At 42.8% G+C, this 72089-nt stretch overlaps 1 protein-coding gene across 1 annotated transcript; it reads left to right on the top strand.

Annotated features, from left to right (window-relative positions):
• Positions 1 to 4104: 4104 nt before the first annotated feature.
• TRANK1 (tetratricopeptide repeat and ankyrin repeat containing 1) lies at positions 4105 to 54366 on the top strand. The gene is made up of 24 exons (XM_081164250.1): positions 4105 to 4294; positions 17653 to 17805; positions 18136 to 18265; positions 19597 to 19747; positions 21216 to 21334; positions 22772 to 22855; positions 23657 to 23795; positions 24703 to 24834; positions 26386 to 26556; positions 28521 to 28682; positions 30406 to 30660; positions 32126 to 32302; positions 34569 to 37544; positions 38748 to 38947; positions 39411 to 39548; positions 40075 to 40218; positions 40632 to 40788; positions 42091 to 42179; positions 44768 to 44871; positions 46141 to 46273; positions 47116 to 47261; positions 48061 to 51101; positions 51509 to 51610; positions 53185 to 54366. Exons 2-24 carry the CDS (start codon positions 17654 to 17656, stop codon positions 53295 to 53297), a joined length of 9015 nt encoding a protein of 3004 aa, XP_081020376.1. The 5' UTR covers positions 4105 to 4294; position 17653; the 3' UTR covers positions 53298 to 54366.
• Positions 54367 to 72089: the final 17723 nt, after the last annotated feature.

The following is a 72089-nucleotide window of genomic DNA, read 5'->3' on the forward strand; positions in this document are numbered from 1 at the left end:
TCTCAACATATGGGTCCCCCATCCAATTTGAAACCATAATAGGTGTTGCTTCGCTTTGCAAATATGTTAACAGGTTTGGGTTTTTTTAAAATCAAAGCCAGCATTGAACCATCATGGATGCTTGATGGTGTTTGTTGAATTCAGCAGTGCTAAAATAACAATAATTAATATGTGATAGGATTTGGGGCAGTCCAGTGCACAGATATCTAAACATGTTTCTAATTTGCATTTCCAGTGTGAGGCATAAAGGATATTTTGCATGAAGGCATATGGAGCATAAATAATAATAATAATAATAATAATAATAATAATAATAATAATAATAATTTATACCCCACCTTTCCCCCCCAACAGAGACACAAGGCAGCTTATAGATAAAATGTTGTTGTTTGTTGTTTAGTCGTTTCGTCGTGTCCAACTCTTCCTGACCCCCTGGACCAGAGCACGCCAGGCACTTCTGTCTTCCACTGCCTCCCGCAGTTTGGTCAGACTCATGTTTGTAGCTTCGAGAACACCATCCAACCATCTCGTCCTCTGCTGTCCCCTTCTCCTTGTGCCCTCCATCTTTCCCAACATCAGGGTCTTTTCCAGGGAGTCTTCTCTTCTCATGAGGTGGCCAAAGTATTGGAGCCTCAGCTTCATGATCTGTCCTTCCAGTGAGCACTCAGGGCTGATTTCCTTCAGAATGGATAGGTTTGATCTTCTTGCAGTCCATGGGACTCTCAAGAGTCTCCTTCAGCACCATAATTCAAAAGCATCATGGTAAAAAGATAAAATATTTTTATCTATTTTATTTATAGATTTTATTTATAGATTTTATCTATTTTATTTATAGATAAAATAGGAACAGCTAAAAACATAGACAAAAATCTTTTTTTTTTAAATAAACATTAATAGCATATATCATCTATTGAAAACTTACAGGTAATTACAATTTAAAAATGGATTTTCAGATTGAGGCTCCAACATACCAAAGTTTGCGGATGTCAATCTTTGATTAGTTTGGGCAGAAATATGAGGTGTTACAATAGTGATTGGATTTGATCCACAGTAAGTTACTTGCATTTAGTTTCTACTGAAATCAGTGGGACTTAAATTCAACTGACAGCTTAATCCTATACATGCTTTCTCAGAAGCAGACAGCTCTCTGACCCATCAGTAACAGCAGTTAGGCTTATGGAAACCAAAGACGAGGTCTGCTTAAGTGGTGGTCCTATACTTATGGAATATGCTCCCCAGGATGTGGTTGGGCAACCAAACCCAGACGATGGGTTGAAAACTTAATTTCCCCATAGACCAACTTTATAGGGATCACTCACCTTTCCTAATACTGTAATGACATCAAGTAATTAAAAACATAGCTGTTAATGTTTCCCTTTTTTTAGGGGAAATTCCCTTATTCCAAATAGGATTCCTCGCAAGAAAAGGGAAAAGTTGACAGCTATGATTAAAAGGTGTCAAGAGTTCAAAAGGGGTCACTGAACCTATCAGTGGTTACAGCAAGAGCCTTTAAAACGAGCTCATTGGTGCTTTGCAAAGAGATTTGCTGTAACTGCTAAATTCATTGGAGATCCCAGAAAGCGCCTTTGAAGTCTGTTTAGAGAGCCAGCCTGCAGACATCCTGTTTTGCCTCAGCAAAGAAAGCTCTGTTTGGAGAAAGCAGTTTGGATCCAAACTGTTTCCTGCAAAAGGAGAAAAGGGAAAGCACACCCCCTCAGCAGTGGGGCTTCTTGCCAGTGACGATCACTTTAGGTTTCTGATTTTAATAAAAAGTTAAATACCTGTGTAGGGCAGGTAGGCATGGTTTAGTCAATAACAGTCAAATGGGGGGACCCATTTTGGGCCTAATTGATATCGAGGGCCAGAGGCGCTCTTCCATCACTCTGATATTTTTTTTAAACTCATATCAGCTTTTAATTACATCCACATTTCATCCATTTTTATCCCATGTGCCCTCACTGCCCCCTCCCTATTTTAAAGGGGGCTAATTTTTGCCTTAAATTGCTTCTGCATGGCTTTTGCATGCTGCCTTATGATGTTTGCCCTAATTATATAAACCTTATAATGCAATTTACACGTGTGTGTGTGTATTTTTTTATTAAAATTTGTTTTACAATTTCAAATAAACATTGTAGATACTTAAAATATCAGTGACTTCCCTTCTTCTCTTTCCATGGTTCATTTTGCATATCTTATATCTCTGCATATTTTACAACAACTATACCAGTTTTTCATTATTACATCTGTCACAGATTACCGTATTTACACTGTTGAATTTATCTTAATGCTGTCAGCGTTTTCAGCTGTAGTTATTTTCCTTATACTCAATAAACATTTCCCAATCTTCTTTAAACGTATTGTTCTTCTGGTTCTCTTATTCTACATGTTAAGTCTGCAGGTTGTGCATATTCTGCAAACTTAAGTTGCCAATCTTCTTTCATTGGGACCTCACTCTTTTTCCATTTGGGGGCTAACAAAGGAGGGACTGCAGTTGTTGCATATATAAATAATCTTTTCTCACACCTGGGGATTTCAGTCTGGGTTATCCCCAACAGAAAGGACTCTGGGGTTTTGCTTTTTTGGCAAAGTAATTTTAAACCTTTTTTTCCAATTCATTATAAATAATTTCCCAATCCTCCTTTACATGTCCATCACGTATGAAAGAACATTCCCTCCAGCTCTTTACACTTCCAGCACCTGTCTGATTTTGCCTTGGAAATCTTAGCAAGCCCACTCGGAGTTAGAGACCACCTGTGAATCACTTTCAGATAGTTCTCCTTCAAAGAACATCATGCTGTGGATTTCAAGTCGCTTCCCCAAAGTTTCTCCCAAAGGTGAAAAATCTCTCTTGTGTCAGTAATGCAATTTGCTTCTGAGACAGGGAACCCTGGACGAGAGAGACAGGCAAAAGACAGGGTGGAAGGTCAGACTAGAAACCGACTTTTTACACCCAGCCATAGCTGTCAACTGTCCCTTATTTGGTGGGAAACTCCCTTATCCCAGCAACGTGTCCCACTGCTGTCCCTTATTGATGATGTCCCTTAAATTTCCCGGGTTTCATGTTCGCCTGGCTTGGGAGGGAAGCAGCGGCTTGGGGTCCTCCGCCATGAGAGAGAGAGCACGCACAAGCTGCCGCGTTTCCATCTCTCCCTTTTCCCCCTCAGGGGCACGTTGTGAGGAGACGGGTGGCGACGGGCGGGCAGGCAACCACTCTCTTGCAAGACTTCCGCCGCGCTGCCAGGGGAAGCCTGAGGGCGGAGGAAGAGGAGGGGATGGGGAGGGACGCAGAAGGGCGGCGCTTCAGCCACCGCCGCCGTGCCGCAACCGCCTCATGCCGGGCTTGCGGGCAGCGTGGGCAAGAGTCTCCCTCCCTCGCCCCCTCTCTCAGGCGGGGAAGGGCCGATGGAACTCCTCGCGCCAGGACGGCAGCCCCGACGTGCTGCTTAGCATCCCCTCCAACCAGTGCAGCATCTTAATGTAGTGATTTCCCCCTCTGCATCCCTTTCATAACTCTATTTTAATAAATCATTTGTCCAGCCATCGTTCAAATTTTTACGACAAGTTTTCTGTCGATCCTACCAATGTATGTAACACTTTGCAATAGCTTTTTCAACTAAATTATAAACTTTCCCCATTCTTTATTAAAGAGGTCCTCTTCCTGGTTTCTAATTCTGCCTGTAAGCTTTGCCATCGCGGCGTCGTTCATCAGTTTTGTCTGCCCCTCTTCTTTGGTGGGAGTCGTAGACCCTTAGGATCATCTAGTCCAACCCCCTGCAAAACACAGTCAGTCACAGCCTAAGCAGCCTGGCTCCATCAGTGGTGAATTTCTGTATAAGCTAAGCAAAGTCCCTTATTTGGGCTGCTGATCCCTTATTTTCGAGGCTGCTGGTCCCTTATTTTCAAATCTGTAAGTTGACAGCTGTGCACCCAGCTCCCAGGCGCTGCGCTGGAAGGCGGAGACGCGTCGGCGGAACTGGGGAAAGCTTCATATTCGCTTTCGCTTTCGCCGAAAGGAAACACGCTGCCTGCGAGGAAGCGCCCCTTTCCCCGAAATGACGTTGCGGGGGCGGGGCTGGCCCGCGGCTTGCGCTTCTTCTGCGCCCACCCGCGCGCGCCTTCGCAGGATGGCTGGCTTTGCTGATGCGCAGCAGCTGAGCGGCGGCAGCTCCCGCTTTGGCCGGGCGCGCGCGCCTTAAAGCAGCGAGGAGCGCCGCGCGCCGCCTTGCCTGGGGGGCCGCCGGGTTATTTCCAGTCCAGGAAGAAAGGAAGGAGAGGCGCGTCTTTTTGCATAAACGTATGTATATGCATGCGCGCACGGGGCATGTTTTGTGTTTAGCAAACGAACTGGCCCCAAAATCGGAAGCAGCGTTTCCTTGCGCGGGTGTGTTGTCCCGGGGCAATGGAAGCAATTGGTTTGCATGGCTTCCGCCTCTCCCCTCGTCACTTTTTAAATTTTTGCCACGTAAACCCTAATCCTGCACGCCCATTGTTAGGGTGGGAGAAATGTTTGGGGTTTGCGTTTCCTTGGGTTGCAGGATTCGCGTAAGAGCTGAGCCTCAGGGTGCAATCCTTTTCGAGATTAAGTTCCCTGGAGCTCCCTGGTAATTGGTTTAATTTCTGTGCGGAAATGCACAGCCAACAGCTGTGAGTCATGGGCGGCAGGGAAGTTCAGTCGGGTTTTAAGTATAACTAGAGGGCAAGCAAACAAGCGGACCAAAGGAATCGGGCATGGTCCCACAGGTTTCTTTGGGTGTTTCTGCAGGGCTGGAGTGGCTAAAACCTGCTGCTTTTCACATATTTGTTGGACTACAACTCCCATCATCCATGACCACTGGCCAGGACTGATGGGAATTGGAGTCCAACATAATCCGGCGAGCGAAAGATTAGGCCCTTGCCTTGCAGAAAAGTGGCTGGCAGTTGCCTCATTGATCGCCAGCGTAGGTTGTAAGAAGCATAACTTCCTGCACTGCCGGGTCAAATTTTTTTTGCCTCCTGCTTTGAAAGGCACACACTGAGAGAGAACAGATCTGGGTATTGTTACAGGATCACACTTGAGAGAACATGTCCTCTTCAGACCTAGACTGTTTTTTCTTTCAACTTGGATTGAAACTGGTTTGGAGGCGTATGCATTGAAACAGTATTTCGGTTCCACTTGTGTAGTCTGCTCTCCAAAACCAGAGTAAAAGGAAGTGTGTACACATCCTTCGTAGGAAAATGAACATAAACGTTGGTGGTGACGTCTGACCCAATTGACTAATGTTGGTGGCTTGGCTATTTCAGAATAGTTGTCCTGGAAATAAAAAAATAAGTATGAGAGCTTCGACCAACCCTCGTGCTTGCAAACTACCAGAAGCTGGTCCAGGAAAAATGAAGTGCCCCTTTTAGACTATCCACAGTAGTTGGTTTCTGTGCAACTTTGTGAAGCCTCTGAGTTGGCCTTTGTTGGGGAGGGGGCATTGAAAGTCTGTTGAGAACTGAGAAGTTGCTAGCACGCTAAATGCAGTTTTCAAAGAAGGATGGAGGGCATTTTGAAAACTAGCATGGAATCTGGTGTCTTTTGAAAAGGCTGTCACGTTTACTGTAGGCCAGAGCTCATTTTATGAGACGCATGAAGTAGTCATTAAAGATATGTTGTTGTTGTTGTTGTTGTTGTTGTTGTTTAGTTGTTTAGTCATGTCCGACTCTTCGTGACCCCATGGACCAGAGTACGCCAGGCACTTCTGTCTTCCACTGCCTCCTGCAGTTTGGTCAAACTCATGCTGGTAGTTTGGTCAAACTCATGCTGGTATAGATACAGTTCCACAGTATTCTGTCTCTAGTCTGTACCATGTCCGTTAGAAATTAAATGTTACCTGCATCACCAATTCCATTGCATGTCATACGCTTTTCCTTGAGGAAAACAGGGCAGAGAGGCAACTTCTCCTTTCTCTTTAGATTTTGCAAGAGTTTTGCTTCCCTGAACCCTCCTTTCTGAAATCGTAAGGCATGTTACAGAAGTTGTTCCCTTTCCCCCATCCTTGAATTCCCTTTGTTGTTCCTTTGAACCTTGACTGGGCCGTGTTTTGCAAGTGCAAAGTATGACTTCCAAAGAAGAAAAGACTATACATTTATTTTAATAGCGAACATTTTAACCAGCCTAGAAATAGTAGTGGTGTGATTGTTATCAAGTCAACATTTTAAAAAACCCCTCTGCTTTTCTTGCACTCAGAACAATTACCTAAACCTTTCTGGCAACTTTTAAAGATTTGTAAGTAAAGCTGTTTCCAAAAAAGATTGACTGCTTAGGACAGTCAATCCTGTTTAAGATATGTTTTTCTCAAGGGCTTTGGTTTTGAATTTGGAACAGCCTTTCTTCAAGCGGAGATGAACTTGGAATTTTTTTATTTGCATTTTATAGCACCATTATAAAAACTGAAAAACTAGAGTGCATGTTTGGAGAGTTGGCTTCTTTTAGACCAAGTTAGTTTAGCTCTTTAATAATTGCATTAGCAATGTGTTCCTGTATAGAAGCAACTGGGAATCCTTGGCATTGCTGCAGAAAAAAAATGTTGCCAATAACAAAGCAGTAAAAATCTTCATTGGAAAACAAGCAGTCAAGCCAAACAATGTTAGTAACCATTCGCTGGATCCTCCAGGGATTGAATATTATCTAAGATTTGGCATGGAAGTGGAAAACCGCACAGTTTTGTTCCTACTTGTTGTTTGCAGGCAGATTGTTCTTATCTAAAGCAAGGGCATTTTGAAAAATGTTACGGTTGTCTTTACTGCTTTAGTTTAAAGTGCGATAGCACTGTCCAGAAGCCGCCTACCATACTGACCTTTTAGTCAACCAACAAGCCTGAAGCAAACCAATGTTAACTGCTTTATACTGTGAAGAATCAAGTTCCCTTAATATACAGGTGACTTAAACACCCAGCAATAAAAGATAGTGGGAGAGGATTTACCCCAGCAAATTATTTCTCAAAATTACAAATACCCGAATACAGACCGTCATTTACCCTTGCTGGATTCAACGTGCTACCATCTGCCTTATTGCAGGGCAGATTCGAGGGTAAACCATACACGGAATGAGTTTGCCCCTGCGGCTTGAGGGAGGTAGAAACTCTCTCTCATGTCTTGTTACACTGCCGTTTCTACGGGGATATACTCTCGGTATTTATCACTCGTGTTATACAAAAATCTCCAAATGGGTCCGAACTTCAATGTCTAAAACTCCTGGTAGAGGACAAGGATCTAGAGATCGCGCTAAGGGTGGCCAAATTGTGTGCGACTGCCATAAAACTTAGGGAACAAGCTGTACTACTAAAATGATTAAGGTTTTAAATGACAATTTTCGGTTATATTTTAGTGATCAAGATTTAATATATATATTTTTAACTGCCGCTATATCTGTATTGTCTCTGTTAGACCCAGTTGCAATTCAGTGTATTCCTGTTGCGTTTTATGATTTTCCTGATATTGTAAGTGAGCCACTTTCATGTTCTTGCAACTTCATTTTTTGCTACTTCTTACATCAGTCCATGCCCAGAAGGAAGTTTTGACTATGCCCTGGGTCCTTTTATGTTTTCCTTCCCTCCCCTTAAATTCCCTTACGATTCTCACGCAAATTCTATTTTTTTAAAAAAAGTTTTTTATTGAAGTTTCACAAATTATATAATAACAAACAAGACAATAATAAAAACAAAGAAAGAAACAAAAACAAGTATAATTTCAATCCCTTATTTTCTTGTAACTTACTTCCCCGACTTCCTCATACCTCCCCTTTCTGTATTCCAATTTCCAATTATTAATTCAGCAAATCCTCTCCCTTGTTATCCATTTAAATTTTTAGACTTTCTTTTCTTTTTACTTTATCATTACAGCTAGAAACCACATAATTTCTAAACCCACGTCATTCTAACATTCAATAATTTTACAATGTTTCCTAAGATAGTCCTTAAATTTCTTCCAGTCTTCTTCCACTGTCTCTCTTCCCTGGTCTCGGATTCTGCCGATCATCTCTGCCAGTCCTCTCACGCAAATTCTATGTGGGATGGTTGAACAGGACAGAAGTTTCAGCTTTCTGCTGGCCCCTGCTTTCATTTGAATGTGTGGATAAATAAGGGCTAACCAATAAATTTCCAAAGACAGAGTGGGGTTGAGCAAGATTACTGTAGCACTTAATTCACATTGCATAGCTGTTTGCAGTAGCAGAATGTCTTGTGTAAGATAAAGAACTGCTGTGTCTCAAGCTGCTTTTGAGAATCTCAGTTTCCATGTAGCGTGAAGGGCTGTTGATTGAGAAATGTGGCAAAGGTCTACATAAATGGCTGGTACTGTTCTTTGGATCCCGTTTGTGCAAGTTTTCTTAAATTATATTCCCGGTTTTCTTCATGCAGAATTTGCATTACCCTGGCACATAATTACCGTATTTTTTGCACCATAACACTCACTTTCTTCCTCCTAGAAAGTAAGGGGAAATGTCTGTGCGTGTTATGGAGGGAATGCCTACGGGTGGCATTCCTACGGATTTTCCTCCTCTAAAAACTACGTGCGTGTTATGGTCGGGTGCGTGTTATAGAGCAAAAAATACGGTATATTGGCGCTGGTTCATCTGAAATATTTTCCAAATCCTCCTTTGGAGAGGGTTGTACAGTTAAAAATAAAAATAAAACAACTGAACAAAAGCCTGCCAGAGTAAAATGCACAATTGTGTGTAAACAAGCACATCAGAGTGACAATATAATCATGGATGTGGTGAACAGAGGGCGCGATCTTCTTCCTCGCAGACTCTCCAATTGTCCCTGTTTCTGATTTGATCCCGGAATGTCCCGCTTTTCCTTAGGTTGTGCCTATTTTCACTGGAGAAATTGTAGGAGGGTATGGAGTCATCCACCCCCCACCCAAACCATCTGAAGGGAATCCTGTATAGGGAAGTTTAAAAAAAAAGTTTCATGTTTTATGATGTTTCTCTATATGTTTCACGCTGCCCAGAGTGGCTGGGGCAACTCAGTAAGATGTAAATAATAAAATTATCATTATGTTATGGGACATCCCTATTTTCGTCGGAGAAATGTTGGGCGGTATGTCCTCGTTGCGGCTCCTGGTGAAATTCAGGCCAAGCAAATTGTTTTCTGAAGCAGATAAACATGTATTTTTTATTGGGCTCTGCTTGGGTTTGAGCTATGGAGAAGCCCCCTTGGGATCACAAATATAAAATAAATTGAATGACACTAGCAACATCAAAATGGAAAACTTTGGATCACATAGATGAATTTTGTTTAGACGCCATGTGGAAAGGACCTTCACATTACTCATTTCCTAGTAATTTTCTGTTGAAGGGGATGAGGGGCAGTATATGTTGTTGCTGTTGTTTACTACTCGGAAGGGTAGTGGAAACTCTTTCTTGCCCCTGACCTTACGGCTGCCTTATGAGGACTGTGGGCAGTTGTCATTTTGTATTTTAACTTAGATGGGTGGGTTGCTTAATGTATTAATATTTTGCAAAACCTCAAATGCTAGAGCAGTGTGTCTCAGTACATCTAGTCCAGACTTCTGCTCTGTCCTAAGGGTGTAATGGAAATGGTTCAAATGTTTGAAAAGGGTGTGTGGTAAAATCCTCACCAAACTTTGTCAGTTCAGAATGCATTGGTTTGCAAATAGGATGCAGATACTGTCATTTGCCAGTGCAAGGCTTAGAAAAAGCGAAGTCTTGCTCTCTCTCTTCTCCAAAATGTGTAGTGTCCAACTCCCTCAAAATGTATTTTGTCTAGTTAGGTTTTTGCCTCTATCTTCAGTGTATTTTATTTTGTTGCTATGGTTAGTGGCTGTTGCAAATGAAAGTTCTTCTGATCTGATCTCGTGTCCAACTGCAGAAAGAGAACAGTTGCAGGTTTGTTTGAAGCACAGGAGGAAGATTTTTAAGGGTTAAGAACTTTGCCCCATCCCAGGATGTGCTACAACAGCAGCAAGAGTCTTGATAGCACAAGGATGGAAGAACGAGGAAATCCCAATGGCAAGAAAAATTGATGAGCTACGCAGAGCTTGCTAAATTGACATACAAATTGCGGGACAAGGACAACTGTGACTTTAAGGAAGAATGGGAGCTTTTTACACATTATCTAAAAAGACAACAAAATGAACTGGACTCCTTGGCAGGTTTCGAGTAAACATACACAAATTTATTGGTTGATAACATGTTAGATAGATAATGTAAGGATATGTATAATTTTTTCACATGCAGAGAATAATATGTGCTGAGAAGTCAGAGAGAGGAGCTGAGGGAATAATGAATATGATATGTTTTGAAATTTTGTTATGCTGAAATTGCTAATAAAAATATTGTTTGTTTTTTTAAAAAGAACTTTGCCTCAGGATGAGAACAGAAATCACGCGATGGCGGCAGCGGGAGGCCCCATTAGCTAAAGTGGTACCCTGGTTAAGAACGGACCTCCAGAACGAATTAAGTTCGTAACCAGAGGTACCACTGTACAGGCAACATACGAAAAAGTTGCATGACTGTGTTGCTAATACGTATCAATAAATATTGGTTCTTTTGCCTTTGGAAGCACCCTTCCTCACAGCTTCCTGCTTTCTCCCAGACTCCACCCTCCCACCCTAATTCCCACCCAGGGCTCAGTGCAGCCACAAAAAGTGCTGCTAGGAGAAGGGTTGCTGTGGGCATCACCCTAGTTTCCCCCTCCGGGTTTGCTTTTTATGGGCAAGCCCCGGGGTGGATGGAGTCCCATTAAACAGTCAGCTGCCCTCTCCACACCCAGTTCCAGGTGCAGTAGGTTTGGTGAGTTTGCCAGGGGCAAACCCTTCACAATAATATTTATTAATTTTTATACAAAAGCATAACAAAAAAGAGAATAAACAATAATAAGAAAAAGAAAGAATATGAAACATAAAATACTTCAAACTTCCCATATATCACCACATAAACTAAAACTTAATTAGTTAATTAAGATCCATCTTCATAAACACATTACTTGACTTCCTCTAATCTCTTCCATCTGAATTCCCTTGTAATTAAATGTAGCAGTTTCCAATATCATTATTTCATAAAACAATATTACAGTCATAATCAAATTTCCTAACTTTTCTTATCGTACTTTTTCTTATTTATTTATTTAATCCTAATTTAATCCTAATTAATTCTTTCAAGTGGTTACATATCTTTACTATTACAATATTTATTCAAATAGTCTTTAAATTTCTTCCAATCTTCTTGGTGTTCCTCTTCTTTCTGGTCACGGATTCTCCCGGTGAGATCAGCCAGCTCCATAAACTCCATCATCTTCATCTCCACTCACAGTTCTTCTCCTGCCTCTGTCTCCTTCTCGTCCAGCCTGTAGTGATGAATTGTGTTCTGCCATCCGTTTCCCAGAGGATAGTGAAATATCTGCAAGGGTCCTCCTTGAACTCACAAATGAACTTTATTTTCCATATTTGAGAGTTTGAAGCAGGCATGTAAATAGCCATTGGCCTGACAACCTGTGGTGACTAAGGCCATAACCAGATGTCGTCTTGATAAGCTGAGAAACGAGCTAGTCTTTTGTCCCTTCATTCCTCCCTTTGTGGTATGAACAACCAAACCAGAAAGCCTTCCATTCAAGGCTGAAAACTATAGTTGCCAGCTTTGGAACAAGCCATGATATTATACACAACTTCAAGCCTTCCTTTAATAGCGTGGCTTGTTCTGAAGTTGGTATCCATAGTTTCTTGGTTTTGACAATATGGAAACACTGTTTAATTACAGGCTTCCTAGTTTAATTGTGGCTTGTAAAGAAAATGCTTGTTCGTATATTGGCTTATTAAGCGGAGAGATTATTGTTTTACCATTCTTGGAGCTGGTTCAGACAGGCAGGGAAACTTGACAAAGGCTCCCCTCCATGTTTAGGCTACAAATAACTAACACAGGTAAGCACAGACAAGGTGGGCCAGTGATATTTCTTCTTGTATGCTGGCAAAAAACACACCCAACTGTGCACTTTTTAGCAAGGTGATTTAAGATTCTGATAGCTTTCCAGGCTGACATTCTGTTACGATAAATCCTGAAAGCACGATATTTAGATTGTCCTCCCCTTGTTTTGCTGGGAACAAACAAAAATAAATCCAGCAACCATTTCATTATATTTTGGGTGTCTGGTATTTCAGCAACCTCTTTCTACGTAGCTCCCAAGACAGAGTGATTTTATTTTATTTTTAAGGAAACAGCTCAAGATGTTTCCATGCACCTTTGGCAGCTAGTCCTAAGGAGAGCCTTCACTTTTGCCATTCACTGTTGAACTTCACTTTTGCCATCTTGCACCAGTAGTAGAGAGTGATGCCCATTCTGTGCAAAGGGGTATTATGGTCCCACACCTCCCTGTTGAAAAAAACCTGTTGTATATCACAGTTGAGACCACAGGTGCTTTTATTGAATTTGCTACTTGCCAAGTGGCAAGTAGTTAATTAGGTCCTTCCATTCTGGTTTCTGTGGTGCTGGGCACAGGGAGCAGTTCTATATACTGTATGCACCAAAGTATGGTTTCAGGGATCCATGATGATCAACTTGCAGATGCTGAAGGCTGAAGGAGTGGAAATGATGTTATCATTGCACCATGAGATCCTTGACTACTGTAATTCGCTCTACGCGGGGCTGCCCTTGAAGCTGTCCCAGAAACTGCAGCGGGTGCAGAATGCTGCAGCGAGACTCCTCACGGGGTCCCTGCCATGGGAGCATATTCACCCAGTGCTTTTCCAGCTGCACTGGCTCCCGGTGGAGTACAGGGTCAGATTTAAGGTGCTGGTTTTGACTTTTAAAGCCCTTCACGTCCTAGGACCCTTGTATCTACGGGACCGCCTCTCCTGGTATGCCCCATGGAGGACCTTAAGGTCCATAAATAGCAAAACTCTAGAGGTCCCGGGCCCTAAGGAAGTTAGATTAGCCTCAGCGAGAGCCAGGGCCTTTTCAACACTGGCTCCAGCCTGGTGGAACGCTCTGTCTCATGAGACCAGGGCCCTGCGGGATCTGATTTCTTTCCGCAGGGCCTGTAAGACAGAGTTGTTCTGCCTGGTCTTTGGCTTGGAGTCAATTTGATTCCCTCTCCCTCTTTCTTTTTTCCTTTCTCCTCCTGTGAAGAGGCTGCATCTTAATGTTTTAATGTTGTATTTTAATCTTGTTTTTTAATTTGTATTTTAATCAACCTATTTTTATTATTGGTTGTTAGCCACCCTGAGCCCAGTCTTGGCTGGGGAGGGTGGGGTATAAATAAATTTTATTATTATTATTATTATTATTATTATTATTATTATTATTATTATTCCTACCCTACAGGCTTTGAGATAAACAGAGAGATCTGGTGAAACTCACCAGAAAAATAAGAAATCAAGATAGCACACTTTTTATAAAATAATGAAAATGGTTTTTGAATATTTACAAATAAACTGTAAACCGTTAAGAACATCGGCAGGATTATTGTAATAACTTGCAGTTTTATAAGAGTGTATATTTAAAGTAGATGAATAAATCAGTAAATTAAGTTAATTTGGCATATGCAGAAAATATAAAACATAAATTTAAGGAACCACAGAAAGGGGAAAGGAAGTCGAGTTTTGAAATGTTAAAATGATTGTAAAATTATTGAAATGTATAAAACTTAAAATCATTATTATTATTATTATTATTATTATTATTATTAAAAAAAGAGATAGAGAGATGAGCCCTATAACTTACGGTACTTTGACTTGTGCCTGTGTGGTTGACAGTTCTCTGAGAACAGCACCAAAGGGGTCTCTGGAGGAGCAAATTCTGATTACTCTCCATTTTAATTCAAAATAAGAAAAAGGAGAATATGTATCTCTTACCCTTTACACAAATGTTTCCTTTATCTTATTACTTTGATGCATTTGCATCTTTGGATCCCTTTTGATTCTACGTGCTTCCTGTTCAGAGTTTAAGTTACAATATATCTCTGGTTAATTGGGAAGCAGCTGTTGAAGGAAAAACATCCCAGTTATAAATTATGGGGGTGAAAAGAGGGGTATAATATTTGAACTGGGCACTATAAGCCTGTGGTGGTGAGCGTTATCTGATAATTGTCCAAGTGTGTACCTTATACGATATGTTAGTTGAGTTAGAATATTATTATTTTTCCTTAACGAACATTTTTGTCTCTATTGAGAGAGAGAGAAGCCTTTGTTTTGGGCAATTAGTCTGAGAAAGGAGGGAACAATCTTAGCTAGAAAGCAGATGGTTTCGAGGTCATTATTCTGAGACTGGGTGGAATTTGCGTTGTGGTTTTGATAAGGAAGGTTGAAAGATTTCGGGATGAAAGTGAAGAAGAACCAGAGAAGGTAGAGAATGTTGGTGGAAGTCATAAATTTAAGAATGACTCATTTTGATGAGGGTTAAAATTGTGCAGGAGTGTTACAAAAGAGAACAATTTGGAGCGTAGCTGGAGATTTGAAATGAGAAGAGTTGTATTATGGAAAATACGTAAAAACAAAGACTTCAAAGACTTCTGATTGCTTCTCTCTCTCTCTCTCTCTCTCTCTCTCTCTCTCTCTGGATGTTCTCTTACAACTTTTAGCTCACATTTGTGTTTCTCCATTGATATTTTTCTTGCTATGGCCTCAGTCAGTTCCATGGAGGCAAGCTGGCTTTAAGTGTTGAAGACTGTTGTTGTTTAGTCGTTTAGTTGTGTCCGACTCTTCGTGACTCCATGGACCAGAGCACACCAGGCACTCCTGTCTTCCACTGCCTCCCGCAGTTTGGTCAAACTCATGCTGGTAGCTTCAAGAACATTCTCCAACCATCTCGTCCTCTGTCGTCCCCTTCTCCTTGTGCCCTCCATCTTTCCCAACATCAGGGTCTTTTCCAGGGAGTCTTCTCTTCTCATGAGGTGGCCAAAGTATTGGAGCCTCAGCTTCAGGATCTGTCCTTCCAGTGAGCACTCAGGGCTGATTTCCTTAAGAATGGATACGTTTGTTCTTCTTGCAATCCATGGGACTCTCAAGAGTCTCCTCCAGCACCATAATTCAAAAGCATCAATTCTTTGGCAATCAACCCTCTTTATGGTCCAGCTCTCACTTCCATACATCACTACTGGGAAAACCATAGCTTTAACTATACGGACCTTTGTTGGCAAGGTGATGTCTCTGCTTTTTAAGATGCATTTTCTGTCCTTCCAGTTAGCACTCAGGGCTGATTTCCTTAAGAATGGATATGTTTGATTTTCTTGGATGAAGATCCTAGTTGAAGACTAGGCCTGTGCTTTTGAAGTGGCCTCATAGATGTTGGCTTTTCTTAGCGTTTTTCCTTCTTTGATCGGCTTTTGATTTTTCTAATCCTTGTGGATTATTTTTGCTCAGGAGTCTTGTAGTAGAAACCAATCGTCCGCAGCAGGTCTGGCAGATATGGACGCATTATTCCCTAAAGTCCCAGAGTCTATCCCAATATTAGGGACACACATATATGCTAAATCCCATTTAATTTTTCCTGTATTTTTTAATTACCTTTATAATGCAGATTTTTAAAATTTCTTTTTAGTGCTATTGCTTTTAACTGGACTGGAGGAAGAGGGTGCTAAGAAAATAACTGCTTTCTTGCGTACTTGAAGCAGCTAATACAAAGCCTTATATCTTATTTAGTTCTTGTAGTAGCCCCATTGTAATTGCGTTGTTTATTTATCCTTGCACTCATTTTTATACATTGTGCTTATTTTGTATCATGCTTTCACTTGTAAATGAATACTTACCATTTTTCACCTTTTGTCAGTTATTTTTAATCACTTTTTTGTTTATTTTGGAGTGCTTCTGGCTGTTTTGGTCACTGTTTATATGCTCACTAGGCAAAATTAATATTTTTTTGAATTTAGAAATTGTTTTCCAGTTCCTTGTACAGTGTGAGGAAGTCTGTTGGAACCAAATTCAGTGTTTTGCTGCAAATAAAAGGACAGAGTTCTCTCCCCCCCCCCTTTACACCAATGTTTCATCTCTAAAGCCCATATTAAGGCAATCCCTTTACTAGCCCAACCAAAATATTGCAAAATAGCATCCAGTCTTTTGAGTACTCCGGAACTCTTTATCAGACTAGATGGTAAACACAGCAAAAAAGTAGGGAAGGAAAAAGGTGTGTATGTGTGTGGGTGTGTGTGTGCATTTACCGCATTTTTCGCTCTGTAAGACGCACCAGACCACAAGACGCACCTAGTTTTTGGAGGAGGAAAACAAGAAAAAAAAATTCTGAATCTCAGAAGCCAGAACAGCAAGAGGGATCACTGTGCAGTGAAAGCAGCAGTCCCTCTTGCTGTTCTGGCTTCTGGGATAGCTGCGCAGCCTGCATTCGCTCCATAAGACGCACACACATTTCCCCTTACTTTTTAGGAGGGAAAAAGGGAGTCTTATAGAGCAAAAAATACGGTATGTCTGCACCTTCTAAGAGTCTTAAGGCGAGAGGAGGAGAGAGCAGGTAGGTCTTTTAGGTGCTACAGAGGTGGCAGCGAGGAAAAGACTGGTTGTGATAGGAAAATAATGAATTTGGTTGCTTTAACAGCTGAATCCTAAACTGAAGTAAGAGGCTTGTTATACCACCTGAGGGCAGGGCTTTATTTTCCAAGGAAACATTTCATTCAACTGCTAGGCGCAGTTGTCCTTGTTGGTTTCTTTTGACTTGGCAAACCATCTAATATTAATTTTCACCTTTGCTAATATGAAGATTGCCTTAGCTCAAAAACAGGAAGGAAACCATGGAGGACTCTCTGTGCTTTGCTTAAGGATCACGACAGTCCTGGGCAATAGCTGTTAATTTTGTAGCCCCAGAGATGGGGAATTTACCCCATTGTTACTCTTCTCATTCGCAGCAACCTGAAACTTGCATAGCACCTAAAGGGCCTCATATCATTGCCTGCGACTTCCTCTCTCCCTCAGTCTTAAGAACCTTATAAGACGCAGACGGGGATAAAGGTTTTATCACCAGATAGGCATTTTGAGTCTCCCTGCCCCATCTTCTTGCTTTGCTTACCATCTGTCTGGATGGGAGAGTTCTGCAGAGCTCAAAGGGTTGCATGTTACTTTGTGATATTTTGTTTGGGTTAATAAAGGCATTACATTAATATGGACTTTGGGATTCTTCTTATGTGCCAAACTTTTTGACCTCTAAAATTGTATGTATAAAATGTTTCCTCTGCCAAACTTTCTGATCTCTAAAATTGTATTTATAAAATGTTTCCTCCTCCCACCCCCTTAATAATTTGGGCGGTGGCGGTAGAAGACAGATGCAATTAAAATAAGAGGCGAAAACAAACCAGAGTTGGAGAGGGCAGGTTTCTGCTCAGCTCCTGCTACAAAAGGCTTCCTTCCTGTGACACCTTGTGTCCTTTTATGTTGGATCTAGATCCAATGTTTCCCAAACTTGGGCCTGTTTTGGTCTCCATCATCCCTAGCTAGCAGGACCAGTGTTCAGGGAGGACGGGGGTTGCAGTCCAAAACCGGCTGGAGACCCAAGTTTGGGAAACGCTGGTCTAGATAGTCCCGATAATACTTCAGCTTATCATTGATGGTAGAAGCACTTTATTGGTGTTTAAATATATGCGGTGTTGGTTAAGTAACTGAAAATGCTCTCGTGCTGTGGGGTAAGGGAAATATTTTGTGCTGTCTCTCAGAGCATATTTATTTCCTCTTTGTCAGAATGGATCCCTTCAGCTTTGGGGACCCCAGTAGTTACGCCGAGTTCTTGAGAGTGCAAGGGAATCAAGACTTCAAAAATGGAAACTATGCTCTTGCCATCAGAAAGTATGACGAAGCACTAAACGTACTGGTCTATTTACACAAAGCAGTAAGGTAAGCTCTTTCTTAGAGAACTGTGAACTGTCTAGCGCTAGCTTCTAGACTTGAGCTTTCCTTCTGTGAAGCTACTGAACTTGGATTCCAGTCACCAAGTTATCTGTGATCTTTGCAGTAATTATTTGCCGTTTTCCTTACACTCTTTATTCAACTTTTCATAGCAGTGTTCTGTTGGGATTTAATAAAGGGAATGCATAAGGTATAACAATTCCCCCCTCTACTCTATTTCTCTGTAGAGGAAGGGAGGCGGGAATCTGTTCATGTGTTCTGTAAAACTATAAAGCTGTTTCTCTTGACGCAACTACATTTCACATTCTCATCTTTTAGTTTTTCCCAACGGCGAGAAGTGGCAGTTTTACTCTGCAACCGATCAAATGCCTTTTACAACTTAAATAAATGGAGAGAAGCCTTCTGCTCAGCAAGACAGTGCCTCCAGTGGAATCCAGCTTACGTTAAGGTATTCTGTACTCTACGTAGAGGCTGAGTGGCCATCTGTCATGGATGAGATTCGTGCAAGATGACCCTGAGAGTCCCTTACCAGGGCCGTCTTAAGCATACGTGGCTCCGTGGTGCAAAGATCTGTCTCCCACCCTGTTTCCTAGAGTTGTTGACCTTTTCCCAAGCCTCTGCGCGGATTGCTCTCCTCCCGTGGGGGCTTGGGAAGGAAGCTGCACATCCTCCAGCCATATGGTTGACGGGGAGCAGCTGGTGGGCGTGGAGGAGGGAAAGGGGAGGCTGCCGGCAAAGCTGCACAGCTCCCCCACTCACTGGGGCGCCCCTGAGAGGCCAATGCCCTGGCGCAGCGCGTCAGTAAACCCAATAGGAAAGACGGCTCTGTCCCTTACAACTCTGTAGTTCTATGATTCTCTAAGCCTAGGTTGCAGGTTTGTTGTTTTTTTAATTAAAAGATAAAATAAGGATTAAGAGTTCGGAATATAAGATATTTTGAAGCAATATGTGGTTTGACTCTTAAACAGAGAGATTTCAAGACCGGAAATGCAAGGATTGAGCGCTGACATTAAAGGAGCTTAAAGCTTGAAGAACTTTGGATTTGCATTTGCTTGTTAAATTTTGTTGTATTCGGAAGCTCCACGTTTTGGCTTGCAAGTCACTTTTACTTAATAGGAACATAAACTTATTTGCGGAGCAGCTGTTGGCTCAGAACAGCGTTCCCGTTCAGAAATTTATTTATTTAATTTCTGCACCACCCTTCATCCGAGGCTCACAGGATGGCTTTCAATATAAAAACACAAAAAACATGGTGCTTAAATAAAATATTGCTGACAACAGAAATAAGATTTGTATCCAAGTTAAAAAAAGCCACACCATAGGAAGAAACAAAAGCAATCACCCTCCCGTAGTTGAGAAGGCCATAATAAACCAAATGAATGTTTAATTTTATCATGTTTGTTAATATCTGAGTATATATTCTGAGTAAAACATAGTGCCCATTGTATTTGGTGCAAAAGTGTTTCAACCCTGCCATTTTAAATGTATTTACTGCTAGGTTATTCTGTTCTTATATTGAAATGTTGCTATTAATAATAATAATAATAATAAATTTTATTTATATCCCGCCCTCCCCAGCTGAGCCGGGCTCAGGGCGGCTAACAACAACCAAATAACAGTCAAATAATAACACATTCTAAAAATATTTCATTATAAAAATTAGTTAAAATCAAATTGATGGCAACCGATTAAACAAAATTCAAAATTAAATGTCTGTTAGCCTTCACATATATTCCTGAAGTGAAAGACTGACTCTTGGGATCTTTCTTTCTTTCTTAGGGGTACTATAGAGCTGGCTACTCCCTGATTAAATTGAGACAGCCTCTCGATGCTGTTAAAACGTTTTATCAAGGTTTAGACTATCTCCATGGTTCATCAGATGTGGCTCAAATTTCTGATTTTATAGTCGGTATCTTCTCAAGTGTTAACGGTAAGTGATAATGTGAGATTTTGTCTTCATTAAACTGTCACAATTAGGACAGGATGGGGGCAGCTGATGGCTGGTGAGTGCCTGAAATGAATGGCCTCATTTGCAAATCACAGTAAACCGTAGTCTGAAAGAAACTATGGATTACCATGAATGAGCAGCATCCAAGTGGTTCACTACTCCCTTTGCTGAGCTGAGTAACAAACTCTGGAGTGGATGTGTAAACCAACTCTTGTAGTTTATTTCTCTCCAAATAAGCTATAAGCAATAGACCAAGAAAGAAACTTGGCTGCTTCTTGTGTTTTGTTCAGAGATAAACAAACCACTACACTGGTTTGCACCCAGCACTAAGCCAGCCAATCCATGGTGTGTGTGTTTTTTACAGGCTTAGTGCGTCATAACTGAGCAGCAGGCAGCAGCGGGCTTCTCATTCGCAGTCATTTATAATGTGTTTCAGAGTATTGCTTACAATGATGTGCAAACCAGGTCATTGTCCACAATCATCCTTATAGTGTAACCTTTGCAAAATGGATTTGTGACCTCGGGCTGGTGGGTAAAATGTCTGCAATGCTAGGTTAAAACGGCAAGATCTTTGCCCTGACCCAGCGAGGGAGTTAGCCACGTAGAAGCGGCTTCAGGGAGCAGATGGAAGAACCATGCTTGCAGTGCGCTTTCAGGCGCACGATGTCTGGTGGTTCTCTTTGCACGACGTGGTGGGCATAGGAAGGAACCTGTGCTCCAATCCCTATGCCCAGATTCTGCACATTTGGCATTGCCCCCTGCTATATCTGCAGGTGGGTGACAATGTTTTTCAGCGCTTCCCTATGTTGAAAACTCATTACAGACAGAAAGCCAAGAGCAGGAAAAGAACGAAATTACCCCCGCCGACTGCGTTAGTTTTCTGTTTGTATAAATTTTGGTGCATTGGAAACCTGCAGGCTGAAATGATGTAGCCCATTCTACCACTACAACATTCTGCCATCAACTTCCTACCTCATTCTGTTGCTTGCATAGATCAGCTGAAGGGAGCCCTAGGGAGAGAGCATTGGTGATTGTGCAGTTTGTTTTCTCTGTTGTGTAAAGGCTTTTCCCCTTCCTTGTTGATGCCATGAGGGGATTTCCTAAGTTGGAAGAGCACAAACTGTAAATGATGATGATGATGATGAAGGTTATGCAGGCTTAAGCCTCTCTTGTTTCGTGTTGCCCCCCTTTAGATGAGAGCCAGTGTGGTGTAGTGGTTAAGAGCGGTAGTCTTGTAAGCTGGGGAACCGGGTTCGCGTCTCCGCTCCTCCACATGCCGCTGCTGGGTGACCTTGGGCCAGTCACACTTCTGTGAAGTCTCTCAGCCCCACTCACCTCACAGAGTGTTTGTTGTGGGGGAGGAAGGGAAAGGAGAATGTTAGCCGCTTTGAGACTCCTTAAAGGAAGTGAAAGGCGGGATATCAAATCCAAACTCTTCTTCTTCTTCTAGATGAAAGGACTATTACCCCACATTTATTATCCGTCTGTAAAAAAATTGTGAGCGATAATTTCACGCCACCAATTTGGCAACAGGTGATTGAAAAGCTGGCCAGAAAAGGACTGTGGCAGGTAGGCATCTTATCGTTGTAAATAATGACATCTTTTTTTCTCCTGAGCTCAGGCTGGCTTTTCAAAACCTGTATGACAGTAGGTGATCGCAGGTTCTGGAATCTGTCTGCTTCGACGTTTCAGCCCTGTGATTGCATAGCCCAACTTAGAATTGGGATAAGCTGACGTGAATTGTAGGTGTGCTTCCTTAATTTGTAAGCTTAGCACAGTTTTTGGTGTAGTGTTCATTATTTTTGCTCACACCTTTTAAAGAAGGAAAAAGAGAGACAGACCATGTAGGTAACAGTAAGCCAAACTACAGTGGTGCCCCGCAAGACGAATGCCTCGCAAAACGGAAAACTCGCTAGACGAAAGAGTTTTCCGTTTTGGAGGTGCTTCGCAAAACGAATCTCCTATGGGCTTGCTTCGCAAGACGAAAATGTCTTGCGTGTTCCTGCGGGTTTTTTTCCCTCCCCCCCCTTTTTTCTAAGCTGCTTATCCGCTTATCTGATAAGCCGATAAGCCGCTAATAGCGCTAATCCGCTAATCAATGGGCTTGCTTCGCAAGACTAAACAACCGCTAGACGAAGAGACTCACAGAACGGATTCTTTTCGTCTTGCGAGGCACCACTGTATGGCTTGCTGTGAATAGGCAAGCATTGGGAGAAAACCACAGCCATTGCAGTCGTTCTCTGCTCCTGCTGCCATGCTACTGGGAGCTCAGCCATGGCTTGGCTTCATGTTATGTCTGAGCATTGTCTTGTGGTCTATCTCACTCCAAACAAACCACAATGGCAAGCCAAGGACAAAACTTGGTGGCTTGTTGAAGTGAGACCCAATGACGAGGCCAGAACAGTAAACCAAACTGGTTTAGCTCTCAGCAGCTAAACCAGTAGCATGAGCAGGAAAAGACAACCACTGCAGTTTTCTCCACGTTGGCAGGTCATAGTGCAGCAAAAAGCACTTTCTTTACTTCCAACGCTGTTTCATGGATGTTTAGGTAATTACATTCTTGCAGCCTGATGCAATAGTAACCTGTGTTGATAAGCAAAAAGAAGCAAATACCCGCTGCTCATCTAATACACATGTGGTGGTTCTTAACTCTCACCTTTCTACTGATGCCAATAATCTCTGAGGAAGCAATACTGAATTCAGTTGTCCCTTCCTTCCCCCAGCAAGTGAACACTTCTGTCTCATTCAACAGTAACAAGGTGTAATCTTTGGTGATTCCGGAAAAGCAAAATTTTAAGGTATTGGTGTTTATTCACTAACAGTAGCACCTAGACAGAGAAAATAGAATCAGAATACAGCCAGATATATTTCCTTTTCACGCTTTCCATAGTTTCAAAGAATTGTTCTTGTTAGCAAAAGCACCAGGTGTCGCTGTGATCTGAAAAAGATGTGAGGTCTACATGCATTTGAAGTTCTAACGAAAAAATCTTTTCCCTCACTCCCTAGTCTTGCCTAGTGTTGGCTGCTGAGAAAGACCGGTTGCCAAGGAATCTGCAAGTGACCAATTTATCACTAAGAGAGCTGTTTGAGGTTTGTCGAAATCTTCCAGTAGAAATCCTTTACTGGGGCCTGGGTGAATGGAATTAGGAAATGGATTTCACCAGAGGGCTTGCATGAATGGCAGGTAACATAGGTAACGAATATATGTTGTACAAACTAAAGGGTATAAGAGGAGCCTCCATGCAGTCCAGCAAACTTAAAAAAAAACAACCCAAATCCATTACTAGCTTGCTTTAACAGACTTGTCTATTTCCCTTAATTGTGGGTGGACGTGGATAACAGGGTTTTAGTTTGTTTATTTAAGGCAAACATGGTGCTTAAATAAAATACTACTGTCAACAGAAATAAAATTTGTATCCAAGTTATGCTGCCTAATCATCAGCATTTCTATGTGGTGGGGATTTTATCATAATACATTGGTGCCTCGCAAGACGAAAAGAATCCGTTCTGTGATTCTCTTCGTCTAGCGGTTTTTTCGTCTTGCGAAGCAAGCCCATTGAAGGATAAGCGGATTAGCGCTATTAGCGGCTTTTAGCGGCTTATCTGCTGATCGGATCAGCTGATAAGCGGCTTAGCGGCTTAGAAAAAGGGGGGAGGGAAAAAACCCAGCAGGAACTCGCAAGACATTGTCGTCTTGCGAAGCAAGCCCATAGGAAATTCGTTTTGCGAAGCACCTCCAAAACGGAAAACTCTTTCGTCTAGCGAGTTTTCCGTCTTGCGAGGCATTCGTCTTGCGGGGCACCACTGTACAGTGATGATGGAGGATTGAGATTTTATGTGCACCAAGTGACCAGAGCCTTATACATGTATTCTTTGTTTCTCTTGAACCAGAAATATGTTCTCTTTGGCCAGTATGAAAAAATGGAAAGGGTGCCCAAACTGGTGGAGTGGCTTGTCTCCCTCGGAGCAAATATAAGAAGTGTTGGAACCTATCCTCTTCATGCTATCATCATGCTTTGTATCAAAGCAAGTAAGTGCTTAAAAAAAATCAAATCAAAATAAATGATGTCCTGAATGGTGCTGCAGGTAATTTGGAGATGAATTTTATATGCAAAACGTAAAGCTATGGTCCTATGAAAATAGTGAGAGATGTACAATATAGGCTGGCCAGCCTTTGGATGGGGGGACACTTGTTGGGGGCAGCGTAGAAGTAGCTATGTTATAAAGTCTGGTATTTTCCCTTCCTCAGTATATTAAGAGTATCTGTAAACTGGTCTTACTGGGATGCGGGTGACGCTGTGGGTTAAACCACAGAGCCCAGGGCTTGCTGATCAGAAGGTCGGTGGTTCGAATCCCTGCGAGGGGGTGAGCTCCCATTGCTCGGTCCCAGCTCCTGCCAACCTAGCAGTTCGAAAGCACATCAAAGTGCAAGTAGATAAAGAGGTATCACTCTGGCGGGAAGGTAAATGGTGTGTCCGTGCGCTGCTCTGGTTCGCCAGAAGCGGCTTAGTCATGCTGGCCACATGACCCGGAAGCTGTACGCCGGCTCCCTTGGCAAATAAAGCGAGATGAGCACCACAACCCCAGAGTCGGTCAGGACTGGACCTAATGGTCAGGGGTCCCTTTACCTTTACCGTAAACTGGTCTTAAAGAGAAAACTAAGCCCAAAGCAGGGAGGAGCTGTAAAAATACTGTACCGTCAAACTAGAGTTGGCACCATTTCATATTCTGGACTTGATTTGTGCCACGTGTGCCAAGAACATTGGCTATCCCTGCCCTGCAAGGTTCTTTGCTATACACCAACTAGACTAGATAAAGCCAAGCAGGGAAAATAAATTATATTGCAAAGATATATCCTATCCTTTTTATGTATTCTGGAAAGGTTAAGCACAGTCTTCCTTAAATTGATGGTGTATTTCTTCTTTTTAATTATTTAGATGGAAACTACCTTTTCAGTTGGTTATTGAATTATGAGCCTGAACTGAAGGATCTTATCAACCAGCAAAATGAAGAGGGGGCCACAGTTCTCCACATTGTAGCATCTCATTCAGCTGGCTACCCTATGAAAAGTAAGTTTGTGTGTAAGTGTATGTGTGTGTGTTTAGGTAACCTGGTTTTTGGACAATACAGTGGTGCCCCGCAAGACGAATGCCTCGCAAGACGAAAAACCCGCTAGACGAAAGGGTTTTCCGTTTTTCGATGCGCTTCGCAAGACGAATTTCCCTATGGGCTTGCTTCGCAAGACGAAAACGTCTTGCGAGTCTTGCGATTTTTTTCGCCCCCCCCCTTTTCTAAGCCGCTAATACCCTTTTAGCCGCTAAGCTGCCCTGCCTTTAATAGCCGCTAAACCGCTAATAGCGCTAATCCGCTAAGCCGCTAATAGGGTTGCTTCGCAAGACGAAAAAACCGCTAGACGAAGAGACTCGCGGAACGGATTATTTTCGTCTTGCGAGACACCACTGTACACTATCTTGCTAGTTTAATTCTTGTTCTCCTATTCTTTTTACAGAAACCCTAGAAAGGGCTAACTCTGGCTAACATTGTGCTTTTAACAGAGACCGGCTTTTGTGTTGCTGCATTTTGAACAGAATACTCAGACTAGGAATCTGCTTTCCTTGAGACCATCTCTAGTGGACATATTCTCATAGAATTGTAGCATGATAGTTTCTGCAAGTTTTATTTTGCCCACGAGGTGGCAGTGGGAAAACAAATGTCTGTTCCAGCATCAAGAGTAGGCTTCTAATTCAGTAACAGTGCAATCCTAGGTTGATCTACTCAGAAATAAGCTCCATTGAGTTCAGTGGGGCTTACTCCTAGGTAAGTGGGTTGGCAGTAGTAAGCATCATCGTGTTAATGGAAGAGATTTTCCCAGAGCCACTTGGATGACCGAAAAGTTGGAATAACATGAGTAATAAATTCACTGCTGTCGCAGAAAGGGAATGAATAATGGGATAAAGACATGCTCAGGAAGGACTGTATTTAATTAATAGAACAATGGCTCTGGGCGTAGAAGGTCCCAGAATCAGTGGGGCCATCTAAACCTAGGAGTTCCATAAGATTGGAGCCACCATTGAAAAGCAATAATTTTGTGCTCCCAGTATTTTTGAAATAACGATTTGTATTGCTTTGCACTAGGGAGTGGGGGAAGCAGGTGTCTTGTTGGCTTCCTGTCTTGCAATCCTTTTTGAGATTGAAGGGGAGAAACTAAGCATCTATCTGTTCCATTTGAAAAATGCACCTATATTCCTCTTTAAAAAAAAAAAAAATTATCAGTCTAGTGGGCACCCAAAATGTGAATCCTCCACCATATATTTCTCAGCCCAAACTGGTGACCTGGGAACTTTTTGCAGTTTTTGTTATCCTCTTTTCCCTGTGTGACAGACCAGGCGTAGGTGAACGAGTGGAGTGTTTTGATGTTTCTGGCAAACATGGATTGCTGCAATCAGTTACTCATTGTTTGCTCTTTGGACCAGTTTCAGAACGGCTGCATACGAGCGCCACCCACTTCTCAGAGGTTCTTCCTTCCTGCAAGTGTCAAATCACAAAGCTGAACTCATGACATGAAGCCTGTTGTGATTCAAGTCAAGAATATTGCAGACTCCTTTTGTTTTGTATTTCAGATCTGATAGAAAACGTGGTGATGCTTCTGAACGCTGGGGTGGATCCAAAGATCTGTGATGCCCAGTCAAGGTCTGCTATGGATATCTTGAAAAAACACAAGAAGTTCAGGGTTATAGATATAATCAGCAAGCACAAGGAAAGATTTAATCTACACCAGGATGAGTCACCAGGTACTTCAGAGACAGGCCTGCTTGTTGAATTCAGTAATAACCCTCACTCGGCAAAAGTGTCCTCTTTGTTTTCTAGGTTGGGTCTCCCATCTGTTGTTGGACTACAACTCCCATCATTCATACCTAGCAGAACCAGTAGTCAGGGATGATGGGAACTGTAGTCCAAAAACAGCTGGAAACCCTGCTGTAGACATAACATTTAACCATTATTCAGGGACTGGACGTCATGATCATTCTTCTCCTCTCCATCTCTGTGTTAATTTCATCCATGTCCCGACTTCCCACCCCTAACCATGGTTTCCTGTTAGGTTTTTGCAAAGTGTTTTTGTCGCCAAAGCTTTGAAACTGGGCTTTGATACTGGAAACCCAAAGCTGCTACACTATGACAGCTATCAGTACCGGTGCAGAGCTGAGACAAGCATACATAGGCCGAGGAGATTTGTGCAGTCCTTCAGGCTTGTGTGCCTGCTACTGTACTAATAATATCTCACCAGTTGAGCGACAGGGATGCATGGCGACGTTGTTTTGGTTGATACATATAATTGTGTGTTGTTATGTGCTAGAGATGGAGCTTTCCCCTAAAGTTCTTTTGGGAAACTCTGGGGTTCCTCTGAAACTTTTCAGGTCATCTTCAGAAAGAAGATGCCAGACACTCTTCTCTGAAAGAATCTTGCTCACTCCTACAATTCACAACGGCTGAGAAATGTTGGGGGTGTATTCTAGAGCAGGGATGGCCCTCCAGATTTTTCAAGACTCCCGTCATCGCTGAGCAGTGGCTGGGGCAGATTGGAGTCTAAAAACTTCTGGAGAGGGACATGTTCCTCAGTCCTATTCCAGGGTATGCTCTTTGGTTATGGGCCCAGTGCTGAGGTCCAACAACTATCTACAGTGGTACCTCTAGCTACAAATGCCTCAGGTTACAAACTCCGCTAACCTGGAAGAACTCTACCTTGAGTTGAGAACTTTGCCCCAGGATGAGAATGGAAATCATGTGCCGGTGGTGCAGCAGCAGCAAGAGCAAAAGCACACCTCTAGTTAAGAACAGTTTCAGGTTAAGAACGGACCTTCAGAACGAATTAAGTTCGTAACTAGAGGTACCACTGTATTTGTTGTTTAGTCATGTCTGACTCTTCTTGACCCCATGGACCAGAGCACGCCAGGCACTCCTGTCTTCCACTGCCTCCCACAGTTTGGTCAAACTCAAGTTGGTAGTTTCAAGAACACTGTCCAACCATCTCATCCTCTGTTGTCCCCTTCTCCTTGTGCCCTCCATCTTTCCCAACATCAGGGTCTTTTCCAGGGAGTCTTCTCTTCTCATGAGGTGGCCAAAGTATTGGAGCCTTCAGGATCTGTCCTTCCAGTTAGCACTCAGGGCTGATTTCCTTAAGAATGGATAGGTTTGATCTTCTTGCAGTCCATGGGACTCTCAAGAGTCTCCTCCAGCACCATAATTCAAAAGCATCAATTCTTCGGCAATCAGCCTTCTTTATGGTCCAGCTCTCACTTCCATACATCACAGCTATCTATAGGCAACACAAAAGAGTTATGTGTCCAACAGAAAGAGTTATCCAAGAATGTTTCCTAGAATTTTCTACAGGATTTCCAAGGCACATTACCTTGATGTGTTCCTGAAGAGGAAAACCGTCCCATGGCATAGCAATTAAAAGCTGTAACCCTTTTTAAACGGCATGATTTTATAAGCATGATTATATGCATGAGGTATTGTCCCAGCTGCCTCTTTCAAGATGGTTACAGCGGAAGGTTTTGGATGACGGGAAAATTTGAAAACCACTGGTCTTTGGGAAATATATGGCTATTGGAAGCAGAAATGTTGGACCACTTTACTATTGATTTTTTTCCTTCATATCCCCTTATCATGGATTGCAGATCCATGAGCTCTGTTCCCGTCGAAAAAGGAAAGAGAGAAAATGTCTCAGAAAGGTTTTCAATGTTGTTCCCCACAGAGCAGACTGAAAGCACAGGCCCTGCAGACAACGTTGCCTTGCTTCATGATGCTTTTGAGCAGTTTGTGAGGTTTTGTCGTTCGGAAAAGAGAGTGCATAACATCGGTGTATTGAGGCATGAAAAAGTTCAGAGGCTTCTGAACCTGCTGAATTCAGTAAGAGGTAAATATTTTTTCATTCTCAGTATCTGATAGATGCCAGGGACATGTTTGAATCATTTCCGAAACACAAGGATGACTTGGAAACCAAGTAAAATGTTTGCTATAAAGACCAATCCTCCACTACTTAATATTTCTAGAACTTGAGCGTTCATGTTGCTTCATCTAAATAGCCAATTTTGGCAGTTGTTCAAGTCTTGCCGCCCCTTGCACCCCGCTGCTGTATGTAGGAAATTAGCACACCGGGGGATATTTTACATAGGAGCAGTTTGAAATACAATCCTCTGCTTGCTATCTACTTGAACGTTCTGAAGGCTGAATATTTACTAATCCATTTTAACTGCTTTGTTTTCCTGTCCTGATGTGCTCCATAAAACCCCAAACTGACAGCTGCATTCCTGATGCATGTCCACTTTCGGTCTTCGGAGGGATCAGCATATCAGATAGAAAGTCTTAATTGCAAAGCATTTATATTGTCCTCTAGGCGGCAAAAGTTGTCCAGTTGGATATTTTAATGTGCTGTGCAAACTGATTTTCTGTGAAAGGTAACCAACTGAGTCAAGGAGCATAGAGAATTGTATCACATCGTTGGATTAACGAAAGAAAAGCACTTGTTGTCGGGGGATGTAGCTCCTGCCTCACTTAGAAGCCTTTCAGTGCTTGCCAGAAAGTTTGATGTACCCTAGTGCTAGTTGGTGATCTATGGTTTGTAGCAAATAGGAGACACCAATGGAATCTTTCTGAGAAACAAAAGGGAAACAATGATGTATTTTCATTGCCTTCTTCCTGTCTTAAATAGAGAACTTGAAATGTCACATTGGCTATTTTGCAGGTTTATGGGGAGTTCAGTTTTTTCTTCCCTAGGTTTGTAGCTTTTTTAATAATGCACAACTGTGTTAAGTGTTTTGAGGAGGGCAATCAGTGCCCACCTTTGTATGTCAACGTATTCAGTTGGCATTTAAATAAGATAGAAGTTGTGACATATTACGGACAGAGCAAAAGGTGAAAGTGTTTTGGATTTTTCTAGAACAACGAAAAATTTCACCACGTCTAAATCAGATTAGAATTTCCAGTTTACATCCAGGCCTCCTCAAAAATAAGCCCCACTGGGTTTGATTCAGTGAGTATCTAGAAGAGATACATATACCACTCCCCCCCCCTCCGGACTACTTTCCTGGAAAGCGGGTTAAAGTAATTTGCAGTGGATTCTTGGGTTACGTTACCTTCGGGTTGCGAATGCTGCAAACCCAGAAGTGTATTCTTCAGGGTTTAGCCGCGCGTGCATGCGCAGAAGCGGCGCCTCTACTTGCTGATTTTTCGGGGTATGTACGGACCCCTGGAACGAATTACATTCATATCCAGCGGGTCCACTGTACCTCTTGTCTTTAATGTGCTCCACAAACACAGCACACTGTACATGCCAGCAGAAGCATAACAGTTGGAGGGAAACTTCCATACAACTAGGGAAAAAGCAGGTAAAATGCTACCTCTTTTAATTGTTCTGAAAACTACATTAAAGGGAAGAAAAGGCATTTTTAAAAGCTAGGAAAAACAAGAAGGGAACAAATGAGAATGAAGGGACTTGGATGGAATGAAACCATGGGGTGCAATACACATGCAATAATCAAATCCGAAGTGCCAAGGAATTTGTTTTTTTAGTCAAGTGTATTTCAAAGATCTTGTAACTTTGCTGGGCATAATGGCAGCCTTATTTTGACTACTTTCAGAAATTCCTGAAGAAATAGTTTGTGACATTCCTCCTGCATGCGCCAGCAGCTTCATAAAGCTGTTGCTGGAGAAGCAAAGGTGGCATGAAGTTATGCTGCTGCTGACCCGAAAAACCACAGGGAATATGACATTGGGAGACTGCCTTATTAAGAACTGCAATCTGTCAGACGTTGACATTGGCACTGTCTTGAAAGACATGGACAGGTCAGATGGGCGACGGCTGCATCTCGTGAGATGCTTGATCCAGAGGGGAGGTGAGTATTCACAGAAACCAGACTTTCTTTGAAGATCTGAATATCTCTTCGTTCTTGAGTTAAACTAATGCCAGTCTATCTCTTCTGCCTTTTTTTTTTTTAAAAAAAAAATTACAGTCGTACCTTGGAAGTCAAACGGAGTCTGTTCAAGAAGTCCGTTCAACTTCCAAAGTATTTGAAAACCAAAGTGCAGCTTCTGATTGGAGCTTCCTGCAGCCAATCGGAAGCTGCGGAACCCACGTCGGATGTTTGGCTTCCGAAAGAACGTTTGAAAACCGGAACAGTCACTTCCAGGCTTCGATCGTTCGGGAGCCAAAACGTTCGAGAACTAGGCTTTTCGAAACCCAAGGTAAGACTGTAACTACAAATAGCCTTTTGTGCCTGCTGAACTATGGCGTGGAAAAGCTGTGGTATTGTGTTGCAGAATAAGATGGCGCTTTATGTGAGCAGAGGGTGACCAAGCAAAATTGGTGGCAGAGGCTTGGTGGTGTGGGTTACAATCAAGCAATATTGAATTGTGACGCTATGAGCTGCTTTGGTACTGCTAGCTCAGTTGCAAGCTTGATGTACCCATCCTTTGGTTTAACTTGATTGTAGATGGCTGCAGAAGCTAGGAATTACTGTGGTACAGAGCGCTAAGAACCCACAGTGCCCCCATGGAAATAAACTTTGTTTTTGAGCTGTTTTGAGAAAGAAACAGAGAAACAGAACCCTTGTATAAAGGAGAATAAAGGGGGAAGGGGGGGACCCAAAACTGTATATTTTGCAAAGTTGTTACAGTGGTACCTCAGGTTACATACGCTTCAGGTTACAGACTCCGCTAACCCAGAAATCGTGCTTCAGGTTAAGAACTTTGCTTCAGGATGAGAACAAAAATCGGGCTCCGGCGGCACGGCAACAGCGGGAAGCCCCATTAGCTAAAGTGGTGCTTCAGGTTAAGAACAGTTTCAGGTTAAGTACAGACCTCCGGAACGAATTAAGTACTTAACCTGAGGTACCACTGTATTGTACTTCACCAGATCTTAACCTATTACAGTATTTGTAAGAGTGGATTCCAAATAGCATTGAATCTGTCCATAGCAAGTCTGCGTTTATATGCACGTTGTTCATATTTTGCGAGTTTGTGTAAGTCTTCAATCCAATTGTAGAAGGGAGCCGCATTTTTATTAAGCCTGCCTTAAACTTAAGAGAGAGGCTCCCATTATGCCTTCCATACCTCTGTCCTGTTTATCATGGGGCTGTGCTATGAAAGCCGCCCTTTCATCTCATTCTCCCCTCCAACCTAAACACTAGTAGACAAAGGGCAGCTTGCATGCAGTCATAGCGAAATCCTTGTTGTTAATCTCACTAGCTTCTGTGGATGCATTGTGCCTTTTCTAGAATTGTTGAAATTTAGCTGCTGTTTCCCCCGATCCCCGGTAGCATGTGCTTGTAATGTTGGTATTTGTAATATCATTTTCCAAAGCGTCACCTGAGGGAAGTAGAGCAAGCCATGAAAAACCGCTTCAGAAATGTTTAAAGAGCAATGATTTTGAGCTGGCATGTGTGCTCCTGAGCTCGGGTGCAAATCCACACCATATATCCATGGCAGAAGGCGATACCCCGTTACATGCTGCGTTGTCCATTTATTTTGATAAGAAAGGTAAGGACTTTGACTTGGTATTTTTGTGGGTGGTGGTTTATTGAAATAGTTTATAACCTTCATCAACCATGTTGACTGCAGCTTCTCCTGCCATCCTCTCACTATTGCAAAGTCAGTACCATGGTGTGCAAAACCACCAGGAAGGGGATGGGAATGTTCCATAGCTCAGTGTAGAGTCCATATTAATTTATTTATTATTCCAATTATATTCCACCTTTCATCCAGCCGGAAACCCAGCCAGATGGGCGGGTACAAATAATAAATTATTATTATTATTGTTGTTGTTTTGTTGTTTTGTTGTTGTTCGAGGAGCTCCTGGAGGCATGCACAGTTCTCCCTCCCCATTTTTATCCCCACAATGACCCTGTGGGGACCCTGTGGAGAGCCAGTATGGTGTAGTGGTTAAGAGCAGTAGACTTGTAATCTGGGGAACCAGGTTTGCGTCTCCGCTCCTCCACATGCAGCTGCTGGGTGACCTTGGGCCAGTCACACTTCTCTGAAGTCTCTCAGCCCCACTCACCCCACAGAGTGTTTGTTGTGGGGGAGGAAGGGAAAGGAGAATGTGAGCCGCTTTGAGACTCCTTCGGGTAGTGATAAAGCGGGATATCAAATCCAAACTCCAAACTCTGTGCAGGAGATTAAGCTGAGAGGCAGCGGGCTGGCCCAAGGTCATCAGTGAGCTGTATGGCTGAGCCAAGGATCTGAACCCTGGTTTCCTAGGTCTTTGTCCTCTAACCACTACCCCACACTGCCCCCCATGATTTCTTCTCGGAAGAATTGTGGGCAGCAAATCGTAAGAAGAATCTTTGCCAAAGAACCCAGAGAGTTTGCTGCCAGTTGAAATGGGCAACTTGGGGTTCCATGAACAAATGAAACCACCTACATCATGTGTAATATTCGTTAGTTCTTTCAAATATCAAAGAACACAGCGTGGCACTTTTTATTCTCCTTTCTGTCCTGTCTTAGAGAGCTACCTCATTTGGAAGCTTTACCTGAACAATTAAGTATAAAATTCAACAGAGCCGAGAGATTTAGCCAAGTTAATTAGGAACAAATGAACCATTGCATTGTATGGAGAATCTACCGTATTTTTCGCCCTATAGGACGCACTTTTTCCCCTCCAAAAATGAAGGGGAAATCTGGGTGCGTCCTATGGGGCGAATGCAGGCTTTTGCTGAAGCTTGGAGAGCGAGAGGGGTCGGTGCGCACCGACCCCTCTCGCTCTCCAGGCTTCAGGAACACATCCGCAGCCTAGGCAGCCCTACGGGAGATCCGGCAGGGATGTCTAGGCTGCGGATAGCAGCCTGCCGCCCGGCGGGCGGGGCGCCCTGAAGCAGAGCGCCCCCCTCGCCAGGAACAAATGAACAAATGAACCATTGCATTGTATGGAGAATCTACCGTATTTTTCGCCCTATAGGACACACTTTTTCCCCTCCAAAAATGAAGGGGAAATCTGGGTGCGTCCTATGGGGCGAATGCAGGCGCACCGACCCCTCTCGCTCTCTAGGCTTCAGGAACACATCCGCAGCCTAGGCAGCCCTACGGGAGATCCGGCAGGGATGTCTAGGCTGCGGATAGCAGCCTGCCGCCCGGCGGGCGGGGCGCCCTGAAGCAGAGCGCCCCCCTCGCCAGGCAGACATCCGCAGCGTGGGGAGCCTTGCCGGAGGTCCCGGCAAGGCTCCCCACGCTGCGGATAGCAGCCTGCCGCCCGGCGGGCGGGGCGCCCTTTATTTCCCCCCCAAAAAACTAGGTGCGTCCTATGGGATGGAGCGTCCTATGGGGCGAAAAATACGGTATATGCTGGTGATGACAGATGGGAGTAAAATGGGGGCAACCTGTATGCATAGTGAAGCTCTTGAAGCACCCTTTTTATTCTTCCACTCCCCACCCCCTTCCGAAAACGAATAAATATTCCTTAAGGTGGGTCAAAAGGATTAAAAAGAAAAGTCACCTAACACTGCCTAGATCAAGAGATTGCAGAACTCTGAACTTGTTCCAAGGCGGTGGAGAATTCCTTCTACTTGGAATGAAATATCTGCCCTCCATAGGTTTCTCTCAGGCCAGTAAATTTTTATTGTTTCTGGTAGGCAGCATCTCATTAGAAGTAAGTTAACTTGAAGGATGGAAACAGAGATGGTTATGAACCACTTTGAGCATTGTACAGTATGGATAAAAAGGATCAACTTTAATGTAAAATATTACTGTGGCTTGTGCAAATGGAAATACAAAACTTAATTTTGTATATTTTTTTTCTCTCTCTCTCTAGATGAGAATGGCTTACATTTATTGAGTCACCTTCTAGAACTGTACGAATCAGATCCATCCAGATTTTCGTATCTTAGTCCCAATAGGCGAGACAAGAATGGGGACACAGTCATGCACATTATTTTTCAGAAAAACCTAACAAAGCATGTTAAGAAAATGTTGGGCTTGCTTGCAAAGTTTGAAATTAACTTGAATTTAAAAAATAAATATGGCAGAGATGTGCGTCACAGAATAAAAAAGACCGATCCGATGCTTATAGCTTGGAATGAAGCTGTGGCTGAGAACAAGAAGAGGTCGCGACATGATGCGGCAGGACATCAAACTAAAATACCGAAATCCACTTCGGCTTGCGGCAAGTCAGAGCCGCAAAATTCAACCCATTCTTCAGCTGCACGGTCATCCAAAATGCCGCCTGAAGAACTGCCGTCAGACACAGAACGTAATCTATGTGCTGTTTCCCGTGAAGAGGAAGAGGCAGAAGTTGCTGGAGTTCAAAGCTCATCTTTCAGAGATACCAATAAGCCATTGACTCTCCGAGATTGCCTTGTACAAGCAATCACACACTTAATCCAAAAACTCGCACTGAATGAAGTCTCAACAAAAGAGAACTCAGTGGCATCCCAAGTACCAAAGCAGCCACCTTCCATGACTAGGATTGTAGATGGCAAGAGTGAATATCAGCAGGCGTGTGCCCATGAGGCTTATAATGCTTGCCCAGACCAAGATGAATTGGGGGAGAAGGTGCAGAATGAGCTTGAGGAGGCCAAAGCAGAAGAGGAAGAAGACGCCGAAGTCAATCGACAGCTTCAGGAAATTGAGATGTGCCTTCAGGACTTTGATAATATGACATGGGAAATTGAGTGCACCTCTGAGGTGCTTAAGAAATTAGGAGACAAAAGCTTCCCTCACCATATGAAGAAGAAAGTAGTATTGGCAATTCAGCAGCTAGGAAACGGTGAATGGACTCAAGGTTTACAAAAGAGGCTGAAACATTTGAAAGGTGACATTCGGCTCTATGAGGCGAAGTTGGACAAAGGGGCCAGGCTGCTTTGGGAGCTTGCCATAGACTTTTCTCCTCGCTGTAGCGAGGCTGCGGAAAAGATAATAGAGAATGAGAATTCTACACATCCCACAGAAAAAACTGGGAGGGTTTACACAGAAATCATCAGGATATGGGACATTGTGCTTGATCACTGCAAACTCAACCGAGCCATTGACCGCGCTATCGACCGTGCTGTTGATCTTGCTGCTGACCGTGCCGCTGTTAAACAAGCTGTTAAACTTGCTGCTGAAAAGATATGTAAAGCATACAATCGTGGGCTGTCCTGTATTTTGAGGAAAAAGCTTAAAGGTATCAATGCAACTCCAATTTCTTCTAACCTGAATATACAAAAGCGCATTCCTCGCATATATGTTGAAGATACTAAGCCAGAAAAGTTAAAAGATCATGTCCTGCCTGAATACTTTCCCCCAGCTAGTGCAGTGGAAACGGAATACAACATCATGAAATTTCACAGTTTCAGTACTAACATGGCACTTAATATCATCAGTGACATGACCACTGCTGTTGAATACCCCTTCAGAGTGGGTGAGTTGGAATACGCAGTCATTGACTTGAACCCCAGACCGTTGGAGCCAATCATCTTAATTGGACGGAGCGGAACTGGGAAGACTACTTGTTGCTTGTACAGGCTTTGGAAAAAGTTTTATTCTTACTGGGAGAAAGCAGAGTTGGCAGGAGGTCCCTTGCTGGTCAGACAGATGTGGCACAGATTGAAATTTAATATGCATTTTGAAAACAGCACTGAGGAGGAAGATAGTGAAAAGCAAGATGGTAGCGACCCCACTGATTCATCTGAACTGGAAACTTCTCTAAGTACAGATGAGCAAGAGCTGGATGAAGATGAACAGGGTTCAAATCTAGGAGACCCAGAAATGAATTTACGGTATGACTCTGATGAGGAACATGCTGAAGAAGAAACTGACAAACTGGAACACTTGCATCAGATCTTTGTTACCAAAAACCATGTTCTGTGCCAAGAAGTTCAGAGGAACTTCATAGAGCTTAGCAAGTCTTCAAAGGCAACTAGTCATTTCAAGCCCCTTGAACCAAATGTTCACCGACTTCAGGATGTTAAAGATGAAAATTTTCCTCTCTTTCTCACATCCAGACAATTGCTGCTCCTCCTTGATGCCTCTATGCCTGAACCATTTTTTCTGAGAAATGAAGACGGAAGTCTTAAGCGCACCATTGCTGGATGGTCTACTAAAGAAGATCTCACCATCTCAAATTGGCAGGAGGAAGAGGAAGACGTTGACGTGGATTATGATGAGGATGAAAAGGTTGCAGAAGTCCATATTAGAGAGAGTGATCCTCGAGTCTTTGTGACTTATGGTATATTTGCTAATGAAATCTGGCCCAAAATGGTAAAAGGCAAATGTCCCTACAACCCAGCGTTGGTTTGGAAAGAAATAAAATCTTTCTTGAAAGGGTCTTTTGAGGCTTTAAGCAGCCACCAAGGCATACTTACAGAAGAGGAATACAAAAAACTAGGACGGAAGAGGTCCCCAAACTTCAAAGAAGACCGTAGCGAAATTTATCAGCTCTTCAGCCTTTACCAACAAATAAGATCACAAGGAAATTATTTTGATGAAGAAGATGTCTTGCACAAATTGTCTCAAAGACTCTTAAAGCTCAGTGATCTACCATGGTGCATCCATGAGCTTTATGGGGACGAAATTCAGGATTTCACCCAGGCAGAGCTAGCATTGCTAATGAAATGCATTGATGACCCGAATGCGATGTTCCTGACTGGCGACACAGCACAGAGCATTATGCAAGGAGTTGCTTTTCGTTTCAGTGACTTGAAATCACTTTTCCACTATGCCAGCAAAAACTCTGCTGACAAGAAACAGAGTATTGTTAGAAAACCAAAAAGGATATACCAGCTTTATCAGAACTACAGGTCTCATTCAGGTATCAAAATCTTAAATCTATATACATACATTACATGGGGTGGGCTGAGGAGACAGAGGTTTAAAAGAGAGGATAGCTGTACTCCATTAAGCTAAAGTTCCTTTAAAGTATTCAGGTTGAACAACCTAGAACAGTGGTTCCCAATTGGTGGTCTGTGGACCCCAAGCAGTTTGTGTAAGCCACCCAGAGGGTCTGTGACACCATTCACATAACAAAAACTTCCATAAAAATATCATCGTTTTTAAAAGTAGGGGGTTCATGGCTTGGCTTTTGAAAAACAGGGTCCACTGTACTTAGCTAACTGAGAACCACTGATCTAGAATGAAAACGATAATTTCCAGGCTGAATGAGAATTTATTTTAGCTTGTACAGATATCCTCTGCAGTCTTATACTGAAGCACTGCTTTACAGAGGATTTTCCTGTAATTCTGCCATTTGACCGGTGTGATTTCTCTTACCCATCTTTGCAACAGTTCTCTGATTCAGGCTTCTGATTATGGCATCTCTTGAACGGAGAAAAGAGGTGAAGAATCATTGCTCCCAGTAAAGCCATTGCTGATCTGGAAGTTGGCCCTGTCCAAGATCACATGGACAACATGCATTTAAAACACTATTTTAATAGTCACGGAGAATCCTGAGGACTATAGGTTTGTTTTTTTAAGGGTGCTGACATCACAGAGCAACAGTTGCCAGCACCCTTAACAATCTTAACAAAGATTCTCCATGACTGTTGAAGTAGTATAATAGTGTTTTAAATGTATGGCGTAGATGTAACCCAAATCAATCCCACATGACTTTTCGCAGAACTGTTGAGGCTTTTGGTGACTGATTCTCATAGCTGCTGCTGTGCAGGATTGGGCACTGGCACCAGCTTGGGTTGGTTCCTATGGGTCTAAAGCGGTGATTCTGTGATACCCACTTCTGTGCACCTTTCTGATGAACATGAGTTTATCAGATATGTGGAAGGAGGATATATGATTCGACCATGTTCTGCCCTTCTCTGTCCCCTCATGTGGTCACCCTCAATGAAGCAGCCTTTAAACCATAGCTGTAAAACAGCTTTGTGCCCCAGCTGCGGTTTTGAGCTAGGCATTTGCTAACTTTTCAAGATTAATATTGCCCTTTCAGTTACCCTTTTATTTTGTGTCCCACCCGAGAGACAAATTTAATAGGTCAATTCTACCTGCTCATTATCATTTGCAGGTATTCTCCACTTGGCCTCGGGAGTTGTTGACTTGCTTCAGTACTATTTCCCAGAATCCTTTGATCGTCTTCCTAGGGATTCAGGCCTCTTTGATGGGCCCAAACCCACCGTCTTGGAATCTTGCAGTGTTAGCGATCTGGCAATTCTTCTGAGAGGCAACAAAAGAAAAACACAGCCAATAGAGTTTGGAGCGCATCAGGTAGGCTTTTCTCAGCATATAATGTTCTGTACCAGAACAGAACGTTGCTGTTTTCGCTATTGTAAATGACAGTGTGCTGTCTTGAGTTCTTTGAACAGCTTTTCAGAATGTTAATAAAACTAAGCATGTCTGTAGTAATTGAGAAGACCACTTGTTTTTCTTGTTTATTTGTTTGAGAGCATCACAATACATTGCACTTGTAAATTATGGGCACCAGGTCTGAATCTTCAAGAAAAGTCCACAGCGCTAATTTCAGATGGAGGTGTGGAAACTGTTCCTGGATAACTACGATAACCTAGGCACCTAAATGAGGCCATTCTTCTCAATGATAGGATCTGTCTAGACTTATCGATCACCAGAATCTGAAGACCTAGATTCAACTTCAGGCAACTTTCTACTTATTGTATTATTTTCATGGGTTGCTGTGGTTTTGGTGATCTAATGTCTCCCATTCTGATTGTAGGTGATTCTTGTAGCAAATGAAATAGCAAAGGAAAAGATCCCCGAGGAACTTAATTTAGCTCTTGTGCTAACAATTTACGAAGCAAAAGGCTTGGAATTTGATGATGTGCTCCTTTACAACTTTTTCACAGATTCAGAGGTATGTAAAAATAGAGAGAGGGAGGGAGGGACTGGATATCATTCATTTCTCTTTAGGGGAGAGCTGAACAACTCAAATAGGCTAGGTTGAGTTGTCATCCTTTGTTCCTGCTAATAACAATATGTTCTTTTATCTGCTGGTTTCATTTCCATCACATGTGCTTGTTTGTACTAAATGTTGTTGTGTTTTTTTGCAATATCAGCACATCTTAATTTATAGAATATATTCAGGAGCAGTGAAGACATTGACCCCAAGTAAATTGTTTTGGGAACACTTGACAAACGAGTTCCACTTAGCTTATAGCTGGAGTCATTTTCATATCTGGTATTAGATAAGGGATTTTTGCCCGAGATAGAGGGTTTCTTTGTTTCCTTGCACTGTATGCTTTTGCTCACTGATTTGAAGATTGTTTTGCTTTCTGAGGTTGACTTCAAACACGAGTAAAATTGAAAACTTGGTTACAGCTTTCCGGGTGCAGTAGTGCTATTATAGCTATGGTTTTTTGTCCCCCCCCCCCCCCGCTTAGGCTTACAAAGAATGGAAAATAATTTCTTCTTTCAAACCTCCCTCTCCTTTACCTGAAGAAACCAAAATGGTCATTGAAACGCCCTTGGAGAAAGTTGCTGATGTTCAAGGAAAACTTCCTGTTCTGAATCCAGAAATGTACAAGGTGATTCCAAAATAAAATCAGAAGCAATCATCATGTCCCTATTTTTGAACCTATTTTTAAATAAGTAATTGTTTCCGTTGCGTTGAATAAATAAAGAATACATAGGAATCTCTAAATAGTTGACATCCCAATCTTTGAGGACTAACCGAAGATATTGCATTGTAATGCATTTTTAATCTTTCACCCATTATCATAAATTGGATACAAATTGTGCTTATAAAAGTACATTCCAAGCTTCACTTAAGTATCTTAGCGTCCAACATTACAATATATTGCCCTTCTTTCCTGGGCAGGCAAGTTAATATGTGAACTTGAAGCCCATAATGAGGTTTTGGACATGCACACCAAATTACCTGTATTTAGCTGCAGCACTGCTCTTTATGATAGTCTTTTGCACATAATTGTATTCCTAGATGCTTAATGGAGAGTTAAAGCAGTTATATACTGCTATTACAAGGGCCAGAGTCAATCTGTGGATCTTTGACGAAAACAGTGACAGGCGTGCACCTGCATTTCGATATTTCATCAAGCGAGAACTCGTTCAGGTTGTCAAAACAGAGGAAGATAAAGGTAAGGTCTATGCTACAAAATTCTGCAAACTAGACTGTCTCATAATCAACATTTGATTTTTGCATAGAAGGTGCAAATAATTAAGGAAGGAGAAATTTATGCTTAAATGTTTTTTATCGCCTACATTTTAGGAAATTCCCAATAACTTCAGTAATGTTAGGGCTAGTTTAATGAGCTTAAAAACAGCCTTCCTGTTTTTAACTGCAGTATCCATCCGCCCCAACCAATATGGCCAAAGGTCAGGGATGATGGAAGTTGTAATTCCACAACATTTGGCAGACACCAGGTTGGGGAAGTCTGACTTAAAAAGATCTGTGTCTAATATATCTCTGGTTTCTTCTTATCTCTGTCTCTTCAAGAGTTCCTTGGAACCAACTCACAGCTGACTGAAACATACTAGGAAAGCATTGGCTAAGGCTGTCACATATCCAAGAACATTTATATCTGTGGTCAACAGTTAGCTTTGTCAGAGGGCCATTTTGAGAAGGGGATGTGAGTTGGGGAACCAGCGTCCCATTTTCTCCACCCCAAAGCAGGCTTACAGTCAAGAGAAGTGCTCAGATGACTGAATTAAAAGTGAGCTGAGCTGATGTCACAAGAATTTTAACAGTGCAACAATTCCTTCCATCCTTGTTTTGCCTCCTAGATTTCAATGACAGCATGTTTGTTTGTGGCGATCACACAGGGTCCCCGGACGTTTCACCGTCTATTGATCCCTGTGCCACCACTTTATTTCTCGCTCCTACCACCCAGGCCCTACCTGGTACAATACTGAGTCCAGTCAGGGTTAAATTGGAACATAAACTTCTGTTTATTTATTGCAATTTAACAAGTGTGTGGTTTCATAAACCATACCGGTCAATTACAATCATGGGGTGCCTATCCAGACCTATAACTTCTGCTACCTGCTCTCACTCACTAAACCACCTCTCAGATATTTACTTGTCTTCCTAGCCCCTAACTATTCCTGTCTCAACTTATTTCGCTACCCTAACTCAACCTACCCACAGACTCTATCCCAATTCACTCCCACTCCACCCAACTCCCAACGAACTCCTCCCTTTGCCCCTCCCAGAGCTGGTTTTATAGTCCCTCTGGCTCCACCCCCCTGGGTTCTGATTGGGTAACTTGTTTAACTATTTCACCTCCAGCACTCTCATATGTTAACATCGCAACAACGTCTCCACCCCAAAGCAGGCTTACACTCAAGAGAACCGCTCAGATGACTGAATTAAAAGTGAGCTGATGTCACAAGCATTTTAACAGCACAACAATTCCTTCCATCCTTGTTTTGCCTCCTAGATTTCGATGACAGCATGTTTGTTAAAACCTCAACTCCAGAAGAATGGATTGCACAAGGAGAATATTATGCAAAGCATCAGTGTTGGAAGGTAAATTCACAGACGTGCTTAAAAGGGAGGGCATTTTAAGAAAAATACATTAACTCTGGCAATGAATCATAGAGGTGAAATTGCAAACACAAACCAACAAACAACAATGCAGAATAGAATTATGCTACCTGTAGAGCTTTGGGGGGGGGCAAGCTTCTGCTGGGGGGGGCAAGAACCTCATTTAATTGAGTATTTTTTTAAATGCTTTTCAGTAATTTTGCAGATGATGCCATGAATGTGGTCCCTCTAATTCACAACCGGGAACACACCTGAAAATCCTGTTGAGTCACTGTGTTTAAGTCTGTATGCCCTGTTGATGTTTGCTGTACTTAAAATGGTGTTTTTTCTTTTTCTTTTTTTGCAGTGCAACACAAAGGCTTGTTTTTGTTACTTTCATTGGTAAAGTGTCACTCAGTGAAAACTATATAGCAAGTAGACTGATAATTGTGGAACTAATTTCACATTTTGTCTTTGTTGTCATGTACCAGTGTGTCATAGCTGAATTGGCACAATTTTGAGAAATGCTTTAAAATTAAGGCTAGGTCCAGTGCTGCTTTTATTTTTTAACCCAGTAGTTTAATTAACCAAATGCTATAGAGCATGCTCAACTTGTTTTGGGTTACTTTTGGTACACTTGAAATATTGGGGGTGCTTTTCTATATATATTTGTTAATATAGAAAAGCAGTGTGTTTTGTAACTGTTTTCTTTTTTGTTTGCAGTTTGGATTTTATACTAAAAAAATTTTTTTACCAATGTTCTTGAGAGGTTTGCATGTACATTTAGGAATGGATCCAGGTGTGCTTTTCCAGATGCAGAAGGCAGCTTATGTTTATGGAAGGGCAAGGGTTACAGAGTTGTGTGCAAAGAAATGAAACTAAATTCAAATATGCTGTTCTTTGCGGTAGAAGCCTGCCCTGCTACATAAAGCACTGAGTGAACTCCAAATCAAGCTGTTGTGCCAACGTTTGTGGAACAGGGCTTGTTGCTATTTTCCTTCCATTTACACTTCTTTGGATCTAACTTTGTCGTAGTTTGTTGCTCGATTTCTTTGCACACACACACTAATTGCATGTTCTAATTTACAGCATGTTCCAATTTACACTTGTGGGCCTTAAGCCAAGGTTGGGCAAATATTTGGGTTGAGAGTGAAGCAGATGGCCTCAGAATATGGTGGACTATCTTTCCTTAGAGGTTTTGAAGTAGAGGCTGGATGGCCACCTCTCATGGATGCTGTAGCAGCAGTGGCTCTTGAAGCCTGGGACGAGCCAAATGACCTTTCAAATCCTTTCCCAACTCTGATTCTGCATCTTTCTGCAGTTTATAATTAACATGAAGTTCACTGCTTGGAAGCAAAACATAATGGGAATGTTGGGAAACAGAGGGACAGTCTATTCACAGTGCAAAGCACCGGAATTAGCTCAGAGTGTCATATGAGCTGTACAGGAAGTACAGGAGGAGTTTGTCTCTCGGCTGTTGGAGTTTGAAGAGAGCAGTCATGATTTTTGTAACGCTGCAAAGACAGAAACAAAGGCATGTAAATACGTTTCTGTCTATCTCTTTCCCCTGCCCGGGGGGGGGGGGGCAGGAAAGAGGGGGGGGTGTTCTTCTCACGCCGAGAAGGATCGCCTATCGCGACCTCAGCCTGTATCCTGCTGGGGAATGCAGACAGGGAGGTCAACCGGAGATCAAGCCAGGTGCCTGGAGAGTGGCCAGTTTCTCCTGATAAAGGCTTGATTCCCAACAGTTCACTGCTGCAAGATGTGAAGAGCGATAGCTGCTTAGTGTTGGAATTCCATTCCCCCGTTGTGCAGATATGTGGGATTGTTTCATCACATGTCTGTGTTTACATTCCATCACTGATGGAGTCATGGGAGCGGATGTTGTTTTTACACTGTTCTGCTCTGTTGTACTGTTGTATTTTTTCTCTCTGAGGAAGAAGAGAGAAAGAGGAACCTTGGTTTCCTTTGTCCTGATTTGTATATAACTAGCTTAGTACTCACACCTCAAGCCTAGCTCTGCTGTTATTGCTAAGTCAATATGTGCTCATCGCCTCAAGACATGAGTCACGGAAGCACGTCGGGGAAGTAGGTTGATGGATCTCCCGAGCAGCACGAAGAAGGGAGAGATGGGCTGGCATGTATATGTCATTTGCCTGGGGGTCTGTCCTGCCTCCCGGCGACCCCCCAACACAGATGCTTTTCAACAGATAATTCATGGAGGGAAGGTCTATCTGCAGCTATTTGCTATGATGACTAGATGGAAGCTCCATGTTGAGTTTTGTTTTGGGGGTGGGTAGCAACAGTGAAGAAGGACAACGATCCACTTGTGGGCTTCCTACAAGCATCCGTTCGGGCACTTTGTGAAGCCTTCTTGGAGCGCTGCTTTTTGGGGAAGCTTTGGTATCTCAAATGGCCGCAGGTCAAGATACTGTTACAGGCACAGGAGCAAGAGAAGATTTAAAAAACAACAACACACCCAACAATTAGCAAGCCTGCCTGGTCTGTTGTCTGCCATTCAAATAAGTGGGTAGCACTGTTCCTCTGTGAAACAACCAGCGCTCTGGATAAATGTTGCTTTCCTGTTTCAGGTGGCTGCTAAATGCTATCAAAAAGGAGGAGCAACCGAGAAGGAAAAACTAGCCTTGGCACATGATGCTGTGCTTAAAGTACAGTCAAAGAAAATGAACCCCAGGTAAGTGTTTTCTAGACGTAAAAAACATAAATCTGTTTGACAGTTTTTGGTTAAAGGTCAGTTGATGCATCACTGTAAATGCTGGTTTGCAGCAAACATTGCCCTTCCCCAATTTAAGCACACAGCAGCAACAAAGCATAATCCAGGCATAGGCAAACTCGGCCCTCCAGATGTTTTTTGGGACTACAACTCCCATCATCCCTAGCTAACAGGACCAGTGGTCAGGGATGATGGGAATTGTAGTCCCAAAATATCTGGAGGGCTGAGTTTGCCTATGCCTGCCATAATCCTTGGTTTAGTGTTAGTTTGAACCAGAGATTGGTTGTTTCATTTCGGTCCCAGCAAACCATGATTTGCAGCCCAAGGTTCAATCTTGCTTTGTTCTTTGCGCTTGCTAGTAGAGAGTCACAAGAACAATCTGCGTATTCATGGTAAATCATTATTTGTGGCTTGCTGTGACTTGTGAATTGGCATGGCGGTGATAGGGAATCTGTGGCAGTATTAGGCTTCCTATCTTACTTAGATGGTATAAAAAGTAAATATCTTGCCTTACTCTAGGGTGCATACCCAACTCTTTAGGATGCTGCTACCACCTCTGCTTCCTACAATTATCATTCCACAAAGTTTCTCCGTCAGACTTTCTCCTGCCTGGCCTTTCTTTGCACCAGTGTGAGCCAGTGTGGTGTAGTGGTTAAGAGTGGTAGTCTCGTAATCTGGTGAACCGGGTTCGCTTCCCCGCTCCTCCACATGCAGCTGCTGGGTGACCTTGGGCCAGTCACACTTCTCTGAAGTCTCTCAGCCCCACTCACCTCACAGAGTGTTTGTTGTGGGGGAGGAAGGGAAAGGAGAATGTTAGCCACTTTGAGACTCCTTCAGGTAATGATAAAGCGGGATATCAAATCCAAACTCCTCCTCTTCTTCTTCTTCTTTCCATATCTAGAGCTTCCTTTTGAAGCCAATGGAACAAATTTGTCATAACTACTTTACTCCTTTTTGCTTCCAATAAAGACAGTTGTGATGGATGTAACATAGACCATGGCTTCATTCAAAAAGAAGACTTGAGGTCCCTTTTAGAGCAATGAAGTCACTGTTTATTATATTTCTTGCCTGCATGAAGAGCGCATGTTGGAATCTGTTTCTGTCTCAGCTTGTTAATGTTTTAAAATAGCTAATGGAATGAAATACCTTGAATCAATTGGCTGCCTATTTTCCAAAATGTGATTGCTTTGTTTTATTTCTCTCTCTCTATATATATATATAAAAAAACAGAGAGAAGCAAATGGAATATATGGAACTGGCTAAAACTTACCTAGAATGTGATGAACCAAATTTGGCTCTCAAATGCCTAATCCACGCCAAAGAGTACCAGCTTTGTGCACAACTTTATGAAAAATTAGGAAAGGTAAATGTGGTTTTCCAACTTCTTTATCTTTCATTGTCCAGTTTATTTTTGGGGACTCTTTAGTATTTCACTATGGGAGAGTAAAAAGTCCAAGTTGATTTACCGTATCTCTGCTCATCAAAGTATTGCATTGAGAGCTATTTTAACAATTAATGGAAGTGACATTTGACTCAGGAGAGCTGTTTGGGTCAGTATATTTTATCCTACAGCTACTCTGCATGCAAAAGGTTTCTTATTTCATATTTTCTGTTGTTCATATTCCTTCACTTTTGCATAGTCGGTAGGCAGATATGAAAGCTAGCTTGGTGTACATGTGGTTGTCCCAACAGAATATGTGTGTTGTGTGGATGTGGGCGTATGAATCCTTAATTTTATGTAAGTGGGTGAGACTTAATTGAGGTCAGCCATGGAGAAGCAGAGGACGGGGGGAGGGGAGAGAGTGTGGTAAAAATCTAGGAACCAGTAAATATTTTAAGCTGGCCCTTGTGTTGTGTGATGAGGACAGACAAATCAATTTCCTTTCTATTGTGAGAAGTGTTAAAAGGGAGAAATTTGTCACAGATAGGGCTGGATCACACATGCATGCACATGATTTGATTTCGTTTACATTTGTCGTGGTACCCTTGGTGACTTGCTGCTGAATGTGTATTTATTCACTTGAAATATGTGGTGCTTGAGTAAACTCCGGGTGATAACTAAACTCCTATCTGATGTCCGATCTATTAGCATAAGCAAGTTGGCTCATCTTGCAGTCAGTCTAGCCCTATTTGCTAGAATTAGAAAGGTGTTGCCAGCTATTGTATGCTTGATGTAAGCATCCATGTGGTGTCATCATCGTACAGGTGAAAGAAGCGGCATATTACTATAAAAGAGGACAATACTACAAAGATGCATACAGATGTTTTGAGCAGATGCAAGAGTTTGATCTAGCGCTTAAAATGTGTTGCCACGAGGAGCTGTATGAAGAAGCAGCAAAATCTGTTGAAAGGTCTGTATTTAAAGAAGCTGTTTCATTAAAAAAATAGCATTTCTTCTGCCTTGCCAGTTTTTTTTTTGAAAAGATTGCTGATTTGTGTCCTTGGGTTGCAATGCATGCCATTTAAAACTGCATATCTAAGTAGCCTATGAAAATGTTAATACTTCACTTGGAAAAGATAGTTTAAGCCTTGGGTAGGCAAACCAAGGCCTGGGGCAAATCAGTCGCCTTCTAAATCCGGCCTGCGAATGGTCCAGGAATCGGTGTGTTTTTACATGAGTAGAATGTCTCCTTTTATTTAAAATGCATCTCTGGGTTATTTGTGGGGCATAGGAATTCACAAGGTCCCCACAAGGTCTGAAGGACAGTGGACCGGCCCCCTGCTGAAAAGGTTTGCTGACCCCTGATTTAAGCCATTTCTACAGTGCAAATACAAAGATCTAATAGAAATGTAAAAGTGCTGATTTTTTTTAAAAAAAGAAACAGTGCCCAGTACTTTTTTGTTTTTAAATCAGCTCTGAGAATCATTCAGTCGCTCAACCAATGAGCTGATTGTACTAGCCAAATGCCATGACATATAACCAGACTATAAACCATAATATGAAATATACACCAATAATAAAACCAAACACCAGTATTATGAAGAAAGGGAAATCGGAAATAGTGTCAGCTAGCTCAGACCTGGCTCAACTTCACATTAAGCTCTGAGTCTCCAGAACAACTTGTAGCTGAGGTAACATCTCACTGGATGTTGAGTTGTCCATCTACTTCCAATTCCCTGTTGAAGTTTACTTGTATATGTCTGTTTCAGATATCAAAAGATGATGAGAAAAGAAGGACTGCCAATTTCCAAACTTTCATACACAGCAAACCAGTTTTATTTGGAAGCTGCTGCCAAGTACCAGCGCACAAACAAGATGAGTGAAATGAAGGAGGTGCTGTCTCACCTTGACACCGAAGACCAGCTTGTGTTTTTGAAAACGCACAAATGCTTTGCTGAAGCTGCTGACCTGCTGAAGAGGGAAGGCAAAGATGAAGAAGCCGCAGAGCTGATGATGCAACATGGCTTTGTACTGGAAGCAGCCAAGCTCACTAACCAAAAAGAGTTCCGAGCATCGTGTCTGCTTGCTGCGGCCCGCCTTAGTGTAGCAGGGATTTGTAAGGTGGAGAACGTGAGAGACATCTTGAGCGAAGCCTTAGATCTCTTTCAGCGAACAGACCAAAAGTCTGGTAGCGCAGAGGCTACCTATTTGATTGGACTTTTGGAGAAAGACTTCTATATGTTGGAGAAGGCCTTTGGAATGTTTTTGCGTGTGAATCACAATGCTGGCGCCGTGGAAGCTCTGTTTGGAGCAACAAGCTGTGATGTCAAGAGTGAGGCCATCTTGGGATTAACATCCTATGGAATCGAAGCCCTTCTAAATCTGGTCAAGGCTTTCAAAAAAGCAGGCACCAACGCCGAGAAGGAAATGGTGAAGTCGTGTTTTGAATACTTTGGAATTGTCCTGATAGACGGGGAAAGTTGTCAGGTCTCCCAGAACGAAGCGGGCTGTATTCTAGAACATTTGTCCGAGAGTTACAAACAGAGAGAAAAGAGAACAAGTGATAAGCTCAGTGTAAGCCTGGAAGAGGTGAAATTTGCACTGAATAAACATTTGTTGAATAGGCTTACTGCCATTATTCACCATTTACATGGTCTGAGCTTCCCAAATATTTGCACAAAGTTTATTGCTGGCTTGAAGTGTGAGGACGAAACCTGTGATGACTTCCATAGCTCCCTGTCACTTCACGAGATAAAATCTATATTTCGGTGTAAAATGCACCTGGCTGCAATAAATGGGCTTCTGTTAGAAGCCAAGCAAGTGTTCCCAAAAGATTTGCTTCATGAACCCAATGCCATTGATGAGCTCTTGACCGCTGATAAGTATGCACTGTGCAAATCTCTTATCAATGCACTATTTCCCAAGCATTTCCACCTGAGGATGGTGTCCAAAAATCCAATGGTATGCAAACAGATCTTGAGCCATTATCGCTTTAGCCATAAAAATTCTAATCCTTGCAGGGCGGTTCTGAGAGAATGCATCCGGTCTGAATTTAGAAACGAGACGGCCCAGAACAGGAGAGAATCGACGGATCTGTGGCTGAGAATGATGCAGGTCTTTGCCTTTACTTCCACTTACCCCGAAGAGTTTGATAGACTCCTTTCCAGAGAAGAAGATGACTATAATAGAGAACTGAAGATGGCGGATGAAAGGGGGAGAGGGAGATCCAAAGGCATAGAGGGCAGATATGGAATGCTGCTACCTGATAAATATACAGGGAATGCTGAAAGCACATACTTGTCTTTCATCAGACTCTTGCAGGAATCCATGGACCAGCTCTACAGTCACAGAAACCTTGAGCGGTGCAGGTGGTTTTTTTATCGTTTCATGAATGTCTTGGTGAAGAAATGTGTTGACCCTTTAATTCCAAGCATAGGAAACACTGTGGCTTTGCTGGAATTTCAGTTTGTCCTGTGTTGTGCTGTCCTCATGCGCCTCTGCAAAACCATGACTCTCTGCCTTCCCAAGAGTTATATTGCCCTCTTCCATTACTGGGACTATTTATTCACAAGAGGGGACCGATTTAAAGACGCCTTCACCTTTTCTGTCATACAAGAGTATAAGCCACAGGACACAAAGCAAGCCATAAAGGAATTTAAGGTTCACCTGAGATATTTAGCCAATGTTCTGTGTGGGTATGAAAACTTCAATGTACTCTTTGATGCTTTTGGTGACCTTGGCTTCATCGTGTCTGGGGAAGCTGAGCGCACTGTGGTGCTTTGCTTAGTGATGTTGGTGAATGCTGACCAGGTGCTTGGTTGGAAATATAAAGATCTTTTAGCCAAAATTTTTCCCACCCTCCGAGAATTCCTTGCAGAACTGAAAAGGGACTACCCTTCCAAGGTGCCTGAAAGATTGATTAAGATTGTGGATCTGATGAGTGAGACTTCCAGTGTTAAAGAAGTAGTCGATGGCCTGAAGGAGCTGCTGCTTTGTCGAGATACAGAGTTTTTAGCGGACTGTTGTTGGAGGTGGGACCCTAAAGGAACGAGGGTTACTAAGTATGAGAACAACAAACCTGTCAGAGGTATCTACTTTGAGGTTGCCGACTTGGACAGATTTGCATATCTCAGCCAGGCAAGGAATTTCGAAGAGGCAGAAATAGATCTTGAAAAAGACATGTACATCGAGGAGAGAGAAGACCCATTAGCCAATATAGCATGGACAAGGCAACAGAAGCAACAGCAGAAAGCTTCTGCCAAGCGGAAGCTGCGGGGCCTTTTCCTGTTTGTCTACTGTTGCATTAGATGGAAAAGGATTTCCTCTTCAAAGCAAGAATCCCCGGATATGGCACTGGGAGTCTTCAAAAAAGCAGACGTTGACCCAACACAGTGTGACCTTTGTGGAGTCAAATTTCTCCAAAGGCCTGCAAACTTTGCTGCTCAGACAGAACCTTCTGAAAAAGAACCCACAGAAGTGACAACACCAACAGAGGCAGACTGGGAAGAGAACATGGACAGAAATGAAATTTTTGCCGCTGGTGAAACGTTTGAAAATCACATCATGCTGGACGAACATGGAAATAATTTTGCCTCTTACCAGAGGTATTTTGAGTTTTTCAGAATTAACGTGGAGCCATTAATCCGAAAGGGGATGGATGTGATGGGAAGTATTGCCGATAACACGTGCATCAAAGGCCACTTTGCATCCAATGAGCAGTCTAACCACATGCAAAGTAGAATCCAAGCGGCTATTAAGAAGATTTCTGATTTGGTGGAGGACATCTATAGGAGAAAGGCATGGGCTGATGGTAAGGCATTTCAGTTGTTTCAACGTCTTATCACCTCAGCAGTCAGGGAATGTTTTCCTTTGCAGGGAATGATACTGAAATGTCATTCATCAAAATTATTTAGTGAATATAAGCATTCTGGCAGGACCCACACTATGCAGATGTGACTTTTCAACAGCGACAACAGTCCACTCCAGTAATGAAGTGTTAGATCTAATGCCTAGCACTTCACAAGGAACCAGCCATCGTGCACATATACAGTTAAATAATGGCTTGCCTTTTCAGATGAAAGTAGTGGTTTCCTGCCCACCCCTTGTCCCAAACTTCCATTGTTTCTACATTCCTGTAATAAGTGTTAAATGGGGTGTTACCCCTTCCCATTACACCTATGATCCTAATTGCTTACATCTTTTTGTGTTATGTTTTAGCTGAAGAAACCATGTCCAAGTTGGCTAGCAATTTGAATTCTAATGTAGACAAAGCTTCTAATTGGCTGAAGGAAACGGAGTCCCGCCTACTAAAGGAGGAAGGTACGTTTTAAATTTTAAGTACATGCAGCTCACTATATAATGTTAAATCTGTTAAAACTGAAGCATGTATTGTTTAGAAGTGAGCAGTACTGTGGCTTGTAAGAATAGTGATATACCATGCTGGCAGCCCATTCAGTTACTTAGCATGGAACTTGTAATTTGAGATAGTGGATTCAGTATGTATGCAGCCTTATTGCAGGAGCTTTCCTTGACTAAATTCTTCCTTTCTTACTCAACTGCTGAAGGGACAGGGAATTTTCATTCTCCTCCTTTTGGCAATTAGAATTGACACATGGGCCATTGAGTAAGGCAGAGGTTTTCACCCTTTTTGAGTCTACAGCTCCCTTGAACAACTATATTCTTCCTGCAGCTCCCCTGTGGGACTCAGGAGCCCTGTTATGTCACCCCTTGCCTGCTGAGCTGGCAGTCCCTCACCCTTTTTTTGAACACCCTCCCTTGGGGAATGTTCCCTCGGCCTCCTCCCATCTCCTTGGGAGTCCTCTGGGCAGCTGCTGCCACCGCCCCTGATCTTTGAGCTGCCACCCTTGCCCCAAAGAGAGGTGCCTTCTCACACTGCCCCACAGGGGCCTGGGACTTGTCTGCCCATTCCCAACAGCAAGGGCTGGCTGGCTGGCCGGACTCCCTCGCCCACTTTCTTGCCACCTCAGCCCCTGGCAACCAGCACCTCCTGGCCAGCTGCAGAGGCACCATTCACCTACAGAGCTTGTAGCCAGCTATACAAGCTTTGTATATAGCTATACAAACAGCTATACAAGCCTTTGGGAGGCAGAGATGCAAGAGGGCATCAGGAGGGAGGGAAGGAAAGAGGGACAGAGGCCAGTGTTGCCCATGGCACCCCTGACCATCATTCAAGGCACCCCAGGGCGGCACGCCACACTGGTTGAAAACCACTGCAGTAAGGCATTTAAACAGACGCATCAACTTCAAGTGTCCTATTGAATTTGAATTATTTTCACACACAACCCTTCCGCCACCCTACCCCAAATTGTGTGTTTTCTGAATCAGGGTCAAGATGAACTTGTTGAGAAAGGAGATTAGGGTCCTCACTTTTATTTTCAGACAGAGGTTCATGGACCTTTTATTAGCTGCACGACAAAAGTTCAGCTGGCTCTTCTCAGTAAGGTGATACAGTAATTGGAAAGTCCATCTTTCATGCATTGTCACAGAGCAGCTCATGGACTGGGGGGCTAAGCGACCAGAGAAGAAACAAGATGAGATCCAGCAGCTTCATTAGTGAAGAAAGGGGGGGACCCCATAAAGTTCTAGCAGCATTTTTTCACAAGTTTAAACTTGCATGTACAAGGGGATATTTCATAAGTGACATCTAACGAGTGCAAGTTTAACCTCCTTTTGATGGCTTAAGGCTTACATGTGTTGAAAAAGGTTTTAGATACAATAGAAATTTAAGCCATTCGGGCGTACTTGCCAATGACAAAGTGAACAACAAGGCTGTGGGACTCCACAAATTTTTTCCCCTCGCTAGGATGCAGCTTAGTAAGTATTCCTTGGCACGTTGTTTTGTCTTTAAAATTGAACAATTTTTCCTCTTGTAGAATTTGACCATGACAAAGACTTGGACAGTGAAGTGAAATGCGAAGAGGACACTTTTGAAGAGCTGCACCCCAAGAAGTCCTCAAGAAAGATGGTGAAGAGAAGAAGAAAATAATTAATAATAATAATTATATATTTTTTTAAGCTGAGGTTTATTCCTCCCTTGATTTGAGTTGTATTTCGTTTACATTTTATAACTTGAGTATTGAAATGTGAAAACAGAAATTAAATTGGAAGGTGAAACCTGCCAACAAAGCTTCTCCCCTCATAGTAACTTGGATAGAAGGTTAGCAGTCAGCTTTTAGTAATTTAGGGTTGGGGTTTTTTTAAGTACTTCAAAGAAGCTTTAAGTAGAATAGAGTCAATTCCACAACAGGAATCTGGAGCCACATATTTGGCAAGGAGTCCCATGTCCCTGCTGGTACATAGAGTGGTTGGGAGAGGACACAATTCAACTCAGAAGTGGTAGGAGGGGTAGATGCTTAGGTTTTTTGGTTTGCCTCTTACTTTCCCCTGTAACTCCCCCCTACTACCACCAGTGTCCTAGATGGATATTGGTTGCATTAGGAGGGAAACGTGTCTTCCTGTTTCGTGTTTCCCCCTTTAAAATTGCACCTTCGCTCTGCTACTTTGCAGTTGCTTGGCAAAAGTCCAGCTTTTGAAAACTCCTGCCATTTTTAGATGTGTCGTTCTACCTTTCAAAGCCAATGCATAAGCAATTGGGAGTGGAGTGAGAGAGAATACTCCTTCCCCTTCCTTTCTCAACTTCTTTACTTTCCATTTTTAAATGTGTGCCTACCAGCTGGGCTAGGAGCATCCTCAACAACAGGAGAGGTTTTTTGTTGTGTTTCTTAGTTTCATAGAATTTTAACTTTTGCCGAATGTTCAGAAATACCTTATGCAAGTGAGAAGCAGCTGCGAATTTGTGAAGCTCAGCCTCGTTCTTCCTTTCCTCATGTCTCCTGGAAACTGTAAGGAATAACGAGAGTGCTCATTTTTCTTGCAAGCTTAATTTGATATCAACTGTTCTCCTACATGTGTCAAAAAAGATAATCTTTCTCTAGAGTTTCATTATGGTTTATATGCATTTTAAAGGGTTTTTTATACTTTTGCAATTCAACAAAATAAAATACAGCATTGTACTATTTTAGAAAATAAAACAAAACAAAGATTGGTGTTTATAACTGACTTGTGCCTTTTTTCTACAGAGGTTGTAAAATCAGTTTTAGAGAGGCGTGGGTGGCTTGAAGTCTATCATGAGGATTTCTGGCTCCCAACTTGGAAACAACAGCATTGCTTGTCGCTCCCTTCCCAGTTATTCTGCTGAAATGAAGAAAGTATGCCAGGGGTGGGGGCATAAAGAACAGCTGCTGGTGTGGAAACACTTAAGTTCGATTGAATTCTGATTTTTTAAAAAAAACGGTTTCCTGATCTCATAATTATTTGATTCTAATGGTGTGTTTGGCTTGGCTCAGGTTGATGGATATCAGGGGTCCTAGTAAAAAAAAGTACAGTGGTGCCTCGCAAGACAAAAAGAATCCGTTCTGTGATTCTCTTCGTCTAGCGGTTTTTTCGTTTTGCGAAGCAAGCCCATTGACAGATTAGCGGCTTTTAGCGGCTTATCTGCTGATCGGATCAGCTGATAAGCGGCTTAGCGGCTTAGAAAAAGGGGGGGAACCCAGCAGGAACTCGCAAGACATTGTCGTCTTGCGAAGCAAGCCCATAGGAAATTCGTTTTGCGAAGCACCTCCAAAACTGAAAATTCTTTCGTCTAGCGAGTTTTCCATCTTGCGAGGCATTCGTCTTGCAGGGCACCACTGTAAGCTTGAAGTCTGCCCATCCCTGACATCAATTACAAGGGGAAAACATATTCTCCCCAATTTAATTATTCCAAAAGATCAGTAGAGGTCAGTGCAAGCTTCCTTTGAGGGAATTTTGTCTGCTGTTAGTATTTTTCGCACTGAGCAGCTCTTGTCAACAATCACCTTCCATCTAAGGAACCCAAAACATAGTTTGGGGGCCACTGGGGTTGAGGATGTGCATGCAATAATGCCAGTTTCAAATAATTTTTTTAAGCAACACTCTTTAAAAATGTACTACAGGAATGTCACCCAAAGGAATGGAATCTACAACAATCACTTCATCTGCAAATAACTCTATTCTTCCTCTTTGTATTATGATACACAGGTGTGTGGTTTTTTTTTGTGTGGGGGGGAGAGGGGTAGAAATGATATGTTTCAGAATTTTAATATGAAAGCTGCCTTTGGCAGAGTATCATTTGGAAAGGTGGTTTATTATAAAGGTTTTTAAATGAGTAAAATACTTAAGTGCTTCAAATGTCAAAGCCAGCTCCTGGAAACCAGTGCAGATCACATAAAACAAGCATGGCAGTATTAACCACCAGCCCCCTGGCTACAGCTTTTAGCAGAAACTGCAGTTTAAACTTTTCTTTTTTCTTTTTAAGAGCAGCCAAATGAGTTGGTCCATTCAGAGGTCACTATGGCATGACTGGCAAAGCTGTTTGGGTTTGGGTGTGTGTGTGTGTGTGTGTGTGTGTGTGTGTGTGTGTGTGTATGGCAGCACTTGCTACTGCAGCCCCTTCCACATTTAGCAGAAACATCAGATTAACCTCATCAGAAGCTCAGCAATGAGCTGTTTTACGTGCACTGCAAGCCAAACCATGACTAAATGCAAATGTGTGGGTTCCTAGAGAGGAGATGGTGGCACCCGGTTCTCCTTTTATTGTGTTGTTGCTCAGAGTGAAGCCACGATTTGGCTTGGCATGCCATCCAAACCCTGGCTTGTGGTCCTTCTCCTCCAGACCAACAGAAACTCTTAAGCCCAAAACCAAAACACAAGCCAGGGTTGAGTGGCATGGTAAGCCAGGACTGGAGGGAGGAACTGGGGGCCACTTTTTTTCTAAGCAACCTGCTGGGGGCCGCATGCCAGTGGTGGGTGCGGTCAGGGGCAAAAGTGGGTGGAGCAAAAATGTGAATTTTGCCTTTGTACAGTATGCTAATTTCTGCACATATTATGTGTGCATGCTCTGAATGTGTTAAGTATCACGACCAGTGTGTATGCATGAAATTGGAAACCCTTGAATGGGCATGTCTTTGGGTTTTTTTTGCTGGAGAAGCTTTGCTTGGACTTCATTAACAAAACGGCACCAAACTAGGACAACACTTTGGCGGCAGTTTCCAATCAATCAGACAAGATTGGATTCTGGGGATTGGATTCACAAAACGTCGAGTTTGCAGCACAAAACAAGCTCAAAACTCTGTCACCTCTTTAGAGTCAATCGGACAAGGTTGGATTTTTTGGCATTAACCTGTGACCCCAATTTTCTGTGTCAATTACTTGGTTGTGGGGGGGGCGGCACAAAATGCAGGGTTCGCAGCACAAAATGGCATGAAACTAGCAGTAAAGTTTGACATCAGTTTGGGGGGGGATCTGGAATTTTGGATTCACACGTTAATGAAGCTCTTTGAGTGTTTCCCTTCTAGAAGGAGAACAGTGCCATTTGTGCACAACAGGATACTATGCTTTCATACATAGGTTTTTGAAAACAGTTTCAGGATCTACATCAAGTGTAAGCACCAGTTAGCAAATACGGTTTGCTTTTGTTTCAGCACAGCTGCCGATTTCTCCTGAATCAGTTAATGAAGCATTTTAAATCAGAAACCTAGAACTGATTAAAGAGTTTTTATTTCAGTGATCTCACCAACAGCCCACTGCCCTGTCTAACGCTACTTAACACTGGAAGGAGTGCATTTTTTCTCTGGCTCCTCCCTTTAAAATAAAATATAAAAAACCTCTACAGATTGGGCATTCCAAGTGTCCAGATTTAGTACTCCAGTGTCATGGTGGCAGTCAATGAGTTACAAACATTGCCTTGCAGCCTATCGCACCTTACAAGGTATGAGGGCTTATTTTATTACAGCTACTAGGAAGCCATTTCTTCTTACACAAACATGCAGCATTGCAGCAAGCACATTCATCTGTGATTAAAACCAACTATGTGTGTGGGTGGTTGTGGAGGAGAGCTCAATATCATCTCTCGTCTCTCATTTTTAACCAGCCAGCTTATTCTTAAGGAAGAAAGCAAATCTCTCTCGCTAGAGGATGGAGGATGGAGGAGGGAGTTCAGAATCTATTATGTCATCATTCTGGTCTTTTGTTGCTGCTCCTGCAAGGGGGTGTGTGCACTTATGACAAATTAGGAGCACAAAAGGATGAATTTTAAAAACCCAACTGCACAATGAAAGAAAGACTCATTTATCTGAAGTTTACTGAGCGGCTTTCCTGTGTAGAGCGTAAACCATATTATCACACAAAATGAAATAGAGGTCTGCGCTCAGAAGCAGGTCAGTGTTAAATGTGTGTAGGATTGCACATCTTGGTGCTTCATCTCTATGCTGGGAAAATCCCTACATTTGCTGTTCAATGTGCTGTTAAAGGGATGCAGGTGGTGCTGTGGGTTAAACCACAGAGCCTAGGGCTTGCTGATCAGAAGGTTGGCGGTTCGAATCCCTGCGACAGGGTAAGCTCCCGTTGCTCGGTCCCTGCTCCTGCCAACCTAGCAGTTCGAAAGCACATCAAAGTGCAAGTAGATAAATAGGTACCGCTGTGGTTAAAAAAAAAAAAAAGGTACCGCTCTGGCGGGAAGGTAAACGGCGTTTCCGTGCACTGCTCTGCTTCGCCAGAAGCGGCTTAGTCATGCTAATAGTTGGCATAGTGGCCAACATGACCCGGATGCTGTCTGTGGACAAATGCTGGCTCCCTTGGCCAGTAAAGCGAGATGAGCGTCACAACCCCAGAGTCGGTCACGACTGGACCTAATGGTCAGGGGTCCCTTTACCTTTACCTTTATGCTGTTAAGTACACATTTGAACACTACCTGAAGAAAGAAAGATGGCCATGGACCACGATATCCTGCGCAAGTGGTCCACCTAAACTCTCTGTATTTGGGTCATTTGATCCTCGGTTTCAATAGCTTTGGTCAAAGCAGTCCTGTGGTTCAAAGAACTGCCACAGGGAAAACCTCAGGTTTTACTGGCAATCTCGACAGTCATGATCCCTTGAATTCTTAGTGGAAAATGGTGGCTCTTGATGGTCAAATAAGGTCCATTGGACGGGTTGGCTGCGAGGCAAAGGACAAGGTGGCATCTCTCTCTCGCCCGTCTCCCACTGAGCATACAGAAGCTGACAGGACTGGCTCTTGAATCTTGCTGCTAGGACTGAGGGCAGCAGGCAAGGTTAGGGGGCTCAGGGTAGTCCCCCACAGACGTACCTTGCTACCTGCTAACTATTGTATATTTAGGTCTTTTTAAAGCAAGGGCAGGAAACCTCAAGACCACAGTCCAGCCAATGCAAATATGGATGTCCTATTCCACCATAATAAAATAATAATTTGATTATTTATACCACGGCTATCTGACTGGGTTGCCCCAGCCCCTCTGGGCAGCTTCCAACACATATAAAAACGTAATATAACATTTAAATTTTTTTTTTTAAGCTTCCCACTACAGGGCTGCCTTCAGATCTCTTCTAAAGGTTGTATAGTTACTAATCTTGACTCAAGGGTCACATACTCTCCAACATTTCTTCAATGAAAATAGGAACATCCTAGGTAAAGCAGGACATTCTGGGGTCAGATCAGAAACCGGGACGGCTTCTGTAAATCCAGAACGTCCCCCTGGAAAATAGGGACACTTGGAGGGTCTGCAAGCACAGCCTCAAGCAGCTGCCTCTCTTAGCTCAAGGCTGGGCAACGTTTTCTTAAAATGGAGGGCCACATACATTTAGGAGTGATCTGCCATGGGCCTCATGGTGACTGTGGGCAAGCCAGGAGTGTGTGGCACCAACCCTGGCTCCCTCTCTTCTTGTCTCCACCCAGTGGAAAAGGGATTGATTGCTCTTGGATCAGACTGCTGGTTTGCAAATGGCCTGCTGTGGGCCATCAGCTGTGACAAATGTCATTTTAAGGTCAGGTGACATTCTTAATAGGATGACCTGAGAAGAAAACATCTGCCATCCACTTTTAACCACTCTGCCTCCATTTAAGCCGGTGGACAAAACAGGCCTCTCTCTCTCTCTCTCTCTCCCTCCCTCCAATTCATGGGTCTTGAATAAAATGGGGGAAGTGAGTGAGACAAAATGGTTGCAAATACCGCCACATGTCTACAGAAACCCAAATTTGGACTTCTTAAACCAGCAGGGAAGAAAGTGCTTCATGATCTCTGACGGCCTTCCTGTGGAGCTACCATTTCAGTTCTGTAGCTAAGAAACGGGCCCATTTCTCTGTGTGACTTTGAACGGCCGGAGATGTTTGAACAAGCTAGCCAGCACTGTTTCGTTTGAGAGCTTTGCGGAGGGAGACCCTTTCATGAGCCTTTTTCAAAAGAAGAAAAAAATCTATAGTTGTCTTGTACTTGTGCGTATAGGGAATCCTGCAGAGCCTGAGCTAAAAGGCTTCTTTTCCCCCTAAACATAATGCTTTTTGACAAATTTGTTGTCGATTTTAATCCTCTTCAGCCTCCCCTCCCTCTGAATGCGACTTGTATTAATGGGAAAGACAGGTGACTAGAGTTCTCTTGACTCCCTGTTTTCCGCTGAAACTAGGACTTGAGGAAGACTATCCACAGGGCATTGTAGATGATGCAGATCAGTTGCCATGGCAGCAAAGGAAGTGTCCCCAGGCTGTTGGCCTAATGACGAATTCTCCATGGCATGGGGGAAGGGGGGGGGCTATTCCTAATAAACAGAGATGGATTAGAAATGGGTTTCCTAAGTCTGTGCAGATAAACTTTCCTTCTGCAATTCTTTCGGCAACTGCACTCAAAACACTGATTTTGTAGTGGTGCTTTAGGGGTTTTTTTTTTGTTTAAAGGAAGGGGAAACGCCTCTTAAAAGTGGGTACTTTGGTTTTGTGGAGTTCTTTTCAGAACATCCTGCACTTTTTCTCCACCAGTCTAAAGGAAGATCTGTGCTCATTGATACCTATTGAATGTAAGGTGAATTTAAGTACACACACACACACACACACACAATCTTTATTACGGTCCAGAGACCAACAAAACATTACAAATCAATACAGAGTTCATACAGCCTACCTCCAGATTACTCAAGCACTTTGTTTGGAATATAGGGCTCATTTGTTCTTGCAACCACCGATAAAAACTTTGCCACTGCCAACGTTCTAGCTTTTGTCCGGTCTTCCAGTAGAAACCTGACATAGTGAGACTCTGACTTTCCCGGGAAAGGCACCAGCAAGGGTAGGATCAGTTCAGCCCTGGCCTGCTCATACTTCGCACAATGTAACAAAATATGACCTATGGAATCGATGTCTTGGGCACACGAGCAAAGTCTGTCCTGGTAGGGAACTCCTCTCAACCTACCATCCAGCACTGCAGAGGGGAAGACATTCAGTCTGGCTTTGGTGAAAAGCCTTCGATAGTTAGGTACTGTCAGGTTTTTGATGTAAGATGTTAACTCAAAGACATACCCATATTGAACTCCTGCTGCCAGTGGACTACAGACTGCGTGTGACCGAGATCTCAGGTCACTGTGTGCATTGTCCCATAATCTTTGCTTTAAAACCTTTTGGGCGCCTTCATAGCCCAGGTAATACAGTTGGGGGGGAGACAGACCAATAGAGGTGGCTTTTTTAGCCATGGTTTTCTGCCATTTGCTGACAAATTCCTCATTGGTCAAATGTTGGTACAGACCCTTCCCTAGATTAAACACTGAAATCCTGAGCCAATGTCTTAGGGCAGCCCACCACGCTCTAGCTGAAATTGGGCATTCACCAGCTTCCAACAGAAGTACGGAGTTGGGGACGCAGTTAGGTACCTGCAGCAGAGATCGTATAAATTTTGCCTGAAAGCCATCTAGCTTTGGCAGGTCCCCATTATGCCAGACATTTGCTGCATACAGGAGTTGGGAAATGGGCTTTGCATTGAAAACCCTTAAGGCTGCTGGAACATATTTGCCGCCCTTTGTGAAGAAGAATCTCTGTATGGCTAGCTTTGTAATCTCCGCCTTTTGAAGGGAGGTTTGCCAATGGTGCTTCCAAGATCCTGTATGATGGAATGTGAGCCCTAGGTAACTGAAGTATTTTACCTGTTCAAGGTTATGGCCATCCAGCACCCATTTAGACTGGGAGAATCTTCTTTCGAAGACTAAGATTTTAGATTTTTCATAATTAATGGATAAACCATTTCCAGAACAGTAATCAGAAAATTTCCTCAACAGATAATTCAAGCCCGGCCTGGAACGCGAGATGATGGCTGCGTCATCAGCATACAACAACAAAGGGGTCCTTCTCATTCCTATTTTTGGAATGTGTCCATCTGGGTCCATTAAGTTCTCTTCTAGGTCATTTAAGAATAGACAAAACAATGTGGGGGCCAAAATACAACCCTGTCTCACCCCCCTAGTCATCTCGATGCTGTTTGATAGCTGTCCCTGTTGACCGCATCGGACCTGCAGTTTGGTTCCATTGTACAGGGCTTTTATAAGAAAGAGAAGTCGTTTGTCCTGCAAAATCAGACTCAATTTGGACCATAGCTGGAATCTGGGGATGGAGTCAAATGCTGATTTCAGGTCCATAAAGGCCACGAAGAGTTTACCCTGTAGATGTCTGGTATACTTCTCAGCTAGGAAGGACAGCATTAGACAGTGGTCTGTTGTTGAATGGTTCTCACGAAAAGCTGCCTGGGCTTCAGATAGTATATTATGTTCATTTAGAAAAGTTGTCAGTTTGCTACTGAGGAAATGGGCATACAGTTTCCCAATTATTGAGAGCAGGCTAATAGGCCTATAATTGGAAGGTACATTTGGGTGGCCTCTCTTAAAGATTGGAACTACTATAGCATGTTTCCAGCTATATGGTACCTTACCCGAGTTATTTACTACCGTAAAGAGTGCTGCCAGAAGCGGAGCCCACCAGTGCTGGTTTGATGTAATCAACTCTGCTGGGATAAAGTCTTTCCCCGGAGCCTTTCCACTCTTCAGATTCCCAATTAATGTATTGACTTCCTCCACAGTAACCGGCCTCCAATTAGGGAGCAGTGACAATTCTGCCCTGTCATCCTCCTGTAAGCTGGAAGGGAGGTTTGGATTTTCCATAAATATATTTCTGAAGTGGTTCTCCCAAACCTGAGCTGGAATGACACAGCTGGAGGCTGAGGAACTATTTTTCATTGAGTCGGAGACCAGTTGCCAAAAGAGTTTAGTTTCATTGTTTAGTGAGGCATTCAATAGTAGGGACCAGGAATTTTGTTCGGACTGCCTTTTTTTTGAGGCCAAAAGGGCTTTATACTCTTTTTTGATTTTGAAATAAGATTGAGGTAAGTAGCTTAATCCAGCGTTTCTATAGGCCAAATAGGCGTTCCTTAAGGCTTCCTTCTTTGTGCGGCACTCTTGGTCAAACCAACCGCGCCCTTTAGCAGTGCGTGGCTTGCCGGCTAAGTTTATGTTAACCGAGACCACATCCTGCAAGGACTCAATGAGATTTTCGTAAGCTGTCAGGGAGGAGTCTATTGATGAATTGTTTATTATGATTGATCTTAACTTTATTGCAGTTTGTGAATTCAATCTATTCTCAACTGCAATTGCTATCTCAGGTGTCCATTTTTTCCTACGCAATGCTGGATCATTTGCTTTGTCTATATCCTCATGTTCTATGTGAGAGTGCTGAATTGAATTTTGGCCAGTAGTGGAGATGATAAGAGGTAAGTGGTCACTTTCAGTCCTATTATCTATGGTGAATTTTTTAATTGATTCGAAGGCCTGTCTGTTAGTGAGACAGTAGTCTACTGTGCTGGCTCCATTTGTATTTATGAATGTGTACTCGCCTTCTCTGTCCCCGGGGAATTTAAGTACAGTTGTTTGCTGGCTTGCTCTGAGCCGAGTGAAAAATCCAACCAAGAAATATTAGACAGCCACCCGCATTGACTTTAAAAAGACCATTTAGCCATTTTTTTCTTAACAAAATAGTAAATGAAATTAGCGAAAATGGTGGATGGTTCCCACACATGTCATTTGTATATCACAAAAATAGCACAATAAATGTGGGAAAATATCTATAACATAGGTTTCATTGTTAGTGGTCAATGTACAAGTTCTTGGCTCATGAACTGGTTCAAACAATTAGGAAGAAAAAAAGGGGGGTGGGGGAATGGTGAGTGGGGTGGTTATGCTTCTATACTTCTATTTATGTAGTGTGTGTGTGTGGTTTTGTGTCAACATAACTTGTATGCTGTGGGTTAAACCACAGAGCCTAGGACTTGCCGATCAGAAGGCCGGCGGTTCGAATCCCCACAACAGGGTGAGCTCCCATTGCTCGGTCCCTGCTCCTGCCAACCTAGCAGTTCGAAAGCACGTCAAAGTGCAAGTAGATAAATAGGTACCGCTCCGGCGGGAAGGTAAACGACGTTTCCGTGCGCTGCTCTGGTTCGCCAGAAGCGGCTTAGTCATGCTAATAGTTGGCATAGTGGCCAACATGACCCGGATGCTGTCTGTGGTCATATGCTGGCTCCCTGGCCAGTAAAGCAAGATGAGCGCCGCAACCCCAGAGTCATCCATGACTGGACCTAACGGTCAGGGGTCCCTTTACCGTTACCTAAGATGTCCATGGGTCAAACCAGCATCTGTTCAGGACTGCTCCGAGTCGCCCAGTGACTTATTGTAACAGCTTCATAGTGAGTTCTGGCACATATTTTTCTTGAAAATAATATATTGTTGTTGTTGTTGTTGTTGTTGTTGTTGTTGTTGTTGTTGTTGCTGTTGCTGTTGCTGTTGTTATTACTCCACCCATCTGGCTGGGTTTCCCCAGCCACTCTGGGCGGCTTCCAACAGAATATTAAAATACAATAACCTATTAAACATTAAAAGCTTCCCTAAACAGGGCTGCCTTCAGATGTCTTCTAAAAGTATGGTAGTTGTTGTTCTCTTTGGCATCTGGTGGGAGGGCGTTCCACAGGGCAGGTGCCACTACCGAGAAGGCCCTCTGCCTGGTTCCCTGTAACCTCACTTCTCGCAGCGAGGGAACCACCAGAAGGCCCTCAGCACTGGACCTCAGTGTCCGGGCAGAACGATGGGGGTGGAGACACTCCTTCAGGTATACTGGAAAGCAGTGGATAAACTATTTTTTAAAGTCAGGATTATTTGTGGGGTGTGGGGTCAGGGACTGAGAGAGTTAAAGCCCTCATCTCCATTCTCTATGATCAGACTTCCTCTCATCCTTTTTACATTTTTAAAAAACTGCATGTTTATTGCATTCAAGCAATTCCCATGACACTTCTAGTTTGGTCTTAATGGTAAAACAGCCTGAATGCAAATTTGAGTCCTCTGCCCTTGGCTATGTAGTCATATATCAATATGACTGATGAGCAATAACATAATAATGGAGAATTTGTGCCACTTTGTGATTGCTTCCCTCCCCCACTCCCAAAATTGATATGTTAAAAAAATTGCACGATGCTCCAAATTTCTGGATTTGTTTGCCATGTCAGAATGATGCCGGCAATATTTTTCAATGCAGTATGATTTTCTGTAGAATAAGACAAATTGCTCTTTGTTATATAATGTGCACTGCAAATTAACATTCTTCTGACCTTTTCTCTGTTCTCCCTCTTCCCCAAGCATGAGCAAATACAGCCCTCAAGAGTAATTTGGGGGCACTGGCAATATAAGTTCTTTTTCTTTTCTAAGAAGGGCCCCCTTCTCTGTAGATAATAAAACAGATTTATTATAGACAGTCGGTGGCGGGGCCTGCGCACTCTGGTGTAATGAATCCTAATGTTCCGCATTGAAATGGACTCAAGCAGCAACAACCCACATGTTCTCCGTTTATGTGCCTGAGGCCGAGAGAGACCTGAGAAGGCTGCTGCGTGACTTCCTCTTTTTTTGGGATAACGTTGTGCATCAAAGAGGATGCCCTTTAGAAATGTACATCTGCAGAATTTATTTTCCCTGGGGTGTGCCTAAATTTGGAAAAGAGGTTAATGTGGACTCGTGTGTGTGTGCTGAAGTAAACACCATGTAATCCCTTCAGTTTTCTCTTGCGTCCCCCCCCCCATGGAAATGAGAGTTGCCACTTTTAACTCTTCACTAGTTAAGGATTAATCCATGCTTTTTGCACATCTGTGAGAGTGCTTTTCTTATTCCTCACAGAGCATTTTTGTTCTGTGAACAACCCTGAGACCTTCGGGTATATGGGGGGGGGGTGTATATAAATTCATTAAATAAATAATAAATATCCCCCCATATGTTAGGGATTTTAAATTGTTTATTAAGGAGGTGCAGCGACAACCAGCCACAGTCCCTGGACCTGGAGGCGAGTGGAACAGCAGCCACATTGCCTGGACCAAAGGCAGCCAGAATAATAATAATAATAATAATAATAATAATAATAATAATAATAATACTTTATTATTTATACCCCGCCCATCTGGCTGGGTTTCCCCAGCCACTCTGGGCGGCTTCCAACTGAATATTAAAAACAATACAGCATTAGACATTAAAAACTTCCCTAAAGAGGGCTGCCTTCAGTTGTCTTTTAAAAGTAAAATAGTTGTTTATTGCCTTGACATCTGCTGATGTAAATCGAGGCATTTTATTACTTAGCAAGAAAAAAATTGACCTTTGGCTTAAACAGTGGAAGAAGAGAGGGATCTTTTCTATGGTGGCAAACTACAGAAGTATACTTGGAAGTGATTGGCCAAGGTGGGAATTCAACCGCATAGCAGGTAGCTTGTGGGATTAAAGACAAGATACAGATTCTACAAATCGCTATCTTGTTCCCCATGAGTCTTGTCAACTCTTTCTCCTTGGCTTATGCAAATCATGAAATTTATCTTCAGTACCTAATTGGTGAGAGGCCCTTGAATGAGTAATGCCCTTCTTTGGGGTTTAATGCATTTATTATTATTATTATTATTATTATTATTATTATTATTATTATTATTATTATTATTATTATTATCTCTTGAAACTGGCCGTTCCTCATTTTCTGTCCACCTGACATAAAATGAGTTCCCCACAAGCTCCCCATTCCTGGACTAGTAATACTATATATACTAGTAATGCTATATATATTAGTAAAGATTATGCTGAGCTGCTAATTGTATAAAGAGGCGGCAAAATCTTCAGTGTTTGCTATTACCTGTCATTGTTTAATGCCGTTTCCTGTTTCTTTAGGTGTTTACTATATGCACACAAGTTTGTGCCTTGTTCTAGTCTTGCGCAGTCCCTTTTCTCTGCTGGTGTCTCGTGGGGTCAGGGCGGAGTTCCTTATGTAACCTTTTTTTTGTACCCATCACCTGTGCATAACATCTTGCTTGCTTGCTTTTTCTCCCAGCTGCTTGTTTGTGGGCAGACATCCCGAAGTTATTTTGCTGACATCTGTGTCAGCACAAACCATGCCAGGAATCAGGCAGGTGAGAATCCAGCCTAGGGACTTTGCCCGCGAGAGTATAAATACATTTCTTCTACATTCTTCTTCCCCAAAGAGGCATTTCCTGAGTTTCTTTTTTGCCCCCCCTGCAGGTGAGATTACTTTAGTACTTAACTACCTCCTGCAGTTAAAAGGCAAACCTGAGGCAATGATGGATTAATTAGGTGGTTTTCCTAATTCCTTATGGCATGAGATAATTCTTCTCCCCCCCCCCACCTACCAGAACTGGATGCCTGTGCTAAATACCTGGGACAGCTTGAACCCACCTAGGCTGGGAATTTTGCCTATTCCTATTAACGACCCTTAGCATTTGAAATAGGTTGTACATGTGAAATGCTTTAAACCCGTAAAGTGCCGCATTTTTCGCTCTATAAGACGCACCCGACCAGTGGCGTAGCGTGGGTTGTCAGCACCCGGGGCAAGGCAAGTAATTTGCACCCCCTAACCCGTGGATTTGCGCCCCCTAACCCGTGGATTTGCGCCCCCTAACCCTAACCCCCAGATATTGCGCCCGGTGCAGCCGGCCCCCCCTGCACCCCCCACGCTACGCCACTGCACCCGACCATAAGATGCACCTAGTTTTAGAGGAGAACAAGAAGAAAAATATTCTCTTCCCCTCTGCGCAGCGCCTCTCCAGCAAAGTGGGAGGAGGAATGGAAACGCAAAGCCTGCTGCACTCAGGGGGCTTTGTGTGGCTATTGCTGAAGACAGGAGAGCAAGAGGGATTGCTGCGCACCGATCCCTCTTGCTCTCCTGGCTTCAGCGATAGCTGCGCAGCCTGCATTGGCTCCATAAGACGCACACACATTTCCCCTTACTTTTTGTTAAGTTGTGGGCGAACATATCAGACGACACAGCGATTCTTCAAACAGCTTTTGTTTATTCAAAGGCCAGAACAGAACTGAACTGAAGAGCTCAGTCAGCCTGCTTATATAGAGCTCCAGAAGAACGTAACTGTAGCAACTTTCTAAAACTATCCAATTACTGAACGTCACTTTTGAGCCTTCATTTGCATACAAACTATCCAATCACTAAACGTCACTTTCGATCCTTCATTTGCATAACTATCTACAGTATCCCCCTGCTGGCCCATGGTGAGAACTTCAGTACATAACACTTTTTAAGAGGGGAAAAGTGCGTCTTATAGAGCGAAAAATACGGCACTTGCAACGCATGATTTCAGTCATATTTAAAGTGAACCTTTAAGGTTGGCCTGTTTTATTTCATGTTTTGGGTAAGGAACTGAGCCCTAAGGCAGGTATTTGATACCTGGGAGGCCTACGGACAGCACCAGATCTAGGGTGGTTTTGGCAGTTACCACGCACAGGGAGCTGACGAGGCACAAAATTTAGAAGATCCACAATTGAGAAGATTCACCTGGGGGCGCCAAATTTTGGCCTTGCACCGGGTGCCACATTATGAGATGTTACCAAAATTTGCCCCTGCTACAGTAGCTGGTGGATAGCATTGCCCATTCTCCCCGAGTATTGGTCATACTGGCTTTGGCTGATAGGAACTGAACTACAACAACATTGAGGGCCACAGATTCCTGATCAAAGGGCACCAAGCGAATGAATGGCTGGCTGAGGTCAGATATGAAGGTGCTGGTTTCACACACTTCTTCAGAGTGTTCGTAATTCCTGCACTCAATAATAACAGAGAACCCAGACAGACAACCTCTTGCCTTCCAGAGTTCCCTGTTCTTTCTTTTGAAGGGTCTGGTCTCTGGGAAGTTTCTGGAGAATGTTGTTGTTGTTTGGTCGTTTAGTTGTGTCCGACTCTTCGTGACCCCATGGACCAGAGCACGCCAGGCACTCCTGTCTTCCACTGCCTCCCGCAGTTTGGTCAAACTCATGCTGGTAGCTTCGAGAACACTATCCAACCATCTCGTTGTCCCCTTCTCCTTGTGCCCTCCATCTTTCCCAACACCAGGGTCTTTTCCTATCACCATTATTCTGCACCTTGTGGAAGCACTCAGTTAATTCTACTTTCAGCAAATTGCAGGAGAACAGTGCCTAGGCCAGGCATAGGCAAACTCAGCCCTCCAGATGTTTTGGGACTACAACTCCCATCATCCCTAGCTAACAGGACCAGTGGTCAGGGATGGTGGGAATTGTAGTCCCAAAACATCTGGAGGGCCAAGTTTGGGGATGCCTGTCCTAGACAATTCAAAAATGCCTTACTGTGGAAAGCACTAGATACTTTGTGGTTCATAGCTCCGTCTCTTAGCTACACTCGCTCTGCCCTGAAATGAAAGTCACATTGAGCATTATTATTATGGAGCCCTGTTTCTTACTTTCAACTTGATTTAGCCGGCAGCGATCACCCCAAGCAAATAAAATACCGAGTCTGTTAATTCTCAGTTTTACTGCAGGTAAGTGAGACAAAACGAGAATTGGTCTAGCAGATTGAATGCCAAAGAGAAACATGCTTTCATTTTTTTTTGTGATTAAACCAACTGAATCCTGTTCATTTTAAATACGCTGCATAAGAGTCTGTGCTGTAATAGCATTTCGTGATGTTTGCAGGGCAAACATCAATAACTCTGAAAAACAATATCTCCCATGAGATGTCTGATCATCTACCTTAGAGAAGTAAGTAAACAGATATGCAGCAATTAAATGTGTACATAGCCTCACCTGTATTCAGTCTGTAAGCCCTACAAATACATTTTATTGTTTCAACATCAATGAGACAGCTGCGTGGCTCCTAAAAATCCAGTTTTGTGTCAAGTTGACTGAAATTTCTTAGCCTTCAGGAGAAAATGCTTCTAGAAAGACCCCAAATGCCATGATATTCTTTAATGAAACCGAGAGTTGTCTGTGCATACCATTGCATTATAAATAATAAATCTTACTGAGAGTTTGTTACTTGGTTTATATAAATAAAACATGGGTAAACAGCTTTTTCCACTAAGTTAGTAGTGCAACGGCTGTCATCTGAGCTTCGGTTATTTGAGACTCCTAGTTGTCCAAAACTCAGTGTGCCCTCTATGTCATTGTAACTCTGTAGATAATGCTCTCCTTAATTTTATTAGTCGGGATAGCTATAAATAGAAGATCTTTGTGCAGGCGTGGCATACTTTGTGCATCCAAGGTGGGGAGGGCAACCAACACGGGAGGGACTAGCAACTTTGATGCCCTTTTTGAGTGCTTACATGCATCTGGCTATACACTGTCAGAATCAACATGCTGGACTAGTGATACTCATGTCTGGCTATCGATTTGGACTCAAGTCTCTCGGTCCAAAACAAAGGGTTGCATCCAAAGTTAGCTCTATCCAGAGTAGACCTATGGGCGTTACTAACTTAGGTCCATTAATTTCAATGGGTTTACTCTGAGTAGAACTCAGTTGGAGACAACTCACTCTACATCACGCTGGTTCTCCTGTGAGTCAAAAAGACAATTCTTACATACTTCAGGTGGAGTTTTTATTTTCTGAATATTTTGGTAGTGTCTGACCCGTTCAGACAAAGAAGCTTTTAGTGTGTTGATTCTTCCAAGCAGACCACAAAATTTTCAGCAGCTGCTGCTGCAGCAGCTATTCCTTCTTTTTCACAGCTACTAATGGTGCAGGGTACGCGGGTGGTGCTGTGGGTAAAACCTCAGTGCCTAGGACTTGCTGATTGTAAGGTCGGCGGTTCGAATCCCCACGGCGGGGTGAGCTCCTGTCTTTCGGTCCCAGCTCCTGCCAACCTAGCAGTTCGAAAGCACCCCTAAGTGCAAGTAGATAAATAGGGACCGCTTTCTAGCGGGAAGGTAAACGGCGTTTCCGTGTGCGGCGCTGGTGCTGGCTCACCAGTTGCAGCTTCGTCAATCTGGCCACGTGACCCGGAAGTGTCTTCAGACGGTGCCGGCTCCCGGCCTCTTGAGCAAGATGAGCGCGCAACCCTAGAGTCGGTCACGACTGGCCCGTACGGGCAGGGGTACCTTTACCTTTACCTTTAATGGTGAAGAACCCTTTATACCTTTATATAGAGTATAAAGGTCGGAGCTAAACAATATAAACTGAAAGCCTTTGCAGATGATTTAGTATTGACGTTACAGGAGCCAGAATCTAGTACTAAAAGAGTATTAGAATTGATCCAAGAATTTGGTCATGTGGCAGGATTTAAGCTGAATAAGTTAAAAACTAAAGTCCTTGAGAAAAGGTATTTAAATATACCTTCCTGAAGAAACCAGAGGCCATTCTTCTGGGCATTGTCGGCCAATTGGTGCTAAAGAAGGATAGAACTTTCTTTATGTATGCTACAAGAATACTTATTGCAAAGTACTGGAAGACACAAGATTTACCCACTCTGGAAGAATGGCAGATGAAGCTGATGGACTATATGGAATTGGCAGAAATGACTGGCAGAATCCGAGAGGGAGAAGAAATGGTGGAAGAAGACTGGAAGAAATTTAAAGACTATCTACAGAAATACTGTAAAATTAATGAATGTTAAAATGATGTTGGACTGAAAATAAGTGGTTTTGGTATTAAGGCTAATAAGAATATGTAAATATAGATAGTTATTTGGATGAAAATATATAGTTATAATAGGTTAAGATTATAGAGTAAAGATAAATGAAAGAGGGTAAGGATTTGCTGAAAGTACTTTTAAACGGGAATACAAAAGGGGAGGTGTGAGGAGGTCAAGGAAACAAGCAAATGAACTTAAAGATATTGAAAAATGGATTATTTCTTTTTAAGATATTTTTCTTTCTTTTTTCTCTTCTTTTTTATTTTTTTCAACTACCGTTTTTTTAGGTTTCTTTTTTGGTAACTTTCTTATTAGCTCTTGTTCTTTTTTCTTTTTTCTTTTTTGTATGGGTAATAGTTGGTTTAATTATTCTTAACTTTAAAAAACAAAACTTTTGTTCTGTATGTTTTGTGTAAAATCTTAATAAATATTAAAAAAAATATGGTGCAGAACCCCCAATTTATTTTGCATCTGGCTACCCTAATCCTTTAATCTGCTCAGAATAATCATTACAAATCATTAAATAAAAACCAATGATTAATGGGGGGGACGGGACACATCCACCAGGTCAAATTAGGAATTTGCTTTTTGAACTTAATTGCTTCTATTGCCTGTCAAAAGGCAGGCAGTAAAGGAGTCAGGCGCTTCTTCCTAGGCAACCTGTTCCACAATCAGGGTGCATCAGTTCACAAGACCCTCCCTTATCAAGTGGACAGAAGAATTTCTAGTTCTGCACAACACTGGTTAGCTTCCATAGCTCGTAATTGTGCTTCCATGTACAGGAGCACTCTCTCTGATTACCGGATGCTGAAGGAAACACAGGTGGGTTTGTCATCTTGCTGATGGAACTTTTTAAATTTGTTATTATTTCATTAATTAAAGTTCTATACTGCCCTTCCTCCGAGGATCACAGGGCAGTTTACAGTACAGTGGTACCCCGCAAGACGAACGCCTCGCAAGACGGAAAACCCGCTAGACGAAAGGGT

Source organism: Podarcis bocagei, assembly GCF_964188305.1.
Source record: "Podarcis bocagei genome assembly, chromosome: 12".
Lineage (NCBI taxonomy): Eukaryota > Metazoa > Chordata > Lepidosauria > Squamata > Lacertidae > Podarcis > Podarcis bocagei.

Excerpts from the sequence above, each read along its gene's own strand:
- TRANK1 (XM_081164250.1), top strand. The coding sequence starts at position 17,654 with ATGGATCCCTTCAGCTTTGGGGACCCCAGTAGTTACGCCGAGTTCTTG. Across the intron at positions 47,262-48,060 it reads GCAGCAAAATCTGTTGAAAG|ATATCAAAAGATGATGAGAA; the intron begins GTCTGTATTTAA and ends TGTCTGTTTCAG. Across the intron at positions 51,611-53,184 it reads CCGCCTACTAAAGGAGGAAG|AATTTGACCATGACAAAGAC; the intron begins GTACGTTTTAAA and ends TTCCTCTTGTAG.